Source organism: Pistacia vera, unplaced genomic scaffold (assembly GCF_008641045.1).
Source record: "Pistacia vera cultivar Batoury unplaced genomic scaffold, PisVer_v2 Contig229, whole genome shotgun sequence".
Lineage (NCBI taxonomy): Eukaryota > Viridiplantae > Streptophyta > Magnoliopsida > Sapindales > Anacardiaceae > Pistacia > Pistacia vera.
This window is the reverse complement of record NW_022196034.1, coordinates 14,745-86,833: the sequence shown is the minus strand read 5'-3', so window position 1 is coordinate 86,833 and position 72,089 is coordinate 14,745. Positions and strand designations below refer to the sequence as shown.

The following is a 72,089-nucleotide window of genomic DNA, read 5'->3' as shown; positions in this document are numbered from 1 at the left end:
CTGCTTGGATCCGCGGCTGGATTCCATACAAATATACAATGAATATATTCAGAGAAGGAATATTTAATTGCTGAAAATGTGCTTTTCAGATTGACAAACTAGTAGTTGGACAATAAGCTGAAGCATTAACAGACCAGGTTAGAACTTTTAAATAATGCAAGAAGGCAGAGTTACTAGAGGCACTTGTGGTTGTGGTCACAACAATACTAATTTATATACATTTTTAAGGGAGTGGAGAAAACAAATTAACAATACAAAAATTGTATGTATGAATCTTAATGATGTTTTACATGGCATATTTAATGGAACCCTCTTGTTCCCCTGGATTGGTAGAGTTTCAGCCGACTATTTGCTTCTGGTAATAGAGATTCAAGTGAGGGTTCTGCAGTCAAATGTGCCTGCTTTAACGACCACTCAAGTACTATTAGCACCTCTTCTTCTGCAAGTGTCTCGCTATCAGGAACGTTCATTGCAACATAGCATAGGAGCATCAATGCAGGAATTTGAATCATTTGTTCTCCAAAGTAAACGTGTTGAATCAAATGTTTGGTGCCTCCTGCACTGATAATGGCTTTCGAGTGAACATCACAGAGGAAATTCTGAGTTGTTGCAAACTTGTTAAGCGCAATTATGGCCTCCATTGCAACCTCAGGTTCACTTTCATCAAGCAGCTTCACCAATGGTCTGATAAACCTTGTCTCCGTCGCTCGAAAAGTCCTCGCAAGGTTCCCAATACACTTGATGCAAGGTATCAGGAGGTCTGAATCGGCCCTTTCTATTACGTGCAACAACTGTTCAACAACAGCTTTGGCAGCTGGAGAGGTGGGCTTGAAAGCTGAGCGTCTCAACTCGGCATTTTTTTCAGCTACTGCCGTGATTTCGACCAAAGCCATAGCTGAATATGATTGAACATCTTCATGACCTTTCTCTAACAACACTGCAAAACATAAAAGGGCTCTTGATTCTGTTAAGTTACGGCATATGGTAAGACTTTCCTTTGAGAGCTGCCAAAGGGCTCTTGCAGCCATTGCCTTCATCTCCGCTTTAAGAGCAGGGCTTTCGCTTTCTCTCCCTTTATGAATACTACTCACCGCTAATGAAACTTGCCCTTGGTGTTGATGATTGTGCTGCTTTGTGTTGTTGTTATATCTCCTGCCATCATTAGCTTGCTGGTGTTGATTTGTTGGATGCCTTTGTTGTTGTTGGGTTGATTTGGAATTGTTAGGAAGTTTGCGACTCTGAGTCACGTCGCTAACCAAATTGGACATTGAACTAGGAGCTTGGTTCCCCATAGGATGAGCTACTTTGGTAAAATTTTCTTCGCTATATTGTGCCGTCGTCTGATTTTTCTCATTGTTCGGATCCTTGGTAGTATTACTAGCTACCAAAACTGAATGAATCGATGACATGGGTTGTTTATGTGTTGAAATTGTGTACTTACTATGTTCTTGAACAGTTTCAAACGCAAGATGACTAACAAGAAATCGAACAATATTGTTCTGCGCAAAATGTTCTTGACATTTTCGGTGATTTCCAACCAATTCCGACACCGCCCAAGCCACCACAGATTGAACCTTCATGTGACCGTCTTTGAGGATTTTCGCAAACACTGCGCACACACCAGCATTCACAATCTGTTCGACGCTTTCAGCGTCGCGTCCCAACAAGCCTATTGCCCTTGCAGCATTCTCTTGACCCTCTCTTTCTCCTTCTTTAGCTAGTTTCAATAAAGGAGGGACTCCACCTTCCTCTATAATCAACTTCCCGTAACGATCATTGTCGCGAGCCAGCGAAACCAATGAAGCGGCACCATCAGATTTTTCTTCGAAGGAACCCGTATAAAGAATGGAAATTTGTTCCCATATGAGACACAAGATTGGTTCATTGGCTGCAATTGGAGGGAGACCAAGATATTCATCATCATGATCTTCTCCCGATGCTGATACTCTCAATAGCCATGACACGTCTCCTAAACAATTCTCAAGCTGCATTGATGATTTTTTGAATGCTGCAGCTGGGATAATAGTGAAAACTCTTTTCACGATTCCATTTCCCCGGCACTTTACAACTAAAGTTAAGGTTTTATCAAGAACTTGTTCCGTTTCATGAGCAATTCTCAATGTTGGACGCTGGTAAGGCACATTGCTTGTACGTGCAACTTGGCGTAAAAGGGCCGCGAGTTTCTCGGCCTTGCTCTTTAGCTCTTGACATTCTTGTTTAAAGGAATATGCCTCATCTGCTGCCTTCACAATAAAGTCTGCTAACTGAATTGGCACGGCCAATTCTTTTACAAGGTCCGCCATGGCCTAATGCGGACTAAGATGAAATGATAAACCAAAAAGAAAGACGGGTTTTGCTGCAAATGATGATTTACGTCTGTTGACTTAGGAGGCAAAACTTTTGGTGTTTAAGGGGACCATACCGGATTTGAATTGACTTTGCTGGTGTGTAAAGGTGCTGCGGTGGTGGTGGTATGGGTGGCGGCTCCGGCAGTGAAATGAGAGAGAAAGAGGAGAAGATTAGTTTTGTAAGACTTCAACGGTGCAACGAGATTTTCTGCAACTTTCATGTAGAAGATGACCACCATTCTTCTTTATGTTATATATAGGAAGTGAAATGTTTGGTCCAAAAATCAAGAGCATTTCTATTACAAGAAAAGCTTCAAAAAAGCCCCAATCGCCTTGAGTTAGCGATTGGCTTACACTTGCCAACTAATTCCATTTATATACGGCCTTTCTCTTGGCTTATCTTTATCATTACGTTCAAAGCAGTCAAAAATTGATAAGGTAAAGAACAATTAGGAGGGCCATTATTTAAAAGAATTTTGTCTTGGAATGCCACTCGGATATGTATATGGGCATTGAATATTTTAGGTGAAATGTCATGATAAATATTTCAAGGAATAAAGCATAAAATGTTGGCTAGCAATGGATTTGACAATGGGTTATCTTACATGCTTAAGCTTTACTCTTAATTACCTAAAATTCCAGAGTCCAACTCAAGACTCATTCTATGTTTAATCTTTGGATATTCTCATAATCAACGGGTCTCGATTGCGACGAGGGGTTTGAAAATTGTGACCACATATTAGTTTCTTCAAATGCACAGAAAACATTACCAGAAATTTGCTTATGCTTCTGTTGTTGCTTGTAACACTCAATAATTGTATCTATATCTCCTACTTGTAAATTGAAGTAAAACTGTTGGTGGTTTGGATTGTGACTAATTCCAGGAAAAAAAAAAGTAGATTTTTGAGGGGACCACAAAAGATAAGCAACATTAAGAATCTGTCACTTCAATGTGCAAAAACAAGACTCAACTAATGGACATTCTCAAAAGAAAATTGAGCATAAGAAAGGATTTAAAGCCTAAACTACTGGACCACTAAGAGTTGCATGATTATTGAGAAAATATATATAACACTAAGGGGCATGTGGTTTAGGGAAGGTTAGATTATTAGGAATGTTTGATTACTGAAAAGTTAGATTACCTTGAAGATTAATCAATAATACTATACTTATAAAGAAATCTTACAAAGATTTCCATACAAAGTGAGGTGACAAAAAATGAATAGAAGAGTAAAACAAAAAGTTAAACTCATTAAATTCACTCTTCTATTCATTTTTTGCCACATCACTTTGTGTGGAGATTTTTGTAAGTGTAGTATTACTCTATATTAATATGTTTGGTTGGGAGAAATAAATTGATGGGTATGTTATTAAATTATTGAATTGTCCTCTAACTAAATATTATTATTATATTATTTTTTAATATTTATTATTATTTGGATTATTATCCCCCCCCCCCCCCAAAAAAAAAATTTAGAAACTTAACAAAAACAACCACATAGTAAAAGTTTGAAAAATTAACAAAACACCCCCACTAACCCAGCCACTGCCACCCGCCGGCAATCTAACGGTGCACAGAAGGCAGGAAATGGCCTCCATGCGCCCTATGGCCATTTCTGGCTAGAAATGGCAATATTGGTTCACGACGGCCATTTTCGACGTTTCGTGCGCCATTTCGACAGTTGCCTACGGTAGGTGGGTGGGGGTGGTGGCTTAGGTGGGCTGCAATTTGTTTTGAATTCAAGGGTAATCCAAAAAGTTAATTAATTGGGGTGAAATAGTAAAAGACATATTTATGTAAATAAATTTAAAAATAAGGGCATTATTGTCTTACAATTTTATTAATAAGGGATAAAATTGTAATAAAAAAATAACCCTAGTAATCTTAGAATACCTAAGAAAATAGAGATAATCAGATTATCTCAAATACTACCAATAGTAACCACTATTGGTATTTGAAAATTACCGATGTCTTATATTATTTAACAACTAAATATGATAATCAAGTAATATAAGATAACTTAATCCTGATAGATAATCCCAAGTAACCCCCAACCAGACGCCCTAACAGCTTATCTGAAAGGCATTAATGAAAACAACAGTCAACAATAAAATTTGTTCCGAAATCTGCTTGCTGTTTTTTTGTTTTTTCTGTTGTCTTTTCTTTGCCTCACATTTGGTAGAAAGGACATTAAAAATTTCCATGTAAATGTGTTTAGTTGTTGATATTGTCACTTGGGCTATCATGGTTGTTGAAACATAGATACTTACACACGTAGTTGGCCTTGGCCCCTTAAGAATTCAAGGCAGCTCATTTGGTAAGCAAAAACTGCAGGTTTAGTACATACACTCCAGTTTCACACAAGCGCCTATAGTTGAGACTTGAGAAAACCTATATCTTAAAAACTAGTTCGAGCCCTCTCTTTCTTTCTTTCCAAATCACACAAGAAAATGAAACAACTGGCTTAATCCTGCAATCCTAGATGAAGGTTTGGAACAGTACAGCCTGCAACAGCGATTGTTTCTCCTCAGACTCAGAATTATTGCATGCTATGGCCCTGATATCACAGGGGAAAAGATGATATATGCAGTTCGGGTAATCAAATATATCCAAAGTTTTGTCAACAAGGTCGTTAACTTCAACTTCAGTTATCATAACAAAACATGATGGCTCTTGAAATTACCCTTTAAATGGACAGGCAATAGTTTAAGCACCTTCCCTGAATGTATTATCATTCTCATGCTCCCAGTTGAACTAACATTTTCATGTGATCATGTCTAGTCATCGCAGTAGAAAGGTATAAGTAATAGGGGAGATCATGTGATGAACTGCGACATCAATAGTGAGGAATTGATTCCTTATTGATAAATTAAATGAACCACCATGTGTCAATGGATGGGATTAGGACCGCCAAAAATTTTTTATCTCAACGATAATGACCTTATCATGTTACTTCCCTATTATTAGGACCGCCAAATTTTTTTTATCTCAACGATAATGACCTTATCATGTTACTTCCTTATTACTAAGGACAATGTACCTTCAAACCCTTAAATTAACTGGGCCATAAAATTAATTTGAAGCATTGTATCTTGTAAATTCTTTATGCTGTGTCCTTCATGAAGCCTGTAGCCACATACTGTTCAAGCACACTTAAGAGTTAAGTCACATCAGCAGGATTATGACCATCCTGAAGCTTACTTAGAGTTTAGAATTCTATTATTTGTGCTGAAAGGCTTAGAAGTTGCATTCTAAGTATGAACTGCATACATCTTCCATCGCCGATAAATTAGAGTTTTAACTCACTTTTGGATTGTTACAAAAGGTATCCAAATGGGTTTACGACCCGATGATACAATAAGACACGACCTCATTAAGACATGAAGTACATAAGGCGAGGAGTTAATCACATCTCACATTTTTGGCTAGTCCGGAATGTTATACTAATCTCTCATGTTTTATCAACTCTTCCACATGATTATTAAATATTCCATGGAAGGAGTCTTTGATCAAGTTAGATGAATGCTTGATCAATCATTCATAATAGTTAGTTGACAAGAGCGGTCAATTAAGACTCTTGAGTATATTATTTAAGAGGCTTTAAGTTTAATTCACCTGTGCTGCTAATAAGGGTGATCATTGAGAGATTTATCCGGTTACCAACTTCAAAGTCTTAAGAAATTAGTTGAGGTGCATACAGACTTTCCAGATAACTATAGTCACAAAAAAAAAAAAAAAAGGTCACGAAAATCCCTCAGACTGAACATCTGTTTCTGCAACATAAGAAAAAGGAAGCTTGTGCTTCATAAATGAATATAATTTTCTTTTAGAGTGGTTAAAATGTCATAAATGAATATGTCCAAAATTCAACAATCTTTTAGAGCCAAGCAGGGACATACTAGTTTAAGCCAAACATATGCAATATCACAATTTTTTTTTTCTTCTAAAACCATAATACTAGCAAAGATTAAACAACAATCCTCTTGAATTTTGATGGGTTCAAGCCGAACCGTCTTTTCTTGCTGATATTGTGATAAAAACAAACACATTTCTACCAAAATGAAAACAGAAAAAACAATTTTGCAAAGCAATAAAAAAGAACTAACCACTTAATTTTTCCTTTCTGGGCAATTTATGTTATGGTCTGTTATGCCTGAAAAAGTAGGGTTGACGTAGAGTCTTGTCAGCATGGGGTGGTAAGAACTTAAGAAGGTTCCGCAACCGTTCAGATGCAGCCACGTCGCATGATGACGTGAGTAGCATACCCCTGTCAATGCAGTGAGTGAACACCAGGTCAGCGAATGGTTAGGAATCGTCCACGTATCCAATCCCTGCACAAGTCGAGGTAAATCACTCGGGCAGGTGAGCAATGAGACGCAGATAAGGATTTGCACGGTATCTACCCCACTTGCAGATTTAGTAATCATTACCTTGATTCATCCCACCATAAATAGGGGCATTCTCTCTCATTTACAGGATTGGCTAATTTCACTCTGGAATAGCATGCTTTCTCTCTCTTGTATTCTCTAAGCTGTAACTCAGCCCGCTAAACGCGACCTGACTTTACAATCATTAATACAATATCAGTGGTCATAGGATTCGCCTTTGAGCATCCGAACCACTTTAAACACTGTTCTTCATTCTTTACTAAACTCAATACTTCCATAATCACGTGTGACTTCTAAGCCCGTTTAGCATTTCTCACGTGTGAATAGTTGGTGTCAAAATCAAGCATCAACAGTATGGCGCTAGAAGGAGGGCCTTATTTAGTACCTGTTCTTCATATGGAGAATCTCTGACTAATCGGTCCCACTATAGTAAATGGCTCGCGGCTTCGAATCTGAGCGAACCAATTATGGCAATGAAGAGATCCCCCAGGTATAGGAGGACACTTCTCCCGAAGTGCCCCCAGCTCAGCAAAATATCATGGGGGATATCCCTTCAAGCTCATGGCTTGATCTAGCCGTCATGAGTTACCTAGAGAGGTTCAACAATACTCTCCGAACAGTCAGCCAAATGATAGATCGATTGGATCAGGTCATGCCACCTGAATCAAATAATGCAGTGCCACCGCCGAAAACACCTGCAAGAAAAGGGCAAAAGCTCATACTGCGTGCACTACGGCGTTTCAAAGAAATGGAAAGCAAGTGGCGCACAACGGACCCAAAGGCTCCGAGGGACCAGCGAACACCAATCGTACCCTAGGTAAAATACCCATGGCATTGCAACTCGATGACATGTCGCGGCCTAAGCGGTCCCATGCCACGTCGCACAAGCACTCCCAGAAAAGTGCAAGGCAGGGAGATTCCCATTATCGCTAAAATGACAACTTTGATCGTCCTCGTGCTGGAGATTCCCATCGTCCGCGGGTTAGTTCATACCACCGCGGAGGTCAAGAAGGTTCCCCAAATAACTCAATGTCATCACACGACTCCAACCAGTGTGTGTCGAGATTGGTCGGAACTGCCGGCCGAGGAGAGGAGGAATCCAACTTGTAGTCCTTCCTCAAACGCAACCGTGAGAGTCGAACCCACGTTGTGGAAAGTGATCCCCAGATAGCTCCACTGCCTCAAATTGAGGAGCTATAAGTTCTGGATCAGCTTAAGGCTCAGCGAAATGAGCAAGGGCAGGTCATGGAGGCATCTCTCTTTTCTCCGACAGTGTTAACTGCTCCCCTCTCGTCAAGATTCAGAATACCTGACATGCGAGCATTCGATGGGAATTCCGATCTGTATGATCATCTATACGAGTTCAATGACCTCATGGAACTCTACCAAGTCTCTGACTTGGCAAAATGTCATTGCTTAGTGGTAACCCTTACCTCCCATGCCAAGCGATGGTTCAGGTCACTCTCAGCGGGATTAGTCAGCTTGTGGCCTCAAATGAGATCGACATTTTTTAGATACTTCCAGGTGAACAGGAAGTTCTCAATGCCGTTAAGCTACCCGAGCAACATAAGGCAAAAAAGGGATGAGCCCCTCCAATCTTATATTGATAGGTTCCACAAGGAGCTCCACAAGGTAGCTCACACTCCCGAAGAGTCCGTTCGGACTCTCATTATCACGGGAGTTTGCCCACAAACAGACTTGTGGAAGGAGCTGCAGTCTGAGGATGATGTTTCCCTCACCCGCTTCTACAACCTTACAGACAAGTACCTCCACATTGAAAACTTCGTGGCTGCGCTCAACTGCCACGACCCCGGTCCTTCGGGCAGTGCTCTTGATCAGGGGGAGAACAGGAGGGCTGATCACAGATGGGCTAATGACGATCAGCGAAAAGGAAAGAAGCAGCAATAAGAGCCTAAGAAATCCTACACCCAATTCCTCGTCGCGATCGCAATAAGAGTCAATACACCTATTTGAATGCCTCAGTGTTGACTGTTATGGATAAGTCAGAGGAGACAGATTTGCTCGGAGACTCGAGCCCATGAAAAATCCTTCTTCAACCAGGAATAATAAAAAGTATTGTCGCTATCATCAGGATAATGGGCACCACACCGATGAGTGTCGGGCCCTCAAGCAAGCAATTGAGGACCTCATTAAGCAGGGGCACTTCAAAGAGTATGTCAATGACTCTGCTCCCGTTCGGGAGAAAAATCAAGAGGAACCGCGAAAGAAGTGTTGTGGTCGCAAATGTCTCTACAGTGTAAGGATCATCTTTGGGAGACCACATCTCGCAGTGAATTCACGAGGTGCCCATGAAAGGTATGCTTGTGCAGCCCGTCATGACCCCATAAGTATGATGAGCATGACGCCACAACCAGCAAAGGTTTGTAGAGAAGAGGAAATTACCTTCTCTGAGAAAAACACAATACGATTGCATCATCCCCACGACAATGCTCTCATCATCACCCCTAAAATAGGGCGGTGTGAAGTCCACAGAATGTTAGTGGACAATGGGAGTGTCGTGAACATCTTGTTCCAGCGAGCTTTCGAAAGGATGAAACTGGATGAGGCCGATCTGAAGTCTGCTTCCATCCCTCTATATGGTTTCACCTCCCGGTCACGTTGGGTGATACCGACAAAATGACAAAAATGACTGAGTTCCTAGTAATGGATTGTCCATCCGCTTTCAATGGCATTCTAGGACGACCTCTACTAAGAAACTTCAAAGCAGTCACCTCAATCTACCATCTAAAGATGAAGTTCCCCACCCCGACGGGGATAGGGGAAATAAGCGGATCTCAATGCGCATCTCATGACTACTATGTAAGGGTAGTGCATATGGCGTGCAAGGGAAAATGAACTCCAATTGGCATCCCTGAACAAGCAATGGTGATCAGCAAGATCGAGCCATGGCCTAGCCTAGCCGAGGATAATATGGATCCTCGTATCCAAGAATTCCCTTGCAGTGGGCTGGTTAAGGACCTATATGAAGTATCGGTTGATCAGAACGAGCTGAGCCGAGTGTTGAGAATTGGAAGTAATCTCAACCCCCAACTCGCTAGCGACCTGACCAGCATCCTTAGGGTAAATATTGACGTGTTCGCATGGACTCATGCCGACATAGTCAGGATCAGCCCAAATATCATATGTCATGCCCTGAATATCGATAGTGAGGTCAGACCGGTCCGCTGAAAGAGAAGAGCAATAGATCTAAAGCAATATGCTACCTTGAAAGTTAAGGTAGATAATCTCCTCCTAAATGGATCCATCTGGAAGGCACTCTATCCGAGATCGGTTACCAACTTGGTTTTGGTAAAAAAGCCTAACGGCAAATGGCGGACCTGTATTGACTTCACCAACCTCAACAAAGCTTGTCCAAAAGACAATTTTCCTTTGCCGAGAATCGACCAGCTTGTTGATGCCACCTCCGGGCACAAGCTACTAAGTTTTATGGATGCCTACTCGGGATACAATCAGATTCTGATGTAGGCGTCAGACAAAGAGCATACCTCCTTTATTACAGATCGGGGGTTGTATTGCTACAAGGTTATGCCCTTCGGCCTAAAGAACGCTGGGGCGACTTACCGTGACTGCTTAACCGAATGTTTTTCGAGCAGATAAGAAAATCAATGGAAATCTATATTGATGACATGCTGGTCAAATCGCATGTCGCTTCAGATCACATAGCACATCTTGCTGAGATGTTCGATATACTCTGGAGGTAAAAAATGAAGCTCAATCCTCTCAAGTTTTCGTTCGGAGTATCCGCGGAAAAATTCTTGGGGTATATGGTTAACCAGAGGGGAATATAAATCAACCCCGAAAAGATCTAAGCTCTCCTTGATATGAAAAGCTCAACCAACTGAAAATAGGTTCAGAGTCCCAATGGACAAATAGCCGCACTCAGTTGCTTTATATCAAAGGCAACAAATCGCTGCTTGCTATTCTTTAATATACTTAGGGCCAACAAGAAGTTCGAGTGGACTCTCGAGTGCGAACAAGCATTCTAGAGCATTAAAGAGCACCTTGAAAAGCCACCTCTTCTGTCCAAGCCTCTCCCTCAGGAAATTCTTCTTTTGTATTTGTCCATCTCTTAGTATATGGTCAGTGCAGCTCTAATTCAGGAAGAAGAAAGGGTCCAATGGCTAGTATATTACGTGAGCAGATGTCTGCTGGACACTGAAATGCGATATCCAGAAATGGAGCGATTAGCTTATGCCCTGCTAATCGCCTCCAGGAAGTTGCGACCTTATTTCCATGCCTATACAATCCATGTGTTGACCAACTATCCACTCAAGCAAGTCCTCCAGAAACTAGAGGTTTCGGGTAAGTTGCTCAAGTGGGCTATGAAACTAAGTCAGATTGATCTGCTGTACAAACTGAAAGCAACCATTAAAGGGCATGCTATTGCTGATTTCATTTCGGAATTCTCATATCAATCGGTTAAGGAATCCAAGCAACAGGCCAGCGAAGTCACCTAGGAAACCATTCAGAATCTATCAACCTGGAGCCTCTATGTCTATGGATCCTTAAACAGGTAAAAGGTTGGGGCAAGCCTTCTCCTCCTTAGTCTCGAAGGGACTCGTATCCACGGTATTATTTGATTCAGGTTCAAAGAAACCAACAACGAGGCTGAGTATGAAGCTCTACTCGCTGGTCTGCGGTTGGCAAAAGAAATGGGATCAACCACGATCAACATTCATAGCGACTCCATGCTGGTTGTTAACAAGATCTTAGGGGAATATCAGGCCAAGGAAGAAAACATGATCAGTTATCTAAAGAAAGCTAAGGCCGTGCTCGAGCCATTCAAGCACTGCACGATCACGCAGATCCCCAGAGACAGTAATTCCGTTGCAGATGCCTTGGCAAAGATAGCCTCGTCGCTGGACTCAGATGTGCCATAAAGTATTTCTATTCAGTTTATAGAGACACCTAGTATCAGCTCACCCGAATAGGCCGTGAATGTGACAGAGTCAATTTCCTGGATGACCCCAATTATTCAATATCTCCGAGACGGAACCTTGCCCAACGACAAGATCGAGGCAAGAACCATGTGAATTAGAGCTGCTTGTTACACGCTTATAGGAGATCAATTGTACAAGCGAGGGTTTAGTGCCCCTTTTCTCCGATGTGTAACCGATGAAGAAGCAAACTACATCATGAGAGAGATACACGAATGGATCTATGGTAATCACACTGTCGCGCGATCCCTCGCCAACAAAGTTGTTTGTCAAGGGTATTACTGGCCCCTACTCCAAGAGGATACCTTCAACTTTGTGAAAAGGTGTGACAAGTGTCAGCTGTTCGTGAACATACCGCGAGCTCCTTCCTACCAGCTGATAACCATGACCAGCCCCTGGCTATTCTCCATATACGAATCGATCTTATTGGACCCATACAAGTTGGAAGGGGAATGGTCAAATATGCAGTGGTCGTGGTGGATTATTTCACCAAGTGGGTTGAGCCCGAACCCTTGGCCGCGATCATTACCAAGAAGCTCAAGGACTTCGTCTTCAAAAACATAGTGTGTCGTTATGGAATTCCTCATACCCTCATCTCCGATAACGGGAAACAGTTCGACAACGAGAAATTCAAGCAGTTTTGCGATGAGCTGGGGATCCATAAAAAATTTGCCTTAGTCTCAAGACCGCAAGCAAATGGCCAAGTTAAAGCTGTCAACAAGACCATCAAACATACTTTGAAAGCCAAACTTGGCGCTGCCAAGGCTAATTGGGCCGACCACCTCCCAGATATCCTATGGGCATACAGGACAACTCCGAGAACCTCTACTTCAGAAATACTCTTCTCGCTAGCATATGGCTGCGAGGCGATGATCCCAGTGGAAGTAGGGACTGGTTCACTTTGAAGAGACCTATTCAATGAAATAGACAATGAAGTGCTTATACGTGAAGTCTGGATCTAGTTGAAGAAAATTGCAACAAGGCTCAGTTGAGGATAGTAGCCTACCAACAACGCGCGAAAAGGTTCTTCAACTCTAAGGTTACAAAGAAGAGACTTCCAGGTCGAAGACCTTGTCTTGAAAGAAGTCCTTCTCGATATAAGAGAACCAAGTGCGGGATTATTTGGGCCAAATTAGGAAGGTCTATACCGCGTTGCTAAGGTGATACGACCGAGGACTTATCACCTCAAAAGACTCAACGGTTCCAAAGTACCGCGAGCTTGGAATGTTGAACATCTTTGCCCCTATTATCAGTAATTCCTAACTCATTTTCTAAATTCCTTGTAAAGATTTGCTCTTTTAAGCCTTGTAAATAAGATAAGCTCTTATGTAATATTGTTTCTCGCATATGTGGATTTCTGTTCGCATATATCATTTGTACAAATACTATCACAAATAGTTAGAAAGCGACCTTGTGCCCACATGTATAATATTTGTGATGTATGAAAAATTATAAGTACTCACGAATGATTAAGGAAATAATTTCTTTATTTATTATTTGCGAGCATAGAAACAGTAATGAAAAGTAGAAGCAGAAACCATCACTAGCCTTCATTCCCAGGACCCGAAGGTGTGACCTCAGTATCTCCGTGCTTGTCACCAACCACTTGGTCAACCGTCGGTTCTTCCAAAACATACTCCTCTGGATCAGGCCTTTGACCTTCCTCCTTGTCATCAACCTGCGCCATGGAAGCGAGGATCCTCTAATAGTCATCCGGGAGGTCGGTAAGGTCTATGTTTGGATTCTTTGGTCGCAGGGCATAGATGGACTGGATCGACCAGTCGGCGGCTCTCCTCTCGATTTCCAACTCTTGTCGCTTCATCTCTTCGATTAACGAAGCGACACATCCTTGGGACAATTGGAGTTCTGCCTCAAGTACCCACCTATGCTTCTCGAAGGTTTCCCACAGCTACGCTCTGTCCTGCTCTGCTCGCAAGGCTTGCTCGAAGTTCGCTCATAGCTCTTGCTCTTTCTCGCTAGCCTCCTTGATGAGTATGGCCACTGTCCTTTGGGGCTCTTTAACTTCCTCTCCCCTCTTCTCTAGCTCGACCTTCTCAAAATCCATCATGTGGAGTGCAACATTCCTCTCTGACAGATATTGGTTCGTCTGAATGGTGGATAGGTTTATCTCTGTCTGTGCAGCTTCTAAGTCCCGTTTCAATCGCATATTCTCTTCTCTCAACTTGATAAGCCCCTCAGCGGCTCCCAATTGAGTCTTCTGCCGGGCCAGGTGCATGGCGAGTAGGGACTGCATAGCGAAGGGAATAGGGGGTTAAATTCCTTTTCATTAAAAAAGTAAAGGAAATATAAGAAAGTCCTCAACGAGGATAAACCCTCTTACCTGGCTTTACAGCTAAAACACCATGGTCATCAGGTTCACGGGGTTAAAGGCCACGAACTGCTCAAAAGCCTCTGCGAGCTGGCACTCTAGCAGGGTGAACATCACCGGCTGCAAGTGCTCTAGGAGTTGTCCCATAGAATCCAGCACAGGCTTGCCCGTTCCCGCGGCAGGTGGCGTCTTGCCCACTGGTTCCTTGCCCGCTCTCCTCCCAAGAGTCGCGACCTCCCCTTGCCCCCTGTGCGGACCCTCAGGGGCAAGTGTAATGCTGGTCGCACCCTTGGGGGTCCTCCCGAGTGGAAGGTCTGGTAAGGTTGCGACCCCCCAGTCTGAATGCCCAAGCCTTCCAGCTCAGACTTTGACTTCTTGACTCGAAGCTACTTCATCTTCTTGGATTTCTGGGTCATAGTCTTTTTCTTAGGATGAGCAGCCGCAGGCTGGGGAGCACCAGCTGGCAGAGTTAGCACCCCCACTGACGTCCTTCCAACGGGGGAACCACTAGGGGCCACCCCAGCTAGTCTCGTAACACCGACCCGAGGAAAGGTGAACTCCTTAGCTCTCAGCGACCTGGGCACTTTGGGTGGCATGGTCGATACATGCGAATATCATTAGCAAAAGAATTCGCTACATGCAAACAATAAGGTTGGCTAAGGTTACAGACACTTACTCGATAAAGATTCCAAGGTCGCCTCGGGGTTGAAAAAGTCGTATTTTCGTAAGTTGGCGGTTGTCACAAGCAGCCCCGTGTCACGACTCTGTTTGGGCAGAAGACCGAAGGCAGTTATTTTGTTGAAGTCAATGAGAGCCGACAACCTGGTCGTCTTGTTTACTGAGAAGAAACGGAAGAGTTCATTAGCAAAAATTAAAAGAAAGAAAATTCGCCAAGTAAAAGAAAGAAAGACCTACTTGGCTCCCTAAAATGGCAAATGCCATCATAATGGAAAAAGAAAAATTTCATCTCATACGCCCCAACGTTACTAGGATAACTGTATATCCTCCCTCGATTGTAGATCGCTCCAAGAGGTAAAAAGAGTTGTTGTCTTTGCTTTTCTTTAAGTAATACGAGCAACCGAGCTCTAGCGCAGTTAGTTTGCCGAGACCGTTCTCGTCGCACACAATATACATAGCCATGGCTATCATATACGCGTTTGGCATCAACTGTAAAGGTGCGACCCCGAAGTGATGAAAGATCAACCTTATGAAATGATGAAAGGGAATCAATGCTCCACATTTGAATATGATCTCAGAGATCGCAACCATTCCCTCTAGCGGATTCCGAGCTGTATACGTCCTATGCTGGTAGACAAATACACTAATTGTGTATTGGTCGATCGCTTTTTGAATTTCCTCTCTTGTGGCTACTGACAAGATTTCCTGTGAGGGACTCGATGGGGCGTCCTACACTAGCGAGCTTGTTCCCTTGTCTGTTCTAGTCGCTGAAGGGTCTATTTCTTCTACGGTCTAAAAAAGAGCGACATGCAGGAATTACTTAGTCATTGTACAAAGTTTTGTATGATGACGTGGAAGAAAAGATAAACACTGCCTTCCTTAAATCCTAGAAAAACCCTAAATGCCCACTGTTATCGCATGGTTATCTAAAAAACAGAAAAAGGGAAGTAATGGAAGGACCTTCCTTACCTCTTGAGTGTGGGGATTGAACTTCCTGCTGTGAACGTCAAGTGCGCACCAATTTGAAGGATGGAAAATCTGGTCTCATGGAAGCTTCTTGCTCTTTCTGAAAAAGTGAGTGTTGTGACATTGCTTAAGGTGAGCCTAGGATTTTTTTGTGGAGGAAGAGGCGATTGGTTTTCCCAAAGCCAAGTGACGTTTGGATGGAAATCATCTCTCGTCGTTGATCGCGACCACGTGTCGTCAATCAATGGGAATTAGTAACCATCACGCTTTGAGAAATCAAATTGTCGCTTCTCTCTGTTGAAATAATCAAGCGAAGGCTCGTTTCCCTCCTCCACATTGAATGCGCTCTCATCCACATTTAATGCTCTGATAAGGAATGTCGTTTCAGCATGGGTTATATTTAATGCGCATGGCTGGCACTTATTGCGCATAGGACACGTTTGTAAGGGTAAAAGGTATTTCATTAATGGATTAGCTACCAAAGCGCAACGACTAACATCTGAAGAAGTCGTTAGGACATAACACTCTGCGTCGCATGTCAATTGCGAAGCAATGTGACTCCTTGCCTTCAGCAAAAATGCGCTAAGTATAACCAGGTCACGGACTTCGGTTGGGATAAGAGGCGCATCAACATGGCACTAAATAGGGTCTGACCCAGGTCGTAGACCTTGCGGAAGGAGACCATTTCAAGTCACCCATAGGGAAATGTCTAGCGACCACCCTACAGCCAGGTCAGATCGATTAGGCGTCATTTGGAGCGTATCAAATCAAGGCATAATTGTGAAGTTCTCAAGGTTCGATTCTTAAACTTTAAAAACTATGGGACTTTTGTTATACCTAAAAAAGTAGGGTTGACGTAGAGTCTTGTCAGCATGGGGTGGTCAGAACTTAGAAAGGTTCCGCAACCGTTCAGACATGGCCACGTCGCATGATGACGTGAGTAGCATGCCTCTGTCAGTGCAGTGGGTGAACGTCAGGTCAGTGAATAGTTAGGAATTGTCCACGTATCCAATCCCTACACAAGTCGAGGTAAATCACTCAGACAGGTGAGTGATGGGACACAGAGAAGGATTTGCACGATATTCACCCCATTTGCAGATTTAGTAATTATTACCTTGATTCATCCCATTATAAATAGGGGTCTTCTCTCTCATTTGCGAGATTGACTAATTTCACTCTGGAATAGCATGCTCTCTCTCTCTCTTGTATTCTCTAAGCTGTAACTCAGCTCGTTGAACGCGACTTGACTTTACTCTCATTAATACAATATCAGTGGACGTAGGATTCGCCTTTGAGCATCCGAACTACTTTAAACATTGTTCTTTATTCTTTACTAAACTCAATACTTTCATAATAACGTGTGACTTCTAAGCCCGCTTAGCATTTCTCACGTGCAAATAATTGTTGTCAAAATCAAACATCAACATGGTCATAGGAACATATTTTATTGCAAAAGCTTGCTCCTTGCATGTCAGAAGCTTAAATTTTTGCCGACGATAACATTACACAAAATACAAATCTTTCAAACAACCTCTCTTTATCACCGACCAAATAATTCTGTACCCACTTACATATGCCATGTGGGCAGCAGAAAATCCAACATAGCAACTGAGTCACGGGTCACATATGCCATGTGGGCAGCAGAAAATCCAACATAGCAACTGAGTCACGGGTCACATGAACCAGAAATAATGAAAAAAAAAAAGAAAAAAAAGGAAGTGATGAATTATTGAAAATGGAAACTCAAATTGCACAGTCATTTCCAGACTTGAGCGTCCATCAATCGTCATGACTTTGCTTTCCGCAGGCATCCATGGAAAGTTCAGAGAAGATTCCAAATGAAGCCAACTCAAAGATAAATCCATTATTGAGTGAAGATGAATACACTTCATGTACTCTACATATCACAAGAGTCCAACCAAGTACTGTACCTTTGAAATTGTACTAATGACATGACTTATGCTTCCCCTTAACCTTTCAATAACACCAGAGATCATATTTTTGAACGGTGGTACCCACTGGAAAACGGGGTTCTTTCAGTTTTTTTATTTTTTTGAATGATCAGTATCACGCAATGCTTACTGAGATTTTAGGTACAAGAACTACATGTTCTGCTACAGTGGCTTTCAGAAGTGACAAAATTGGTGCTGCTGCTATTTTACTCTCTGTCCTGGAAATTTCCTCTTCGTTTTCATGTGTTGGCTCGTTCAAAACGTGGATTAATTAAAGTCACAACTTTGAGAAGAATTGATTGATCATTTATTGATAAGAAAACACATTTCTTAAAGCTACTAATATGGCTAGCTAAGTTATCATTGCTTGGAGGAAATTAACAAAATACATTCATTTAATCTACTGCAAGTCTCAATCTACCGACGCTGTAAAATTTAACTAATCTTCAGAAGTTTGGACTTTTACAATGCCAACAAAAGGCCTATTCTGCAGAAAAAAACACATGCTATAAATGAGTTTTGCATAGAATTTTTTTTGGGTAAAATTCTGTAGCCACCTAAAGGAAGCTTAAACATGTTACATGTATACATTAAATTTAGTTCTGTCTCTCTTGTGAATGTATGATGTGTTTATTGTTGTTATCTGAGCACTTGAAAGTTTTTATCTATACATTTATGAATGGTAGTGTCTTTTTTTTTTTTTTTTTTACGATCAAGGTGTCTAGGCCAGCTTACGTGCATCTCGATTAATTCTCGAAGTCCATTGAACGCCCTATAAACCTAATGTTCTAAAATAAGTCATAAATGAGGTAGATGACTCCAAAGTAATTTAAACTCAGTAAGTCAGCGAAGGGAGCAAAGCTTATTGACCGTCAAGACAAACCTTAAACCCTAACCCTACATGCTGTGTAGGTATGTTACACAACATGATTTTTAGATTTTTTTTTGTTTTTCTTGTGGTTTTTCTCATTTATTCTTTCACATTTAAGTTTATATTTGATACTTGTACCATACTATAAAAACTGGACTGGGACTAAGGCCCAGTCAGCCTGAATTTAAAGTTTCTGGACTATTGGGTTATCAATCCACAACTTCAGTCCCAAGTCTAGCCAGGCCCCATCAAAGCAGGTATGCTTTGAAGTTTGAACACACCCCTAATAATGTACATAGATTCTATTTTTTTTTATATTTTTCATGAAACCCTATTTCGATAAAGTTGATATATTTTGAGACTAAAAAGAATTTTACAAAGAGATATATTATGCTACCAATAATATGAAATTGTAAGTTTGTAATAGCTTCTCAGTTTTTTTTTCTTTTAATTTAATTTATATTATCTATACACGTTTTTATAGAGAGACAATTTGGCATCCGGATCAAATAGGAGAACTTGATTTCTAAATTAGAGTCTATTTTAAAAGATTGTTTTATTGTTGTTCTTCTAATTTCTTTTCGAAAATTGTACAACTAGAAGAAGAAAAATTATAGTGGAGAGCAAATCAATGTTGTAAGACTCGGACTGAGCTTTGACCCAGTCAAAGAGTTGGTTCCTTGGTCGGTCAGTCCAACTGGCCACTTCAGCATGACATATTGTTATTTGGATTTGGATTTAGATTTTGGATTTATTTTATTTATTGTTACATCTTTAGATTTGGATTTTCAATTTATTTTATTTATGTTATATTGTTATTTGAATTTTGGATTTGGATTGAGTTATTTTGAAAAATCATTAAAATTTTAAAATTTTATTATGTCATGCTAACATCACCAATCCAGTTCTCTGACCCAACGATTGAATCGACGATTTGACATTGTTCCATCGATTCAACCTCGAGTCAATCTGGTCCAACTACTATAATCGAGTTTAGAATGTACCCAGACCGAATAAGGGTCCGATTCCTGGGCGGTCCGGTCTGGGTTTTAAAACAATGAAGATTATAAAATAAATATTTATATTTAAATAAAGTCCACTTGTAAAATTCTTAAAAAATGGGTTCCCTTTTACAGTTGATTGTGGGGGCAATAAAACCATTCGGTTTTAATATAAGCATAGGCATAAAAAAAAAAAGATAATCCATGCAACTCTACCATTTGATTATTAAATTTTTAATCTAATCTCACAAAAGTCATACTCTATACCACTTAATTAAATTCATATGAAAAATTGTTAGTTTATTTTATTTAGAACTTCTAGAGGAAAATATTCAAAGATATTTTTAAAAAGAAGCAACGAAAAATAACTAAAAATTACGTATACTAATCACCAGGACTTGTTAGACCTTTGACATCACTAATTTCAAGACTTTTTTTTTTTTTTTTTTGGCAACATGAACTACTAAATTATCATAATAGAGTTGAACCCTAATTTTTAATTTGTAACTTACATATTATATAATCAGTTGACCTTTATGAAATTCATAAAACTATTCCTCTAATTCTAGAAAGAACCCATGAAACAATTTTGACTATTTATGCGACACATATTTTTTACTTTTTTTTTTTTTAATCATCGTCGAAGTGTTCAGACTAATTTGTGAGCACTTCAACTAATCTCTTTTGATTCTAAAACTATCGACTGGGTAAGAGTCTCGATAATTAATAATCACCCTTATTAGTATTTAGGAAAACTCGAATTCAGAATCTTTAAACTCATAGAGTGCATTTGCTTTATTATTCCCTATCATATTCCTAATCTTATTCCCAAAATACATGTTTGTTTAATTATTTGGGAAATACTATTCTATTTTTCTAATTATTTTTAGACCCCTTAAGTTTATTAATTTAATTAAACACCCCTGGAAAAAAAGTTTAAAAATTAACAAAAACTCTCCCACCCACCCATAGTTGCCAGATTCCGGCAACCACCAACGGTGGTTGCCGGAATCTGTCACAACTGCATAAAAACAACCAGAATTGATCGGTAATTCATCGATCTGGCATTTTCTGATCAGAGCTGATGGCCAAATAAATGGTCATCATTGACGGTTAACAATGACCATATCTTTGGTCATCGCTGACGGCCAAATTTGATCTTTCGCGACCATCGACGGCCAGATCTGGCCGTAGATCTGGTCAGAAAAGGTTATATCAACGCACGACTGGCCAAATCTGACATGTTTGCGTTGTAACGCCATTTTCCTGCCAGATTCCGACAGTGGTGACCGAAATCTAGCACTATGGGTGGATGATAGTGTTTTTGTCATTTTATAAAATTTTTATATATTAGGGTATTTAGTTAAATTAGCAAATCTAAGTTGTTAAATTTTACCTATAATTCTTATCCTATTCAACTACCCAATATTATTCTCAAAATTCTATCCAAAATAATAAAACAAATACATACAAAATCTCCCAAGGGTGGTTTAATTTTTTGCTTTTTATGTTCAAGCCTCTTGTTGTAACTAACAAACTACCGGTCCGATGAAAGAGCTCAAGAAAGAGTAATGAATTTCAGAGTAAGTTTTTGTTTTTTTTATTTATTTGCCTTGATGATACAAAGTATTGCTGGCTAGTATGTCGACCAAAGGTCATCTTCTTAGTGGCATTTCTTCAAACACCTTGCTAACACGTATATCTCCCTTCGGATTTTGATTCGACAAGTGTCACCTGACAGCGCATCAATCTGTTTCAAGTTTCAACACTGATTTGATAATACACTGTAATTATCAGGGTACCCAGTTTCATGAGGACCGTCAAATTTATATATAGAAAATTCAAAATTCATTGAGGTCCAATCAACTATCAATGATTTGTTTTTGTTTTCTTCTTTCGATGGACTTGATGATGTTTCGGTTCTTAAAGAATTCAACTAACCCGTATAATTAATTCAACAAAATCCCCACTCTCAGTCTGGCGGTGGCTGCTTCTTCTTAAAGAATCTGACAACTCAAACAATACAGTTGATCTGCAAGAAAACAAGAAACTTGAGTAATGTGGAGTTCCTCAATTGACTTGCCCTTTCAAATCAGTAGAACACACAGGATTTTTTCCATTGTAGTTACAAATTTCTAGTTTCTGCCCCTTGTTTAGAATTTTTTAAAGGACAGTTGTTGCTGCTGACTTCTGCAAAACTTGTTTATTTGTAATTGTACTGTATCCATATTCAACGTACGTGCACCGCATTAACTCTCATGAAATCAACTTGTTCAGCAGGGGCCTTACCTTAATCAACTTGTACAAACAGGGCAAAATCCTTTCCCTTTAAAGCTAAGATATAACTAAAAATATTCAAAAAAAAAAAAAAAAAACTGTTTTCAGATTAAAAATTATAGAAAATTATTATAATGATTTCTACTCGTTTTGTGTATTATATTAATTTTAAAATTGTATTCAAAAACTGTTTTAAACAAAATCTTTCGATTTAGCTCATCCGATTATGCGTTCATCTTTTCTTTTAGACGGCACAAGAGTGAGTTAAAATTGGAAATAAATCGAGATATTAGGGTCGACTATCTCTTGACGACCACATTCTTAGATAATCTTGATTTCAGATGATTTTGTTTAACTCCCGTGTGACCTTAACATTGAGGATTGTGTTAAATAATCTTAAATTCACACAAACTTAATAACTAATCGTAACGGAAAATGAGTAAGAAGTAAGTAAACTTTATAGCTTGAATAGCTGAAAACTGATTTACACACAGCATTTCGGAACATTATTATATCCCTTTACACAGCTTATATGGCCGGATAAAACGACATTTCTCTGCTTTGATGAGTTGTATTTTGTACTATGATAGCTTAAATTAAACGCCCACATAGGCTTATCCATTCATAAAGAAGAGAAAAAGATGATACAAATCCAGCTATATTTCCAATTAAAGGACATGAAAATTGAAAATACATTGTCCATGGAGATCTCTGCAACTCTTTAACACAAGCCCGCACAAAAAATATGGCATTGAGTTAGCCTAATTAACATTTTACAAGAATTACATTTATTAATGATTAATCTACCAGCACTGATCAGTCTCCCAATTTCCCTTGGAATTGTATTTGTACCCACCAGAAAATCTAGACATGGACGCCATTGCGGCTGAAGAAAGAGCAGAAGAAAAACCAATGGGCTGTCTCCGCCGGAAGAGGTCTCTATCGTAGTTGGCTCTTTTATTAGGGTCGGATAAAGTAGAATAAGCCGCATGGATTTTCATAAACTCGGTTGCAGACATTTCCTTCTGGTTCATGGCTACCACGTCGGGGTGACACATTCTGGCCAGCCTCCTATACGCAGCCTTGATTTCGTGCCCACTTGCGCTCATTGAGATCCCTAGAACCTCATACAAAGAAGAAGCAGAAGCAGTCATAGCCATTAGCAGTTGATCGAACTGAAGACACAGATATTCTTGAGGGATTAAGAGAGATTTTGAGATGACTAAAAAGAGAAGGGGATGAGTGAGTTTATATAGATGGATTGTAAACTGGAAATGCTTATCCAGATTTGATCTGGATGATGGGGTCGGGAGCTGAGTCAGCCTGCTGTTCCAATGGATAGGCTCTAGTGTTGTTTCTCAATTCTTATTCATAGTCCCACTGTCATCACACCCATTAAGGCAGGAATTTTGGGGGGATTTGTGATTAGTGGCTTCAATCCATTTGTTTATTGGTTAATCAAATAATAAACAGCTGATGCTGACGCATACTTTTCCTTTTTAAACATTTCTTCGTCAAGCTCTTTTCTGTAAACCAAGTTTTGGAAGCAAGTAACACATTCACAACCACGTCAATCCGACCTTTAACTAATCATTGGGTTACCTAAAAGTAAAAGAACAAAAAATAGGTTCCATAAGTTCCTAATTTCGAGTCTTCACATATGTTAATAAGGGTGATCATTGAGAGACTTACTTGATCGTCAACTTCAAGACTTTCGGGAGATTAATTAAGGTATGCATAAGCTAGTCCGGACACTCCCAATCATAAAAAATATATATATTTTATAGAGTGACTTCTGAAAGTTTGAATGGGGTGATAGAGCCTCTTGAGTGTACTATTCAAGGTCTTGGAAGATTAGTTGAGGTGCGCACAAGTTGGTCTGGATACCCTCGTTCACAACAAAAAATAATTTTTTTTTTATATACTTAAATTCTATTGTATATGCACAATTTATAATTTTGTTAATGAATATAATTTTTAATTTTAAATGATAACTCCAGAACCCCACGTTATTAAGTACACCTTATTCATATTTTAAAATATATTTTTAAACCCCACTTAATATCAAAATTACTCTTTTAGACTTAAAATGGTTTTCTCTCTAACCCCATTTCTTTAGATTTTGACATTTTAGACCGTCTTTTATTTTATTTTGTCTAAGTTTGAAAAGATTAATTGAAATATGACAATTATAATATAAGATGGTAAATATCCAATCAGTTGGATTAATTATATATAAATTCCTAATCATACGAAAAAATAAAAATAAATAATAGTGGTAGACCATAAGACAGTATACGGTATACCTTCTCATATCTTCATCAATATTTTACTCCATTATCACCCACTAACTACTAAAAGGATAACCTCCGCTAATATCTCCCTTTATTGATACGATGAATGCTTAAACCGCATCGTAAATTTGGAAAGGGATTTGTTGATGCACGACGAGAAGTACGTATGATTTATGGGATGAAACCTACGTAAATATACCAAATCTTTTATTTGATGCGGGATCAATTAATGAATCAAAAAGCACAAACAACAAAAGATTTTTAAAATCATTCGGATGCTAGAAACAAATCTTGCGTCAACTGTTTTTATATGACTTTCTGTGTACAACTACGGCTTGTGTAAGATATAAATGAAACGTCCAAAAAAAAGACCTCTTAATTTGGATGAAAAGTCAGTTTAATGTTATAATGACAAACTTATAAATAAAGTTAATATAAAATAGAATGACACGTGACGTGAACTTACGCTATAGGATTAACTACAGAATAGGACTCAAATTGTTCTTAATCACCTTGTAATTTTTTTGCAAAAATAAATTTAAATAATTACTAAATAAATCAAAAACATTACTTTTAATATATCATAATAAGCCGTTTCGATCAAGATTTAAGGGTAATTTTTATTTAAAAAATATTAATAGGTAACATAAAAATGATTCTATGTAATTCGAGTTTGTATGGAGTGAATATACAAATTTTAGGTATTAGAAGAAAAAAAATTCAGTTTAATTTTTTATTATATTTAATAAAATAGATTAGTTATAATTTTTAATTTGTCTTAAATCTCCCGCCAATAAACCGAACATATAAAAAAAGAAACAAAAAACAACTTTTAACGGGTTAGGGTTTATAACCCAGAAGCTTTGTAATGGCGAGCAAGAAGAGAAGGAGGAGAGAGGAGCGACCCACTATCCATCCCAAAAACAAATACTCCGAGAACCCACCCGATTTCGCTCTATTGGCTTCTCTCTACCCCTCTTTTGAACCCTTTGTTTTCTACTCTCGCGACGGTCGACCCAGAATTAATTGGACCGACTTCAACGCCACTCGAGAACTCACCCGGATCCTTCTCCTTCATGATCATGGCCTGAACTGGTATTTTAGGATTTCTATATTATTTATTTTTTCTTTCATATATTTTATGGTTGGGTTTTGATTTTTGGCTCAGTTTGTGGATTCTTTGATTGTGATTGATATAGTTTCTTAGATGATTTTATCTGTTAATGGAATTTATTGTTAATGTTAAATGATTTGAGGCAATTGACAAAGTTTGTTACTTGTCTGTGATTTTTATGGGCAATTCTGCTTTTTTTTTTTTTTTTTTTATTTCGTTGCATTTCGTGTTCAATTTCGTTGCATTTCGTGTTCAAGGCTTATAAAGAAATTGAACTGCCCTAATGAAGTTAAGTATTCTTTCCCTGAAAATTCATTGTTGGACCTATTGTATGTCATGGTAGTAAACAACTGATACCTTGATGATTAATTGACTATCTAGGCCTATGGTTTGTTTGTACTAGGTATGAAGTTCTGTTCCTTGGGGCCAACTACCTGGTGAAAACTCACAAATTTTTTGGTTCCAGAAATTGTTGATTTGAGAGTCTTGGTTTTGAACCCGTGTTAGTTAAGCAGGGAGATTTTGGGTTTAACAAAAAAAGAGAAAAGAAGATAGTATATTGCCATTTGTGTAGATCAATGCTTTTCAAAGTAGACCATAGCTTGAAATGGTCTACTTTTTCCTGGACTTTGGACTTCGTAATCTTTGGTTTAAGGTTTTATGTCTCCTAGTTTGGAGCCATCATGGATCATTGCTATGTTGAATGCTTAATTTTTTCTTTGAGTTAGTTTGATATATGGTTTGATGTACTGGGGTTTGTTTGTAACAAGTTTAATTTGAATCAATCTTCTAGGTGGATTCCTGATGGGCAGCTGTGTCCTACTGTACCCAACAGATCCAACTACATTCATTGGATTGAAGACCTTCTCTCTTCTGACATCATCCCAAAAAGTGACACCAGGGGTAATAATGTGAGAGGTTTTGATATAGGAACTGGAGCAAACTGCATTTACCCACTTCTTGGTGCCTCTCTCCTGCAGTGGAGATTTGTTGGGTCAGGTAGCATTTTAGAATTGTATTCTCCATCTCATTGGAAAACTCACAATTCATTTCTGTCTTGCAATAGTCAATTGAATTTTGATGCAGTTGAATTGCATGCAGATGTGACTGATGTAGCTTTAGAGTGGGCAGAGAAAAACATCAAAAGTAATCCACAAATTTTGGAACTAATTGAAATTAGAAAGGTTGAAAGTTGTCAAAACACTAGTTCTAGCAAGGAACCACATAAACATGAGCCAGCACTTGTTGGAAGCAAATTGGATTTGAGTGGTCATCTTGATGAGGAGGCAGAGCCTTTGCCATCACCATCATTTGATCAGCCCACTGCTGCAAACAAGAGTTATCATGGACCACCTGTACTTGCTGGTGTGGTTAGGGATGGTGAGAAATTCGACTTCTGCATGTGCAATCCTCCATTTTTTGAGACCATGGAGGAAGCAGGACTGAACCCAAAAACTTCTTGTGGTGGAACTCCTGAAGAGATGGTTTGTCCTGGTGGAGAAAGGGCTTTTATCACTCGTATTATTGAAGATAGTGTTGAACTGAAGCAGACTTTTCGGTATGCTTCCTGTATATTCATCCTACTTTGATCCATCTCCTACACTCAATGTTTTCTTCTATGAATTTTTTTCTTAATTTTTTATGTTTCATACTTTCTGTCTAGGTGGTATACTTCAATGGTTGGGCGGAAATTGAACCTTAAGTTTTTAATATCAAAGCTTCGGGAAGCTGGAGTTACCATAGTAAAGACAACCGAATTTGTCCAAGGCCAAACATATCGATGGGGCCTTGCTTGGTCTTTTGTGCCTCCTGCCAGGAAGATAGTATCAACTCATGTGGCTGAAAAGAAAAACCTGTCTTTCATGCTTGAGGTTTTATTATTTTTTTTTTTTTTCCTTTATTTCAGCAATGTTTATTCTTTTAACTTCAACAAACTTATCCTTTTGTGATTTTATTAAGTGTAAAACTATTTGTTTGCAACATGAGGAATCACATGTACCTGACAGACTCAATGTTTGCTTGATTGGCATTAATTGGACAAGCTGTATACTTGTTCTGGCCCCATGTTCAAATTAAACCTATAACATTAACGGAATACCCTAAAAAGAAGCTCAATTGCTGATGGGAGTCAAATTGAAAAGTTAAATTAATCCTTATCTTGCACATGAAAGTTAAACGTTGGAAGATAACAGTTCAATTTCATATGTGGTAGTAATGAACTTGCCTGATTGGGTTTATCTTCTCCTTTGTAGGTTGTGACTTCATATAGCTAGATATTAAGAAACTTATGGCCAGAATATGAAGAAAGAGTTGAAAAGAAAACGCCCTACTAGTTATTCCTATTATAATCAGTTAGGGCTAATAAATCCTCATTTGAGCTAAATATTTACATCCAGACTTGGATCCTATGTACTTTATATCCACATGCATTCCTATGGTAATGCCAAATTAATTTTTAAGGCATTGCATTGATTTAAACCTACATAGTACAATTCTTTATTATTCCTATTAAGGTAACATCTCATGGTTAAATATTTCTCTGTGTAGGGTGTCCAACGCCAATTCAGCACCATAGATGTGTTACATTCAATAGAGTCCTTTTTCTGCACTTCTGGCGCATCCTGTAAATTGAATGCCTCCTCATTTACCATCGATGTAAGAATAACCACTTTTTGATTAATTTTGGTGTCAGATTTATAGTCTATATAATTTTATGTGTGCTTATGTGCAGTTTAATCTCATTTTTATAGATCACTGCCTTAAAGGATCACTGTAATGCAATCTTGAAGAATGAGGTAAATCATGTTGATGAAACTGCCAGTGGCCAAAATTTGCAAGAGACATCAAATAGTTCAAGTTGTTTGGACACTCCAAATTCCTTATGTTTTCGTGTTTCGGTATGGTGTGCTTGCTTATCCTTGAATAAACATGATTCTTATTGTTAATCTTTGCGTAATTGATCTTTTCTTTAAAGGTCTTGCAGCAAATCCCTGGAACACTTCTGGTGAAAGGATCATTACACAGAGATAGTCTACGTCCAGGTATTTCACTCTCATTCCTTTTTTGAATTCTTAAATGCTAGTCTTACTTTAATGTAGACAGATAATCATATTAAACTTCTTTTTTGCATTTGTAGCTTACACTTTTATTAACATCAAAACTTATTCTATAAATATGAGTTTAAATATCTGTGTCTTTTCTGCCACTCTGTTCTTTAGGGGCCATTACCTTTTGCATATTAAAGTTTCTTAGGTCATGTTTGCTTGGGGTAAATGGACTAGGGAAAGGGAATCTCAATCCCAATCCCTTGTTTGGTTTATAGAAGTGGCATAATGAATGAAAATCTCATTCCTTCCAAAATTGGGAGGAATGACATCCATTATTAATAATGGAATTTTAATATGTCTAGTTTACCCCTTTTAAAATTCTAATTTCCCAGTTACCTCTAAAGAAATTAATTTAAAAATTAATTATAATAACTATTAAATTATAAAAAAATTCAAAAAAATTCAAAAAAATTTATGCTACTCTTCAGTGGTCAGGATTTGCCTATATTTGTAGATCATAAGCGTTTGATCCCTTTCGCACCAACGGTGACGCCAGCAACGTGATTGAAAGTTTCTGGCCAACGCATTTGACAGGTTTGAAATTTTTTAGGTTTTTGAACATTTTAAAAATATTTTAGCATTTTAGAATTTTTTAGAATTTAATTAGTTTATAGTTATAAATTTTAATAAAAAATAATAATTAAATTATAAATTAATTATATTTTAAATTAACTTTTTAGGGGTAAGAGAAATTATAATGTAAAAAGGGGTAAATTGGACATTTTAACAACATTCCTCCCAATTTTGGAAGGAATGATACTATAACCTATTTTTAAGGAATGAGGTTCCTATTCCTTATATCACTAATATGAACCAAACAAGGGATGGGGAATAAGATTCCCATTCTCTAGTCCATTCATCCAGCAAACATGACCTAATATCTTTCTTTATCCTGGTTTTGAGCTACTTCCTTTGCAGGATTATTCTCCTCGATATTCCAACAACTGGAGGAAGAGTTGAGATATAAATTTTGTAGAGAAAAGGGTAGCGTCAAGTAATATCTAATCTGATTTTGGCGATGCAGCATTAAGATTTGATAAGTTTGCTGCTCATATAATGCACAGCATCGAGAAATTCTGGGCAGGTTTTCTCCAGATTCGGTAAGATTTGGACTTTGAGTTCTATGAATTAGAGACAATAAAGGAAATACTAAATCGTTTACAATCATCTTGTTTGAAGGGACTACATTATACACTCTGCTTTAGTGGCAAGTATAGGAAATTTTGAGTTGCAAATATTGTATTTTATATCATTTGACAATACCCTTATGATTGAATAGATTATATGCCAATTATATTGATATTGTCACATCTCAAGCTTATTTGGTAGCCATTTCCGATTCATAAGATTGAAGTTATTGTGGTGTTTTTATAGCTTCAGAGTTCAGAGTACCAAGATAACTGAAAATTTGTGGCTTTCATTAGCTTAAATACAATACATCTTTTTGCAGTTTCCAAATGAAAACTTTAATGTGAGGATGACTAAAATCCAATAAAATTGACTAGTTCACTTAAGATTAGTCCAATTTGATTGGTTTCAGTTCAGTGAATTGGATTAGAACTAATATTTTCATATCTGAGATAATTAGATTGGTTATAGATTTTTCGGGTTGTGATTATAAGTTTTTTTGGATACAAGCTCCAGATCACTCTTTTTGTCTGAGGTCTTCTGGGTATAAAAAGATGCAGTTTGCAGAATAAAACTTCTTCAAACACCAGCAGTTGAGGAATTTCTATTAATCCAAGTTGAAAGGGAAAAAATTGGAAAAAGAATCGGGAAATATCAAAACTAAAAGTTTCTGCAACGAGCAATAATCACTCACAACCCTTTGTACATCATCCATCAAAAACATATTAACACACAAACAAACAAGTGAATATATGGTAGAAAAATTTGTGATAACCAGCAGAATAAATAATCCAGAAACATAGATTTATTAAGCCTTCCCTTCAATCCTGGCATATGTGAGTCCAACACATGCATCAACAAAATCCTCATCAATGAAATCTGTAGAGAAGATCTGCAACCGATCCACGCATCCCTTGGAGAAGCATTGAGTTATAAACAGCCTGGCATATCCATGAATCCTCCTTGTTACTGGCCTAACACACAATATTGGGTTATCTGCCTGCGGTGTAACAGTGTTCTCCACCCTGTAAAAGAATTTCCTTGATGAAACTGGAGGCTGCTCACTCAAATGCTTCAAATTGTTCTCGAATTTTGTTGATGGCAAGTCAGTGTCAGTCCAATTATCCTTCATGTGCCTGGAACTCCACAAAGGTCCTCCTGCATTCGGCTGAGGTGACTGCCTCGGCTTCCATATACAAATCACTCTCTTTGGCAACAATTCTGCAATCGTTTTACCAAAAACATGATCATCCTGGTGGACTAGAACGTCTCCAAGTTGCTCCACCAAGTACTTGTCAAAATCTGGAGGATCCTTTTGTCCGAATTCTGTCCGGATCTCCAGGATTATAATCTCTGATTCGGTCTCTGATAAAAACTTCTTGATGTCCTTGATCACGACATCAACACTGTAAGTTGCCAGGATCCCATGACAGACCCGACGATTCTCCTGAATCCGAATATCCAGAACACGGGTGCCCCGCACAAGCTGATGATAGATTGACAGGGACTGGCATTGAGCAAAAGGTCGAGATATGCATGGAGTTCCAATCTTATTGGTGGCAGAATCATGAGTTCCAGGCCACACAATCTTGTTTATATGAACTTTCTCAGGATTCAGACCCGCCATCCAATTCTTTCTATCTGGAGGGTGATAATCACACCCTGGAAAGTCAACACCACAACTTTCACAAAGATCACATAAAACTTTCTTCTCTGTGCGGATAGCTTTCCGCCGCTCCATCTGTTTAGAAACAAAAGAACCCATTAGAAGGAAAATCCTGGAATCCTTCTTCCTATTATTATTTCTTTCTTCTTTTTCTTCCTGGAAACAGAACAAGAACAAGTGGTGAAGAGCAAAGATTTGATATAAAGGATTTAATAACACATTGCATTATAATGTTTGATTAGTTGGTTTTTTATTTTTTATTTTTTATTTTATTTTGGAGGTTGCAATCAACACATTGAACTGGCGATTTGGTAAATGGAGAAAGATGTGACATAATGCTCGTCTTTAGCTGGGTGGGGCGTCTTCTTTGCATTATTGGTGGAGAGTTTTTAATTTATTGGTCCATTTGTATGGCTGTCTATATCAGCATGCTAAATATCTTTAAAAATATGGTAATTAAATCTGATTAGGATAACTGCTCATATTCATCTCTTTAAAATTTATATATCTATTTATGAGGTAAGTTGTAACAGATGTGATCAGATTTTAATTTGATATAAATCAATCTTAAATGGTTGGATTGAAATGAAACTGAAAGCTTATCAAATGCTATTCCACCAACATAAATGAAATTTTATCTTGCCACTTGGCCGGCCATTGTTTCCTAATCAAGCTTCCTGGTAGCCTTTCCCATTTTCGGAGTAGGTACAACCAACTCATTGAATAAATAAACACATTTATTGAATAAATAAACACACCTAATCATGACCATAATTGAAGAAAATCCCCCACAATTATGGTTTTTAAAAATGGTAGATCAAAATGATCTTTTTTTTTTTTTTTTTTTTAATCATCAAGGGTTTTTAGGTTAGTTTACATGCAATTAAACTAATCTTTCGATGTCCTAAACCTCTTTTTACTTGAACTCAAGAGCTCATAGAATCTCCTTTTACTCTTTTACTAGACTATCCTATGGTGGTTAACTATGATTTTTATTTTATTTTCAAGCTTCCAGATTTAAACTAAACCCTTTTCCAATGATAAATTTTACCAATGATGCCCAATTCGAGATGGTAGATAAATTTTCTAACTAGTGAAGACACAAAATTTCATCAGTAAAACCATCTCAATCCTGCCTGAAGATTAAAAACTCAGATATTTAGAAAGAGTGATGCTATGGGTACTAATGGATGAGTACTAATATGTGTACTAATTAAAACATAGTACCCGTACTATGCACGTAGTACGGGTACTATGCTTTAATTAGTACACATATTAGTACTCATCCATTAGTACCCAAAGTATTATTCATTTAGAAATTAATACAAGTATTGTTAAACATGCTTTTTGATTATAAAGTAAAAACAATTAAAAATCAGCTACACCTTTATGGATGAAAAGAGGCCCCAACTTAAAAAGGGCATGGATGAAAAGAGTTTCCAACCTGGAAAAGTTATTGATCCACAAAATTCCAAGGAGTTGACTCTGGTCACCTAATGGTGATTATGAATCTTTCCAATCAGATAAACAGAAAAGTAATTAAGAGGCTTGTATTATTATGGCTCATGGGGTCTACCATGTGCATTAACAATTAGTAGTTGAGAGGTTTTGAGTAAAAACAGAGCAAAATCAAAGAGAAATCAGAGAAAGAAGGCAAGAAAATTCTGGAAAGTGCTGGTATTTCATTAAGATAAGCAGGTGTACAATGATGAACTCTTTATATAGAGTTCTAAGAAACAGAATTGTAACAGAATTGATAACTAACTGTTAAGAGTAACAGTGAGTATAACAGCAGCTAAAACGGCCATAACAACTTCCTAACTACCATTCTTAAGCCAAGCTTAGAACAATTTAACTTTTCTAACTTTACTAACATCCCCTCTTAAACCAAGCTCGGATATTCTTGTCAACTTTCCTAACTTTACTAACAACCCCTCTTAAACCAAACCGTCCACTTATTCTGAATTTGTTAACGCATCAGTCTCCTTCTAGCCAGAACACAACATGAAAGTCAGAACAATTTAACTTTTCATAACCAATGATTGACTTTAACAGGAGCTAAAATCTTACATTATGTGATATGCGACAAATGCAAAACAAGCAATAAATATAATTTGAGAAGTAAACAAGAAATGCAACATTCATTTGACAGTGACTCCCCAACAGACGAAAGAGTTAAACTCTTGCTTCCTAAAGAGATTACAGTTTGATTATGAAGAACAAATTGACATATATACAGGGACATATCTTGAGATAGCTTTGCCACTCCCTTGTAATTCACAACAACATTTAGCTACTTCTTGGTTAAGCACAAAGCTAACTACTGAATTTTTATCAGTACTGTAAAACCTGATAATGACATAAAAGACCTGGCAGAGCAGCAGGTCAGGCAAAAATGAAACCATACCAGTAGGAAAATTCTAGATTTCTGATCAAATTAGGAAATGTGAAACTGAAAATGAAACTCTAAAATAATCATTTATCTTAAACTACTAAGAAGTATATACTTTGCTGTTCATCCTTCACCTCTTTATTTGTTTGTAGCTCTGTTCAACAACCAGATGTGCTGAAAATCTTTTGTCAGATAAATCAGCTAAAGATCCACCAAATCCAACATAAATAAACTGGCCACTAGATGATAGAATGACCATTTACCTAGGCAAATCCTAGAAAGTTTTGGACTACAAGACAGAATAAAATTAAACATGTAATCATTAATTTAACAGATTTTCTATAAAGCCATTACTGATAAAAACAAATATTTGTACAGTAGTGGACCAAAGCTGCATATAATGGAATTTATATTCGACAATATACTAGGGGTTATGTTTTACAGAAAGTGGCACTTGTAAATGGTACTTCAAATGATTTGATATATAAAACTAGTAAAGGAGTATTTTAAGTTATTTGGCAAAATAAGCAGCACCTTAAATTGAGAAATGGATATTATGTCAATTATGGCTACTTGTAGTACATAATTTATTCCTTAATATGATTTGCTAATATTATACACTATGTGCCTATACGTTAATGAAAATATCTTAGGCCTTCAGCCAAGGCCACACAACCTGAAAACCATGTTAATAATTTCTAATCAAGCTCAATCTTATATATATCGACTTCAGCAAAGTTCACAACCATAGTCGGTTTGCACAGGGGTTGAGTCAAGCTCAGCCCATCAAATCAAGATTTTTAACCGAAATCACAGATAAAGTGTAAATATTATTAATCCAGGTGATGCAGTAGCACTTCTCCATCTACAAACAACACCATGATGGACAAAACTCAGGTGCTCAAAATATGAGAAAGATTGAAACTGGGAAAACTCTTTACTAACTTTATTGAATAATCAGTTAGAAAAATGCCACAAGATCAAATATATTCTCTTCTATGAGGTCAACTATCTAAACTTTTGGAGTAATCTCTCAATCACATCATTGTGGAGATTAGTCGTATAGAATCTGAAAAAAAAAACAAATAACCTTTGCTCCTACAATACCTGCTCATTGGACAAAGTAACAAAAATGTTACAAGTAATGGATGATTGAGCGGAAATTAGTTCCTGTAGCTCTGCCTCCTTGAACCAAGAAAAGAATAAAACGACAATCATCTACCTTTCTGTATCAAGTGATAGAGCATCATCTTCAAGATGGCCAGCTAACTGTTCCAAAATTGAGTATATTACATCTTTCAAGGGATGCATCCTATCCGATGCGGTAAAAACATGTACCTTATTATCAATTTCTATCCAACTAATTGCTCGCTCTTTCTTCACCCGTCTCTCATCCATAAGGTGTCTTATCTTCTCTACTAAATCCCACCTCCCAAGAGCAGCATATATACTTGAAAGAAGTACATAGGCTGCAGAAGATTGAGGTTCTAACTCAATAAGTTTTTCAGCAGCTTTTCTCCCCCATTCTATATTTCCGTGGATTCTACATGCACCTAGCATGGCATTCCAAACACGACCATCAGGTTTACAAGGCATATTCTCAAGCTGATTCATCAACAGGTCAAAACACCCTGCTCGACCCAAGAGATCGATTAAGCACGCATAATGTTCTTGATCAGGAACAATGCTGTGATCATGGGTCATGGACTCAAAATAACTAAGTCCTTCGTGTACTAAACCTGAATGGCTACATGCATTGAGAATCACAACCAATGTGGTCTTGTTTGGCTTCACACTTGATCTAACCATGTCATCAAACAACTGTATTGCTTCTACACCACACCCATGCTGTGCTAAAGCAGAAATCATTGTGTTCCACAAAACAGGATCTTTCTTATAGTCCATAAAATTGAAAACCTGCCTGCCAACTTCAAGACACCCACATTTTGAATACATGTCAATCAGAGAACTCACAACTATTGTATTGGGTCTAAAATTTGTTCGTATCAAAAAACCATGTATTTGCTTCCCATGCTTAAGTGAAGCTATACTAGAACAAGCACAAAGACAACTACTAAATGTGAATTGATCAGGTCTAATGCGAAGAACCATCATCTTTGCAAATAATTCAAGTGCATCATGCCCTGAACCATTTCTGGCATATCCAGCAATCAAAGCTGTCCATGAAACTGGATTCTTCTCAGGCATCTCATTAAAAAAATTTCTAGCTGACTCCATATCCCCCCATTTCGCATAACCCGAAACCAACGTTGTCCAAGCAAGAACATCCCTAACTTGCATTTCTTCAAACAACCTCCTGGCATTATTCATCTCTCCACACTTCGCATATGAATCTAAAACAGAACTCGAGATCACCAAATTTGACAAAAACCCAGTAACCAAAACCTGCCCATGAACCTGTTTAGTAAGTTTCAACTCCTTCGTTTTTACACACACGGTCAAAACACCAGCGAAACTAAACTCATTGTATCCAATACATAACCTCCTCAACTCTTTAAAAAGCCTTACGCTCTTACCAGCATGCCCACTCCTTGCATAACCTATAATCATCGTATTCCACGAAACCACATCTCTCTCAACCATTTTATCAAACAACTTCTTGGCGGGCCTCATTTGGCCCAATTTAACATACCCAGAAAGCATACCATTATAACTATACAAATTTCTAAAAGACATTTTACTAAACACCTTACATGCGTCTACATCGCTACCGCAATTGAAGTACATGTTTATCAAATGGTTTGATAAAAACGTATTGGGCACTTTGCGCCCAGTTAACTTCAAATGTAAGTGGACCCATTTTCCCAATCTCAAAGACTTTGTTTTGGAACATTCCTGTAAGAGAAAAGCTAGGGTTTGTGAGGGCAAGCGAACGCCTTTTTGAGCTAATAAATCAAGCGAAGAGATAGCTTGATAGAGATGGCCTTGAGAGATAAGATTGAAGATAGATTCAACGAGGCAGATTTTGGGCAGTTTCTTGTGATTAATCGTAAGTGGTGAGGGCATTGGCGGCTCCGGCGAGCATCGCCGGCTGGGAGAGGATGACAGCGACGGTAACCGTGACGGAGTGATTTGTAAGGTTTGTGCTGATGGGCATGGCGGTGAACCGTTGTTTAGTTGAAGGACGAGGAGTTTTGGCCTTATGGGTTTTTCCTAGCTTCGCTTTTTCTGGGCCATTGCGAATTTGGACCTGCTTCATCGGGCCTTTCTTTGATTGTTTGTTGAGTGAATGTTGTACAGGTCGTTTTGGGAATTCTAGACTTACCCTTTTATTTAGTCACTTTAACACGAGACGTTTCGAAATTGTAATATTGAGTCGAGTTCAATATCCATTCCCAATTTTCTAACCGTAAAGGTAACACTACGCTCACAACCTAATCTTATAACCTTAACGTGATAACTAAGTTGATAATTGTTACGTCAGTTCTCACCACACTTAAACACAGTTGTTTCTTAAGGATGGATGACCGTTTCTTCATACATAAACAATAGTAACAATTTCTTATTAATGGACCATTCATTCCTTATTAATGGACGGTTGTTCGTCCTTAAGGAATGAATGGTTGTTTGTTTCTAAGGAACAACCGTTGGTCTTTAAATAATTATCATTCATGTTTAGTCAAAGTCATCAGTTGACATGGTAGTATCAACTCTGCTACCACGTTAGTGTTGTGAGATTAGGTTGTAAACATAGTATTTTTAAACTATAAATCTTGTACTATACTTGTAGGGTTTTTCTAAGACAAGTTTACCTCTATTAATATTTGTTTCATTTTAATTAAGGCATATGTTTCTATTTACTTATTTATTTTTTATTTCAGTTTCATTAGTTGTGCCTTAATACACAATATTGGTGGAGCTTCCTACAAATAATATGGTAAATCGATGAGATTGTTGCATCTTGAAATTTACAATGGATCACTTTAAAGTAGGGCAAGTTGGAATTGAGAAAACTCAAAAGAATATATTACATTTTTTTGGTAACATCAAGGTGGGATATGTCTCTTTTAAGTGTTTGATAAATAAACTTTGCAAGATCTTTCTTTGGAAATGTTGATTTTGTCTCATTAAAATATGCTACATGTGCCTCCAAGGTCGGGAAGAAAAGGGGCATGTGATCAAAATTATTAAATTTACCCAGAATCAATTTAAAAATTTAGGTAAATTAGATTGATTTTATATAATAATGAGTTATGATCAATGTTTCTATAATTTTATCCATATAATATTACACCTTTTTTTTTTTTTTTTAAAGAATATTCGATCAAATATTTAGGGTAATCATAATTGTTGATACATAAATCTGCACCAACCAGAGAATTTTGATTGACCCTGTCGAAAATAGAATAGATGTACGCGTGATTATGGATAACCAGCAGTGGATGAATAATAAATGCAATAAAGTAAATGACAGAAAGATTTTTAAAGTGGTTCGGCAAGTTAGAACTTGAGCCTACGTCCACTGTTATCTTATTGTTTTTGAGAGCTTACAAAGAATAGTATAATTCCTAGGAATACTTTCTTAGAACAATTTCCCAGCACCCCCCACCCGAAAACAAATTATGATGAGTTTATATAGCATCTATTTACATGATAGAGTTGAGATAAGATTCAAATACGTAGAATTAGGAAGTTGCATGATCTTGGGCTACCTTAGTTGGAGTCTAAGTCAATTTGAATATCTTCCTTCCAAATTGAGCCAATCTAAATATCTTCTCTCCTAATAGAGAATTATCCTATCTGGATTGACCGCACAACAATAGCCCTCTAGTTTTTGAAGTGCGATTAGTTTTTACAGTGTGTAATCGCACTTCAAAAACTTATGTCTTTGATTTGGATAGCTATCGCATTATATGCTACAGTCTCGAATTGAAGAACTTGAGTTATGTTTAGCGCGATCTAAGAGATCTGAGAGATCTTGAACACGTGATCTCAAACGAATGAGCAAGCTTATAAGCTTAATCAGGGAGCATGAAGAGCTCGATCTGAGGACGTAAAGAGCTCGATTAGAGGGCATAAAGAGGTCGATCTGAGAGTACGAGGACTTCAATTAGAAAGCGCGAAGAACTTAATCTGAGAGCATAGCTCGATTAGAAACCGTGGAGAGCTTGATCTGAGAGTATTGCTCGATCAAAAAGCGTGGAGAGCTTGATCTGAGAGCATAGCTCGATCAGATAACGTGGAGAGTCTGATTTGAGAGCATAGCTCAATCATAAAGCGTGGAGAGTTTGATCTGAAAGTATAGCTTGATCTGAGAGCATAGCTTGATCAGAAAGCACGGAAAACATGATCTGAGAGCATAGCTCGATTAGAAAGAGTGGAAAGCTTGATCTGAGAGCACGACTCGATGAGAAAACCTGAAGAGCTTGATCTGAGAGCACGGCTCGATCAGAAAGTATGGAGAGCTTGATCTGAGAGCATAACTCGATCTGAAAGCGTGAAGAGCTTGATCTGAGAGCATAGCTCGATCAGAAAACATAGAGAGCTTGGTCTAAGGGCATAGCTCGATCATAAAGCATGGAGAGCTTTATCTGAGAGCATTGCTCAATTAGAAAGCATAGAGAGCTTGAGAGCTAGAGAGTTAGAGAGCTATCTTGAGAGCTTGATAGCTTGGGAGCTAGAGAGTTTGAGAGCTCCTTCTAATATGAGAGATCTGACCACGCAATCTGAGCGATCTGGCCACGCGATCTGAGAGCTCTGATTTGGAACATGCTTTAGTATTTTGATGATAACTTGAGCTATAGACATCGGATTTGGATGATTCTTAGACTGTCGAAAAGCTAACTCGAAGGGCTACAATTTTTATGTTTATTGCTTAGCCAGATTCAGAGTTTATCCTACTCAGATTTTCACATTTGATAACGTGATTCTAGATTACGAAGCTGGGATTTGCTGAAGAAGTTGAGACTTGCTGGAAAAACATGGAGAGCTGTTGTTAATCAGACCCTTCTTCTAGTGCCAAAATGTTGATAAATAAATATGCACTGAAATAAAGAATTTTGATTGACCCTTTTGGAATCGGAATGGATGTGCACGTGATTACGAATAACCAGCAGTAGATAAATAATAAATGCAATAAAGTAAATGGTAGAGAGATTTTTAAAGCAGTTCGGCAAGTTAGAACTTGAGCCTACATCTATTGTTATCTTATTGTTTTTGAGAGCTTACAAAGAATAGTATAATTCCTAAGAAGATTTTCTTAGTACAATTTCCCAGCACCCCTGAAAACAAGTTATGATGAGTTTATATAGCACCCATTTACATGATAGAGTTGAGATAAGATTCAAATACGTAGAATTATGAAGTTGCATGATCTTTAACTACCTTAGTTGGAGTCTAAGTCAATTTGAATATCTTCCTTCCAAATTGAGCTAATCTAAATATTTTCTCTCATAATAGGGAATTATCCTCTCCAGATTGACCGTACAATAGTAATGTTGCAATAATAATTTTGCAGGTAAAATATTTACCAATATGTTAGTAAAAGTCTTGTATTTTACCTATCCACATTAAGTCATTTGTTAAACAAGTGTCCTGAACCTTTATTTCTTTTGTAACCGGGGGTATCTGGGCCAGCTTGCGTACACCTCGACTAATCCCCTAGGTTATCCCTATTAGCAATCGAGGGAAATCGAATTCAACACCTATTGAGTAATACATTTAAAAGTCTCTATTCGACCACCTGGACACCCAAGGGTGGTTAAAATGAAGATGCGAGGCATCGATCCTGAGGCTCTCGCATGCTAAGTGAGCCCTCTATCAACATAGCTACATTTCCTTCATTCCCAAACCATTGTTATTATCACTACTATGCCATTTATTTAAAATTATCTATAATTTTGACCCTTTTATAATCAAAACTTATCTCATTAGTTTATATATATAACTATTATTTTTGTTGATGATTGAGATTTGCATTTGTAACGCCCCGCTTGAGGTACGTTGTTATTGTTTCCTCTTTCGCCCTTAATCGAGTTGGTTTTTGTTATATTTGTTTGTTTGAATGTTATGTTGATTGTTGCCCTGAAATTGGTTGAAAATAGAAGAATTTGAGTGTACCAAGCTTCGCCGGGGCGAAGAAGAATCTTCGCCGCGGCGAAGATGGGTTGAACCAAGGGTGAAACTCTCTGGACAGTTTCGCCGCGGCGACAACTGTCTTCGCCGCGGCGACGGGCCGAATTTCATGTTGGTTGAGTTTTAGACATTTTCTTCCCTAAGGACAATTTGACCCTTCTACCCCTATTAGCAGGAAAAGTGGGGAGTGAATTGTAAGGATTTTACATGGAGATATGTTGATATGGGGGTGAGTTTGTAATGAATCAAAGGATATGGATGGAATTCCCAAAATAGAACAAGGGCAAAAGGGAATGAGTGTGTTAATATTTCATTATAAGGAATTAGAATCAAAGAACCCTTCATTTCTTCTTCTCAAAAACGTGACTCTTCATTCTTCTCCTCCCAATTTCTCTTTTCTTTTGATCAAGGTTTTTCAAGTTTTTGAAGTGTTTTGGGGTAGAAAAGCAACCTAAGGCTTCCTAAGATTTGAGGAGTTATCAAGCTAAACAAGTGAAAGGAAGAATTTGTGAAGTCTCTCCTTAACAAGTAAGTAAAACCCAACCCAAGTTGAGATTCATGAAATTTCTTGATTAGGGTTTTGATAGAAAGATGTATGTATGTGATGATGTGCATGAATATGCCATGTATGGAGTATTGAATGGAAATTTCTATGCTTTGTGAATGTTCTTACTTTGCAAATTTGAGAAATGGGTGTTGGTTTGGCAAGGTAGTTGAGATGAAGTTTAAGGGGTATTATGAATCCCCTTTTTGGAAGTGTTTTCTATGGCAGGCTTTGTGGCTTTGTGAAGGGGTTTTTCCCCATTTTGGATGGTTGGAAAAGTTTTAGATCATGGCTATGATATAGTTTTATAGTGCCATGAGTTGTTTGATGAAATGCCTATAGAGGTGAGTGTTAGTAATGAACCTTAATTCTTGCAACATTGCATGTTGGCATTTCACAAGTGCACTAGTAGAGATGAATCATCCATGTGCATTGTTATATGCATTGAAAAGTGACCAAGAAAGAGTAGGAAACTTTGTGTATAGAAATTCCCTTTGGTAGAGAGCTTAGTGGGTAAATTACTCTACGGGGAGAGAGCATGAAAATGCACAATAGAATGAGTTAGAAGAGTAGTATAGTTGGGATGATGCTTTGTGATCATCACCGACCGTTATGGGATCGGATTGATGCTTTGTGATCATCATCCGATAAGCCATAGAGATGGGTCGATGCTTAGTGATCGTCACCCAATGGTAGAATAGAAATGGGTAGATGCTTTGTGACCACTACCGATTAGTTAAGAGATATGTAGGTTGATGCTTTGTGATCATCATCCAACGGCTAGTAGAAGCGGGTTGATGCTTTGTGATCATCCCCCGATAGTGACTAGAGACGGGTAAATGCTTGGTGATCATTACCCAAATTCATGAGGAACGGGTAGGTGCTAGGTGATCTCCACCCGATAGTTAGGAGAAACCGAGTTGGTGCTTTGTGATCCTCACTCGGTAGTCATAAGAAAGGGTTGGTACTGTGTGAATTCCGCCCGGTAGCCATAGAAAGTGAGATGGTGCTGTGTGAACGCCATCGGCCGTACCTCCGGTAAGATGAGGCCGTGATGTTATTAGAAACAGAAATAGAAACAGATTAGAAAAGGAAAGAATTAAGAATCACACACGGGGACAGACAGATAGAGAGTTTACTTACTGAGCATTATTTGTGCTCACCCCGTTATTTTCCTTTGTGGATGCAGGTTCTAGGTGATGGTGCGGTTGGAGGGGCGTCGGCGCGCGAGGAGCAATAGCTACACTGTTCCCCTATTTGGTCTTTTGAAATGCACTTTTGTAAACAGTAACTTTTGTGTATAAAAGACATGGAATTGTAATGAAAAGAAAACTTTTTGGGCCCAATTTTCCATTGTTAATTGCATGCATTGTACTAGTTTTCAGTAGGTGTTACAGCATTTAATATGTACGTTTATAATGTTTATCAATTATGCATGTTTTGCTGTTCTATATTTATTATTTGAGTAAGTTGATTATAGATAAAAAGCTCATTAACCTATTAATTAATTGGGAGAACAACATTTTCCCACCCAAGGTTTGGCGAAACGACACTTTCCCACCCATCAAGTTTCAAAATGACACTTTCTCACATTTCATCAGGTTCTGTTAGTGTTTTCTGTTAATATTTGACTAAAAGACAAAAATACCCTTAAATAGTTTATTATAAATTAAAATTTAGTTAAGTGAAAGTCTTTATTTAAGTGTAAAGATGCTTTTTTTCCTTTGTTTATTTAATTAATTAAGAATATTAACTATTAAGATTTTTTATGTTAATTAATAAAAATGAAAAACATTATATTAGTAGATTATTGAATAATAGTGATGAGATATTTATGACATTATAAATAAATAAATATGTAGACCATTTAACTTTAAACAATTTCATAACATTACTCTTAACTTTTTAGTTGGAGCTAACTATTTTTTATTTTTTGACTTTTTAATATCTTACTTTTTGGCTAATTCAAAAAAAAAAAAAGTTATAAAATCAAATATTTAAGGTTATTTTCATCTTTTTAGTCAAATATTAACAGAAAACATAACAGATTTTAACGAAGGGTGGGAAAGTGTTATTTTAAAACTTGATGGGTGGGAAAGTGTTATTTTGTCAAACCTTGCGTGGGAAAATGTCATTCTCCCTAATTAATTAGCCTAAAGTTTTTCTCCTTAGGCTAAACCTGTCCAAATCTCTCGACCCAATTCACCAATCAAGAAGAGATGGTCCACACATTGTGTAATCACAACATCCTTTATCTCTTAATAGGCTATTCACATCTTATTATTTCTACATTATTAATAAATATAATTTGTTTAATCAAGTTGGATCACCAGAAGCTTCTATCATCAAATAAGGATAATCAATGTATAATTAACCGACGAATTATCGTTCTTCCATTGTTTTACCTTTAATTTGTTATTGTTAAGTCATTATCACATAATTGTTGATGAATCGTGGATAGCCCGTAGGTAAGGACGAACTAAACTGGGGACCACAGGAGGCTCGGACATCTCAGTTACTGGAAAATAAAAAAATAAAAATGGCTTTATGTTTCTAAGTTCGATTCCCCACTAGACGTATCTTCCCCCATGATTTAACTGGCGGCTGCAGGAGGCTCGGACACTTTAGGTGCATTTAGTTTATTATTCCATACCCTATTTTCAATCTTATTTCTAAAATATTTATTTATTTAATTATTTAGAAAATACTATTATATAATTTTAATTATTTTTACACTCTGTAAGTTTATTAATTTCATTAAATATCTTCAGAAAAAAATTTAAAAATTAATAAAAATACCCTCATCCATCCATAGTTGCTAGATTCCGACAACCATTATTGGTGGTAGCCGGAATCTATCAAAACAACCTACAAACAACCGAAACTGGCTGGTAATTCACTGATCTGGCCTTTTGCGACTGTTGACGACTAGATTTGGCCGTCGATTTGACATTTTCCGGCTAGATTCGTGGTGGATCTGGCCGAAAAAGGCCAAATCAACGCATGTCCGACCAGATCCGATCGATCTGCGTCGTAACGCCAGATTCTGACTAGATTCTAGCAGTGGTGGTCGGAATTTGGCACTGTAGGTGGGTGAGAGTGTTTTTGTCATTTTACAAAATTTTTATATATTGACGTGTTTAGTTAAATTAGAAAACCTAAAGGTTTTTTTTGTTAATTTTTAAATTTTACCTTGTGATAATCACCCTATTCAACTATCAAATATTATTTCCAAAATTCTATCCAAAATAACAAACCAAACGCATCCTTAGTTACTGAAAAAAAAAAAATGACTTCATGTTGTTATTGAAAAGTATAAATTATCCAATATTTTCAAGGGATTTTGATAATTATAAAAATGTATATAATACTTTTCAATAATAGCGTATGGTTTTTTTTTTTTTAATAACTGAGATATCCAAGCTTGTTTGTATATACTTCAATTAATCTCGAGATCTATTGAATACCCTACCAATCAAATATTTCAGAAAAGCTACAAATATGATAAGTGACCCGAAGGTGGTTTGAATCTAGAAAACCAATAAAAAGAGTAAATTTTATTAATTACCAGACCAACCCTGCTATACGTATACGTTTTGATAAATATAGAAATGGCTTTAATTGTTTTGTAAAATTTGTAAGATATTTTTACTAAAAAGCTCGTATTGGAAAATAAAAAAATCACTAAATTCTAATAGGAGAAGGTCAAATTGACCATCAATTCTATGCATTATTCATATAAAAATTAAGAGGAAGAAGACATTTTACATGTTGATAATCAAAATTGTTCCTCAATCAATCATCAATCATATCAAATCAAATCAAATCAACGGCCCACATTGTTCCACAAAGATCCACCACGTGACAACCCAACAGTGACCGTAAGTGTCTTTAAAATAAACAGGTGACCTTTTTCCGCCTCGTCACGTCCACGTCAGCATGATTTGGCGCCTTTCACGTTGATACCAATGAAACCATCTCACACCGTCCGATCAAACCCAGAAATCATTCTCAACCGTCCATCAGACTCTTATCTTCTAACCATCCCTCTAACATGGCAACCAAAACCCTCCAAAGCCCAAGTTACTAGATATCAAATAAACACATGAAAGCCGATTCTTTACACTGAAACTAACTGCCCCTTTTCATCTCTCTCTTTATAAATTATTCTCTCTCTCTCTGGCAGCCACAAATACAGGTAAAGTTTTCCTTTTTTTTTTTTTTTAGGTGGGTTATTTTCTAATTTTAGTTTTAAATGTTTACTTTTTATTGAATGACCGAAAAGTTTCTGACTTGATTATAAGTCTTGCATAATCCTTAATGAAAACATATGAAAACGCTGTAAAGATCTGTTATTTTTTAGTTGATTATTGTAATTAGTTATGGGAAAAGAGAAAGATCTGTTTTTTAATTGAGATACATATTGTTTTTGAATCGGAGATGAATTATTGTTGTAGGGTTTTGATTTGGTGGGTTTTTTTGATGGTTGTAATGGGTTTTTATTGATTTTTAATCTGTTTGGTTAAATGGGTTTTGGTGGTTTTTCTTGAATCTAGGGTTTTGAAGCTACAATATTGAAAATGGAAAATGGGGTTAATAAGCCTGTAGAAGTTGGAGTTGATGAGCCTGTAGAAGTTAGGGTTGGGGATGAGAAAGTAGAGGAGAGGGTTCAGGTGGGCTCTGATGAGTCAGAAGATGTAGAGGAGGTCTTTGAGGAGGCGGTTGGTACAAATGACCACGCACTTGATCAGGAAACAAAAGATGCATCAGGAGATGATCATCTTGTTGTTGGTGATTCAGGGTTCCCAGTGATTAATGACAATTCTAGTGTAGGTGGTGAAATGGAGAGTTTTGAGGAGGCTCCTGCTGTTCCTGGTGAGGCTAGGAATGTGGATGAGGCTGAGGATGAAGTGGAAGATACGGTAGAAGGGGAGAGTGTTAATGGGGTTGCAGTGCCTGATAAGATTGATGAGGGAGGAACTGTGGGGGAAGTTGTGAGTGGTGAATTGAAAGATGGAGTGGAGGTTCCAGATAAGATTGATGAAGGAGGTACTGTGGGGGGAGAGGTGAGTGGTAAATTGAATGAGGGAGTGGTGGTATCTGAGGTCGGTGCAAGAGTCGAAAGTGAAGTTCTGAAGGTAGGGGTTGAGAGTCCCGAAAATGGGGATTCTGATAAAGTGAATTTTGAGGAATCACCAGTTCATGCAAAATTGGAAAATGGAAATCCCATGGGTGGAAAAGATAGAGAAATTGAGTTGAATGGGGACATTCTGCCTGCAGATGGTGAGAGTGGAGAATTGAAGGAGGGTAAATTTGTTGTTGAATCTCAAGATCAGAAGGCTGCAGAGCGTATTGATTCAGCAGCTGTCTCTCATATGGGGCTTCTAGATGATAAGGTTGAAGAACTGAATGATAAAATGACTAGTCTGAATGAAGAGCATCAGATAAATGAGACTGAGGAATTGAGAGATGCTACATCTGGGGTAGGTGCTGCACAAGCTAATGGTGTGAATGGAGAAGTGAAAGATATTTCCACTGAACTTGATTCAGAGCATCAGGAGGAGGCTTGCAAACTGGAAGGCACTTTAGCTGACTTGCCTAAAGACGCTGTGGAAGGGACAGTGACTCCAGAGATTGGAGGCTCACCTTCTTTACAGAAAACTACAGATGAGGGGAATGAGAATATTCAGGTGGGTACAATTGATTTAAGCACTGATTCTCAACCTCAAAGTGCAGGTGAAATAGTTAAAGAGGTTCATGTTGGGGCTGAAGTGCCTGAAAAGAAAGCAGAAAAGGATCGGGAAGAGAATCAGAAAAGTAGTCAAGTAATAAGAGAATGTGATATTCGACCTGCATCTGAGATTGCTTCTTCAACTTCAAGCTCAACAAATCCTCCTCCTACCCATCCTGCGTCAGAGATTGCTTCTTCAACTTCAAGCTCAACAAATCCTCCTCCTAACCATCCTGCGGCAGAGATTGCTTCTTCAACTTCAAGCTCAACAAATCCTCCTCCTAAACATCCTGCGTCAGAGATTGCTTCTTCAACTTCAAGCTCAACAAATCCTCCTCCTAACCATCCTGCGGCAGAGATTGCTTCTTCAACTTCAAGCTCAACAAATCCTCCTCCTAAACATCCTGCGTCAGAGATTGCTTCTTCAACTTCAAGCTCAACAAATCCTCCTCCTAACCGCCTTGCACCTCCAGCTGGCCTTGGGCGTGCTGCCCCGCTTTTGGAACCTGCACCTCGAGTCGTGCAACAGCCTCGTGTAAATGGAGCTGTATCCCATACACAAACCCAGCAAATTGAAGACCCTAGCAATGGGGAGACTGAGGAGTATGATGAAACTCGTGAAAAACTTCAGATGATCAGGGTAAAGTTCCTGCGTCTTGCGCATAGGCTTGGACAGACTCCACATAATGTTGTTGTGGCTCAGGTCTTGTACAGACTGGGATTAGCTGAGCAGCTGCGAGGGAGAAATGGTGGTCGTGTTGGTGCCTTCAGCTTTGACCGTGCAAGTGCCATGGCAGAGCAGCTTGAGGCAGCTGGGCAGGAACCGCTTGATTTCTCTTGTACAATTATGGTACTTGGAAAGAGTGGAGTTGGTAAAAGTGCAACCATTAATTCGATATTTGATGAAGTTATGTTCAATACTGATGCTTTTCAGATGGGTACAAAGAAAGTTCAGGATGTTGTGGGCACTGTGCAGGGGATTAGGGTACGGGTTATTGATACTCCAGGCCTTCTACCTTCCGGGTCAGATCAACGACAGAATGAGAAGATCCTTCACTCTGTTAAACGTTTTATCAAGAAAACACCCCCAGATATTGTGCTGTATCTTGATAGGTTGGACATGCAAAGCAGGGATTTCGGTGATATGCCTCTATTACGCACCATCACTGAAATATTTGGACCATCTATATGGTTTAATGCAATTGTGGTTCTGACACATGCAGCTTCTGCTCCACCTGATGGCCCGAATGGTACTGCCTCTAGTTATGACATGTTTGTCACTCAACGTTCTCATGTTGTCCAGCAAGCCATTCGGCAGGCAGCTGGGGACATGCGGCTCATGAATCCTGTTTCATTGGTGGAGAACCACTCTGCATGCCGAACAAATAGGGCTGGGCAGAGAGTCCTGCCAAATGGTCAAGTTTGGAAGCCTCATTTATTATTGCTTTCTTTTGCATCAAAAATTCTGGCTGAAGCAAATGCCCTTTTAAAGTTGCAAGATACTCCACCTGGGAAGCCCTCTACAACTCGATCAAGGGCTCCTCCTTTACCATTCCTTCTTTCATCCCTCCTCCAATCAAGACCACATGTTAAACTGCCCGAGGAGCAGTTTGGTGATGAGGACAGTCTAGATGATGAGTTGGATGAATCATCAGAATCTGAAGATGAATCAGAATTGGATGAATTGCCACCATTTAAACGTTTGACGAAGGCCCAGGTGGCAAAGCTTTCTAGATCTCAGAAGAAGGCATATTTTGATGAGTTAGAATATAGGGAAAAACTATTTATGAAGAAGCAGTTGAAAGAAGAAAAAAGGCGACGGAAGATGATGAAGAAAATGGCAGCTGCAGCTCAAGATCTGCCAAGTGACTACAATGATAACGTAGAGGAGGAAAGTGGTGGTGCAGCATCTGTGCCAGTTCCTATGCCAGATTTAGCATTACCTGCTTCTTTTGACTCTGATAATCCCACTCACCGGTACCGTTATCTTGATTCGTCCAACCAATGGCTTGTGAGGCCTGTTTTAGAAACTCATGGTTGGGATCATGATGTTGGTTATGAAGGTATAAATGTAGAAAGACTGTTTGTTGTTAAAAACAAAATTCCAGTATCATTTTCTGGCCAGGTTACAAAGGATAAGAAGGATGCCAATGTGCAAATGGAAATGACCAGTTCTCTAAAGCATGGCGAAGGGAAAGTAACATCTTTAGGTTTTGACATGCAGACTGTTGGAAAGGACTTAGCTTATACGCTGCGTAGTGAGACAAGATTTAGTAATTTTAGGAGGAATAAGGCAACAGCTGGCCTCTCGCTTACACAAATGGGTGATTCCTTATCAGGTGGCATGAAAGTTGAAGACAAATTGATTGTGAACAAACGATTCAGGGTGGTTATGACTGGTGGTGCTATGACCAGTCGTGGTGATGTTGCTTATGGAGGTAGTTTGGAGGCCCAGTTGAGAGATAAGGACTATCCTCTTGGTCGTTCACTGTCAACTCTTGGGCTTTCTGTCATGGATTGGCATGGTGACCTAGCCATTGGATGCAATATACAGTCCCAGGTACCTATTGGACGATCAACAAATATGATTGCTCGAGCCAATTTGAATAACAGAGGGGCAGGACAAGTCAGTATTCGCTTTAATAGTTCAGAACAGCTTCAATTAGCATTAATTGGCCTCATTCCTCTATTGAAAAAGATGTTTGGTTATCATCAACAAAATCAGTTTGGACAATGATGAAAATTAGGTTTACATGTTCTGCTGTAGCCTTGCGGTCATAGGATAAACAATATTTGAAATGGCCATTTCCCAATGGTCATCACCAAGAGGGAGTGAATGTAAGATGTGGTTTCTTCTTTCTTTCTTTCTTTCTTTTTCATCTGGTTATAGAGATTGTAGTTTATTTGTTAGATATTTGCATATGATGATTTTTGTTCCTATTAAGCCATTGGATGAGCATTGCCTTTTGTTCAGTCATGCTTCTGACTAGAATAAGTTTCTCCTTTGGTTGTACACGTTGATCTGTATTTCAGAACTAGTTGTCACTTGCCATCTTTACATTCTTTGTTGCATTTCTCTTCCCAATTTCTGTAGCACATTAGTTTTAGGCTAACATAAATTCTCTTTGATTTAGTTTGTCGGCGTTCATGTAACTTGGAACTTTATGGCTACATGAGTTCATCATGCTCATTTAAATTTTTGTTTCTTAATCTATCCCAAATGCATGTATTGGATATAAAATATATGTAAACCAAAATCGCATCAAGTGCAGAGTTTGTGGAGATGAATTTTCTTGTTGATAATCCCATGAGTTTCTTTAATCCAAGGAGTTTGTGTTCTTATGCTTTCGTAGTGGCATAAGAACACAACTTCTTCGATTGCTCTGATGGAGTCCACAAACTGAAATGGTACAGAGCAATGTATGATTGGTAGTGGTGATTCCTTGAGCAGTCTTCTCTAGACTCCACTGTGTGGGGCAAATGGGACCTGTGGATGTCAGTAGAGAGACTCAGCCATTTGCATTTTCCTCTCAAACCCAGTAAACCATGTGCACTGACACACTTGCATTTTCTCTTTGTAACTTGCTAATAATTGGAAACCGCCATTAGGTATAGTCTCCCAACAATATGTCAAGGATTTGTCGTGTAACGTCACACACACACACACACACACACACACACACACACATAGATATACTATATATATATTGTTTAGGTCACTTTACTCGTATTTTAATTAATCCTTTGAGATCCTGGAAATATAGATCGGATAAGAGTTCTAGTATTTACCTTTATTAGCACTTGGGGAATGATTCAAACTCAAGACTTTTTGAGTAATATATTCAAGAGTTTCTATTGAATCACTCAGACTTCGTTTGGTTCATATATTGGGAAAACTTTTTTAGTTTTCCCAAAAAAGTTTAGTTTGTTTCACCTATTTTCCAAAATATAATTCTAAAATTTTTAATTTCCTTTAAACCCCCTAAATTTGTTAATTTAACTAAACAACCCCTAATTTTTTTTTTTAAAAAGTTGACAAAAATGTCTCAGCAACCCAAATTTACCAGATTTTGGCCACCACTGTTGGAAGTTGGCCGGAATCTGGTGTAATGGTGCACTACCGGCTGAATATGGTCGGTAGTGCGTCGATCTAGCCTTTTCCGGCCAGATCCACGGTGGATCTAGCTGGAAAAGGCTAGATCCACGGCCAAAGATCTGGCCATCAACGGCCAGATCTTTGGCTGTTGACAGTCATCAACGACGACAGGGATAGGGTCGTCGTTGACCATCAACGGCGATCGTATCTTTGGCCATCGTTGACGACCAAATGCGGCTAGATCTGGCCGTCAATGGCCAGATCTAATCGCGGATCTAGCCTTTTCCAGCTAAATCCACGGTGGATTTGGCCTTTTCCGGCCAGATCCACGATGGATTTGGCCGGAAAAGGCCATATCGATGCACGACCGGTAATATCGAGCCGATCATACACCGATATGGCAACTCCGGCCACTCTTCGATGGTGGTGGCCGGTTGTCCATATTTATGAGTGGATTGGGGGTGTTTTTATTAACTTTGAATATTTTATTATAGGGGTGTTTAGTAAATAAATAAACATAAGGGGTATTTATATTAATTTTTAAAATTCTACATCGTAATACCCACCTAATTTAACTTTTTTCAAAAGATTATTCTAAAAACTACCCAATAATGAACCAAACGAAGCCTCAACTATTCAGAAGTAGTTAACTTTAAATATATTTCATAGAAGAAATTATTGATGATGAAATATATTTACCAAATCCAAGTGAGAATAGATTGATCAAACAGAAACCACCTGGCTTTTACACATGCCCAGATGGACCACTACTGACATCTTCAATGTTTATATTTAGTCTAAACTCCTGTCAATTCTCTCAATTTATANTCTAGAATTTTTAATTTCCTTTAAACCCCCTAAATTTGTTAATTTAACTAAACAACCCCCAATTTTTTTTTAAAAAGTTGACAAAAATGCCCCAGCAACCCAAATTTACCAGATTTTGGCCACACTATCGGAAGTTGGCCAGAATCTGGTGTAATGGTGCATTACCGGCTGAATATGGCCGGTAGTGCGTCGATCTAGCCTTTTCTGGTTAGATCCACGGTGGATCTAGCTGGAAAAGGCCAGATCTACGGCCAGATCTTTGGCTGTTGACAGTCATCAACGACGACAGGGATAGGGTCGTCGTTGACCATCAACAGCGACTGTATCTTTGGCCATCGTTGACGACCAAATGCGACCAGATCTGGCCGTCAATGGCCAGATCTAGTCGCGGATCTAGCCTTTTCCAGCCAAATCCACGGTGGATTTGGCCTTTTCTGGCCAGATCCGCGGTGGATTTGGCCAGAAAAGGCCATATCGATGCAAGACCGATAATATCGAGCCGATCATAAACCGATATGGCAACTCCGGCCACTCTCCGGCGGTGGTGGCCGGTTGTCCGTATTTATGAGTGGATTGGGGGTGTTTTTGTTAACTTTGAATATTTTATTATAGGGGTGTTTAGTAAATAAATAAACATAGGGGGTATTTATATTAATTTTTAAAATTCTACATCGTAATACCCACCCAATTTAACTTTTTTCAAAAGATTATTCTAAAAACTACCCAATAATGAACCAAACGAAGCCTCAACTATTCAGAAGTAGTTAACTTTAAATATATTTCATAGAAGAAATTATTGATGATGAAATATATTTACCAAATCCAAGTGAGAATAGATTGATCAAACAAAAACCACCTGGCTTCTACACATGCCCAGATGGACCACTACTGACATCTTCAATGTTTATATTTAGTCTAAACTCCTGTCAATTCTCTCAATTTATAGTCAATTATCTCCACTCTTTTAAAAGCCGGACCGAACTTGCCGGTCTAATCAGTTGGACCGTGAACCGGTTACGTGTCCGGTTCAAGTCAACATAAAACCCGTTATTGCGTAATAAACCGCTTTAACCCATCATTGGACCGTGTAAACAGTGCTGGACCGTCGGTCCAACCAGACAGAAAGAAAAACCGGCCCAATCTAAAAAATGAAAAAACCCTAAATGTCTCACTTTCTCCCTTTGCGCTGCGCATTTCTTCTTCCTCATTTCCTCTACGCACAAAAATCTCTGAAAAAATTTGAATGAAATCGCGAAAATCTGAAAAATATCACAAATCAAAACTCAATCTTGTTGAAATCGTAACCATCCCTTGCGGAAATCACAACCATTCGTTGCTGAAATCGATCGCAACTCTAGTCTCTGAAATCGCGACGACGCATTCCTCCCTAGCCGGAAATCGACAACGCGTTCCTACCTCGCCGGAAATCGACGCATGAAGGCTGATTGGCATGCATGTCTTGACAATCCAATTTGATTCAAGGTGAGTTGTAATCTTCGGGACCTTTGTTGTGAAATCTGAAATGTGTGCTTTCTCTGTCCTTTTTTAATAGAGAGTAAGTTTGACTGTTTTAGCTACAATTTATTAACAGAATTCGCATCCCATTATCCGGGCAGTACTGGATATTTTATTGTACAATTTTTAAGCAACTGTTTGTTTGGTGTCGTTGCTGTTTGGGTGGAAGTGATGTATGGAGATTATTTTTGGCATAGAATTGTTTCTAACTTTGTTTGGTGCTATTGGTGTTTGGGTGGAAGTGATGTATGGGAAGTATATATTACAATCTTAGTACTCTCAGATTACCATTTCTGAATGATGCATTGCAGATAGTGGATTGTTTGTGAATTTTGGTAACATTTTGCCATATGGATTCAATCATTTGAAGGTGTGTCTTCGGATGTCCTTCAAGCTCTGTGATTTCCAAACTTATGAATTATTTTTGCCTTGGTTGTTATATAATTTTATTTGTATTAATAAGAGGCATTTTCAGAACTAGAATTCAAGCCACTGTATAACTTTTATATGCAAATAAAAAGATCTACTTTATGTTTATTTTATCATTTTTGCTTTTGTTTTGAAATAGTGGGAATCCAGATTTTGAAATTTTACTAATCCCTTTTATCATTTGGAAGCCATAAACTGTCCATGCTTTAGTGTAAAGAATTGGGGATAATGTACAATCCCAGTTTGTAGCCATTACACAACTTATTTACATGGGTGTTGTAAATATTTTAATCTTGTAGTTTTTGTAATACAAATAAAGTTTCAACAAGTCAATTATAATGGTTGGGAGGCCAGCTTTTAATTACTCAACTTATTGGAAGAGGAATTCGAAATGTTAGGTTAGCACTTAGTATATAATAGTATGATTTTAAAATGTGTTGATGTCATCATGATGTATGATGACATCACTAGTCCAACAGACGGTCTAATCGGTTGGACCGGTTGAACCATGACCCAGCCAGCAGAACGGATTACCCTCCGGTCCGGTTTTTAAAACAATGATTATCTCTGGCTGATGGATCTCATTCATTATGGAATTCATTGATCAGACATAAAACTTTGCACCAACATCTTTAAAGGTTTAATTGAAATCAAATTTTAGTTTACCATAATTAATCTGCGACCAAAATGATCTAAGGAATCCCAGCCCTGTCATTATATTGTCGCCACGCCTTATATTTGTAAATTTTGTATCACTGGCCCAATAGGCTGTTACCATGCGAGGAAAGCTGTAATTAATGTTCATCAATGGTGGTTCAGCAAGGCTTTTAATTTTATGATGCATGAAAGAATATATGGGCCAGGTGTAAGTTGCTGGTGCATTATGCATTCAACAAAAGCTGGTTAAGAAATGGACGCTGACTGCAGTCTAAATTAGGTTACCAACACATAAAACTAATAACAAAGTCATCGTAAAATGAACAGTAATCTCGTATTCAGGAAAAAAAAAAATTTATTTATTCAAATACCAAACTAGTTAAACACTATAAATGTAAGCATAATATGTCAATAATATAAATATTATAGAAGAAGCTAGACATACAAGTCCTAGTGAACAACTGTAACATTGTATCCAACAATGGCATCACCGGTGGTAAGATCAAACCAATACGTCTTGGCAATTGCATACCCACGTGCCAGTCGGAAAATACCGGTGCCACCGACGATGGGCATCTCCCGAACGGGATTCATTGCCCTATTGTTACCAAGGAGGCTGATAGAGCTGCCATTATAGATATCATCTGTGAACACAAAGCTCATGGACATGACTAGACCAAGTTCATCCTGGCAAGCTGACCCGTAAAGCCCTTGAGCCCGCCCCAAGAGCTTGGACTTCGGATCCGGAGTTTCTGTCAACGGATCATCTACCATCATCACCACACCAAAAAGAGTTGGTGATTTATCAGTGCCAGTGGCCTGAGCCACCCTAACAGCAGTTGGGTTCTTCCCACTTAGTGTGTCATGGAAGTAGAATCGCAAATTGGTCACCGTCTCTTTTTCAGTCACGAGCTTCTGAGCCCAAGTTTGAGCCATTCCAGGGACGGCTGCCATTTCCAGGGTGACGATGAGCAGCAAAATCACTACCCCGAACTTTGCCATATTCTTATTCAAAGTCTTGAAAAAAGAATGGTTGTGAGAGCTCAGAAACAAGAAGGAAAGGGCTATAGACAACTTTATAGAGTAATGTGGCTTTGCAAAGTCTAATTATATATATATAGGACGGCATGGGAAAGATTATTCAAAGGCTGTTTAACTACAAAAGGTCATTTACATAAAGTTTTATTCTTTATTTTATGACGAATTGTGGAAAAGTCTTGGGCTCCGTTTGGTTCACAATTGAGTGTTTTTGGGAAAAGTTTTCTGAAAAAAGTAAAAAAAAAGTTGAATTGGACGGGTATTACGATGTAGGATTTATAAATTAATAAAATACCCCCTATATTTTTTTATTTACAGAACAACCCCCTATAATAAAATCTTAAAAGTTAACAAAAACACCCCAACCCAATGTCAAATATGGACACCGCGGCCACCATCGCCGGAGGGTGGCTGTCACCTTATTGACGCATGACCGGCTGGATCTTGCCGGTCGTGCGCCGATATGGCCTTTGCCGGCCAGATCCACGGTGGATCTGGCCGACAAAGGCTAGATTTACGGCCAGATCTGGCCGTATTTTCTCATCAACGACGACCACAACGGTCGTCGTTGACGACCTTTTTGTTGCCGTCGTTATAAACCGTTACGGCCAAAGACTGGCCTTTTTCGGCCAGATCCACCGTGATCTGACCGGAAAAGGCTAGATCGGCGCACTACCGGCCAGATTCAGCCGGTAGTGCGCCATCCTAACAGATTCGGCCATTTTCCGGCAGTGGTGGCCGGAATCTGGTAAATATGAATTACTGGGTGTTTTTGTAATTTTTAAAAAATATTTAGGGGTATTTAATTAAATTATCAAATTTAAGGGGTTTAAAAAAAGTTGAATAATATTGGGAGTGTATTCCCAAAAATCAAAGATTTTGGGTATTTTACTGTTTAACTTTTTTGGGAATGTAAAAGTAGTATTCCCAATTGGCAACCAAACGGAGCCTATACTTCCAATAATAGATGAATCAATTAGAAGAGAGAAAATTTTATAGCTATAGTCTTTTCCATTCTTTTTTCAACGCATCATATTATGCGAGAGAATTAATGAAATATGAGACAGATCTTGAACTTTTCTCTCAATGTTTTGACATGCTAATTCTTTCAATTATTTCTCTTATTCAATGGTAGTGGATGGATCATTATGTACTTATTTAACATTCGTTGTTTTTTTTGATTAAATTTTCCATCTTCTCCTCTTTGTTTTTAGTTAATCCTATGAAACCACATTTTATGAGATAATTTTAATAATGTTTAATCATGATACTCATAAAAGCCAGTTAATTTCAGAGGAATCCATGAATTTTAATGTTAAACATTTATAATCATTGTTTGCTTATGGATTAAAATTCTTTTACGTCAATCGAGAACATACTACTTTTTAACTTCAATAATGCTTAATCAAAATGATTACTATTAATTAATCTCCTTATAAAAATATTATTTAAGTGCAAACATTTAACTTTAAACATGCATAACTGATTACTTATATTAAAAGTAAGAAAGACCCAAAGAAATTCTGTTGTGTGTGATTTTGTCGTAAGCTCGAAAGTCTCGGTAGCCCGGAAGCGTAGATCGACGTGATCTCAAGGTCATGGAATCTTGAAGTCCGACTCAACATAACCTCGTCCCTACCATCCAATAACGCTGTTCGATAGACCAAGGGATAAGCCTTATCTCGAACGTCTCGGGAGGGATAAGAACGAATCAATATTTGCGCGATCCTAGCGCGTAATCACTAAAATCATGAAACGCTTGCCAAGTCTAATGGCAATCCCAGTTCTCTCTAATTCTTGGTGTAAACTTGTATAAATACCCCTTCCAAATATAAGAAACGGGTTAGCAAAGTCCAATATGATACTCATGGGCGTGAAGTTAGAACACAGCTGATTCCAGGAGGTGACATGGGAAAGAGCCCATGGGGGAACAAGTTAATAATGGTCGTCGGGGGGAATCTCGCACGTAATGACTTAGGGCATCTCCAACCCACACCAAAATGTGTAAAAAACACCAAAGTGCGTGGGTTGGTGCTCCAACCCCACAAAAGCGCTTGTAGCCCCAATAAATTTTTTTTTTTTAATTTTGCTTTTTTTTGGTTTTTTTTTTAGTTTTGTTAAGTTATTTGAGTATTAAATTTTACACCAAAAATCATACCAATTTGATTATTTGTTTTAATTTAGTTTTTATTATTTATAATAATAAATTCATAATAATCATATAATTCAAAAATGAGAAAATTAAAAATAGAACTTTATTCAATGCAAATATTAAACTACATACTTAAATAAAAATTAACACCAAATTGAGGAATGTCCGATTTCGAAATTTCTTACTCGACATAAACAAATCAAGGTATAGAAGCTCACCATGCTCTTCGAAATGCATTAATTATCATTTGTGAGAAGAACTACTAATACGGAAAATTAAATTACTATCAATAAAGAATTTTACCTTTGTGCTGTTGTTGTTGTTTTTTTTTTTTTTTTTTTTTTTGTATCATTTTATATTGTAATGTTTTTCTATATTAAATGTAATGTTATTTGATTAAATAAATGTTTAATTTTATTATTAGTATAATTTTCAAATATTAATTTAATAAAATATCATTCCTAATATTTAATTAATAAATACAAATAATGAGTGACATAGATTAATTGTTGATCATTACAATAAAAGGAAAAAAAAGAATATTCTAAGAAATATTCTTTTGGTGTAATATTTGGTGTTGTATGGAGATGGAATAGTGTTTTGCACCAAATTTACGCCAATTTGGTGCAATTTATGGGTTGGAGATGGTCTTAGTACATAAAAGAAACAAAAAATGAAACATAATTCATACATCACTTAAACCCTCTCAAGTACTCGCTTAAAATAGAAAGAATATCATACAAATACATGGAATAGCGTTTAATCCCATCATTGGGATTATGTAAATATTCCATTCCGAAAATAGAAAGTGAAACAATTAGATCTTTTTGAAGATTGGTACTAATTCATGATCTAACATGTACAAGCGAAAACCCCATTCTCGATTCTATGAGAAATTTATGAAAGCATCCAATAGAATCATGAAGATTCTAAGTGAAACAAACATAATCATATGAGATATGGATATTCATTCAAATAGATAGTAAAAATGAATATATGTGTACGAAAATTTTATCAGGCAAAGCATACAGATGATATTCTTCATATTCTTCCCAGACATTCCAAACCAAAGACTTTTTTCACATTTTCCACAACATGAGATGCAAGTCCATTGTTGTTTCAGTACACGAACTCAACAGTGCTCTAGTGGCCCATCTTTTTGCATTAGATTTTCATCTATGACAAATAGTAAAATGGATTCTGCTAGAATAATCAATAGGTACAGAAAAGCAAAGAACGTAAACGTTGCACTGTGAATATTCAATGTTATTTTAACCAGAATAGACCACCAACCCATAATGTTTTCATGATCTTGTTAGATCCTATACCATTGGTCATTTGTCACATAAAAAGGAACTTGATCGCCATCTAATTGAATAAAATTTCTCTAAATCTTGGGGTAAAGGTATTGAGGCTATCCTCATCACAAATTGGAAGAATAAGTGTTCCACAGGAAACATATTAGAACTATACCCTTTTTGAATAAAATGGGTATGAACTTGACATATCTGGAAGAAAATTTACAAGAAGGGTACTGATATATTTTTCGTCCTCAAACAGGTATCGTTTGTCATATTGTGTTTACAGAAACATATTAAGGCAAAACCTTATGTTTTTTATAGAAGAGAAGTTTGTCAATTACTGTGCTATTCTAGTTAACATGTAACATGTAACCTTAGGAACAAACCTCACTTCTTAAGGATCATTTCTCTGAACTCATTGTTGACTTCGGCTTCCCATCTTCCACTTCCCCGGCTTTGAATTTGTCGAGCGACATCATGGTCTGACGTTCCTTGGCATTGCAAAGTGTTCCTCCCCTTCAGCTGAATGTTATCACTACGTTATTAGCAGCAGAGTGTGGCGCTCTAGACTCCCCGAAGTCTAATTACTACTTTGCGTTGCCATTAACCTAGATGAGTAAGAAAGAAATGTGAAGTAATAACAAACGTCTATAGACTGCATTGAGACAACAAACACACACAAGTAATACAAAGATAAACATAATTCCACTTAGCCTACCATGTTCTCCAGAGGCCCCATGGCAGCAGAATCCTTTCTCTTTTGCTTCGGATTTGATCTTGCAATGCTTATCTTCTTCCCAAGAAACATTTGTTTGTTCTTCCTACAGTTCAGCAAGGTGTGCATCATCGGCAAAATCCACATATGCCAGGCCCTTCAAAAATCGATCAGAGGATATTATAAATTAGTATGCAATGGTCCCAGACAGATGCTCTATAGTTAAAGGCAAGCTGGAATATGGGTAAATCTGTATGGGACTATGGTTGGTCTCCTAAGCATATCACTTGCTATCAAAATGAAAAAAATATGCTCTCAGACAGTTAGACTCTTTCTACTTAGAAAATTAAGCAATTTTACCATAATTATGGAATTCAACCCTTCCACAGGTTTATTGAGACTGCATAATCGTCTCTGGAAAGGACATCCATCTTAAAACCAAAAGCGTAAGACTAAATGATTTATTGACAGCGTGAAAGGAGAAATCAAATTGAAGTCTCAGTGAGCACCCTTGAGAATTTGATCAAAGAGATACAACTGCATTTAGCAGTTTCAATCTCCCTAAAGCATCAGCCTGCGATCTCCCAGTCTCATTAAATATTTTCTTAGGGCTAATTTCTGTGGTACAGTCCACATTATGCATACATATGTTGAAGTTTAAGGTCAGACAATGTTAAATAAGGATTTGACTGTAAGACTGATGTGCACATGGAAGGTCCAGTGGATAGCTTCCCCTTTTTCATTTGAAGCATAAAGCACAAAGACATTGACAAAGAATGAATGAGAGAAACAGAGTCATACCCTTGACTTTCCGGTGAACTTGTCCTGCGAATCAATCAGATTCAACCCCACCAACATCGCTAAAGATTTTTTCGATCTTCAAAGTTGCCTGAAAAAAAGTTAAAACCATCAGAATTATCTCTCTGTATTTGCCTATCCAGCATTAAAAATAATAAAAAGCAATCTCTCTCTGAAGTGGAGAAATCTCTACTTGCCCTGAAGTTAAGGTTCGATAAAAAGCAGTACACTTGTCAGTGTATCCTTTGGCTCTTCCAGTGGTGGAGTCTTTGATGTGCTGTCATTGTGATGCTCTTCAAACTGGGTTTTCCTTCTACTTCGTTTTCTTCAGCTAAGTTCTGTGCTTGTCCCTTTTTTCTTCCATGCACTTTGTTTCGGTTTTGGCCAGTATTTTTCTGCCGCTTAGCTGGAGACTGTTCGTCTCATGTTCGAATCTGTTTTTCTCTTTCCGTAAACACTTTCTTATGTGACTTCTCGTTCTGATCTATTAGTTCAGGAACAGATTTGGCTTCCTGCTGTAACCTAAATAATTGCAGCTCTTCCAAGCGAGGTGTAACCTTAGAAAGGGAACAAAGACAAGCTCTTTACGCATTGAGTTAGAATAGCAAGATGCATACATTCAATAAATACTAAGCAGATGTATCTAATTCAGTGACATCTTTAACAATGTTACGTAACAACTTGACTTAAAAGCTTAAATTGATAGTTAAGCATCCAAAAACCATACTTAAAATTAACACAATCTCGTGCGCTGACACCCACAATCACAACCATAATATAACATAAATACAAATACAAATTTATAATCTAAATAAGCCTATTGATATAAATTTTAAATAGTGTTTTATTTTCGAAAACAAGGACTATAAGGAATTTTATGAAAATACGTTTTTATTATAAGTTGAAATGTTTTCAAAACAAGTCTTTTGCATATAATCGTAAAAGTTAAGTGTAAAATTAGAAAACAGAAATATCATTTCTTTCTGGTCTTATATAGTTTTTAACTTCAAAAACAATTTTGAATACCGAATATATTTTCAAATATTTTCAAATATTGAGTAAAAACTTTTAAATTTTTAATTGTAACTTAGTTTTCAAAATTATCTTTGAATCACAAACCAAACTGCCCAAATCTCATAGAGAGATTTAAACACAAGACTGTGTGGACCACCTTGCTACAATACTCTATTAAGTTGTCACTTAAACTAAAAATTTAAACGATAGGCAATGATCCACCAGTATATTTAAGCTCTGAAAAGAGAAGCAAAGAGTTCATAACGTACAGAGGCACATAAACACAACTCATTTACAAGCACATCATTGAGGTCATCAAAGACAACTGCTAACGTGGCACATTTTAGTCAAACACATATGTTACTAGACAGGTGGACATCGCAACCAGCTAAAATATCATTAGTTAAACACTTCAATTGTTTTTTATAAATCTATACATACTAATTCTCAATACAATGCAAATGCATACACATTAGACTGAAAAAAGAAATACGTGATTAATTGGCACTTAAAAACAATAAATTAAAACTGCAGCAGGAATGTGTACCTTCTGCGCACGTGGTCAAAATCTTCAAGTGTCCCTTATTCCCCCTCAAAACGCAACCAGTTGTGGCATATGTCCTGAATAACTCTGTTTTTAGGAAAACAATATATCAACAATCCAAGGCAGTACATAACAATTGAAGAAAGTCACCCTGGAGTTGTGGACCAAAACAATATTTTCATATCATAACAAGAAGCAAGAATTGTCAGTAACTTTAGATGATGTACTGAGATCATCAATGAATCACATAATATGAATGGGAGCGGGAGCGGGAGCAAGAGTTGGGAACAAATCCGATTAATATAGTACGGCCATCAAGATAAGATGAAAATAACAAGGTTAACTTTATCAAACTAAACCCTAAATTGATCATGAAAAGAGAGAACTTAGATGACTTTATGATAGGTCACAAATTATTTACATCAATAAGTTTATTTAACCTATAGCATTTTGACATGAAACTCGGAAAGTAAAGCTTGAATTAAGACTTTTCCTCAAACACATTGGAAAAAATAAGCCAAGTGGAAAAAGATATCAGCCTATTGGTTTCAAAAACTACTCTGCCACCTATGGTTTAAATGTGATTGCTTCATATATGCCACAATTTCATCAGATTATCAATAACTCTAAAGTTTGAAGTAAAACAAAAAAAACTTCATGGATTTTCAACTAGCATGATCCCCACAGATACTATCATAATCATTTACGTATGATTGGAAAAATTATTCAAATGACATATAACCATTGTGATTCTGGTGCCCGAGTAACAGGTGACCTATTGCAAGCTACTCTCTAAAAATATTCTCAGCTGCAGAGCATGATTCCATGTTAAAGTTCAAAAGATCTCCATAAATTGCCCTCCTTGATAAACAACATTTTAACAACCTTGACTTAAGCCATTTGTCTGGTTTCAACTTCCATGAGCAACAAAAAGAGAATAAAGATAGAAGTCTTTGCATTGCAGATGACAAATATCAATTGATTAAATAAAGCTGCATCGTATACTACTAAAAGCAACAATTTTCCCCCCAAAAAAAAAAAATGAGAAGGAAGGAGAAAATCCAGTTTAAAAACTTTCAAATTCAAATCCTGTCCATAAATCCTCTAGAATAATGAAAGCTAGTAATGTAAAGACTTATACCTCTTAACCTGTCCCACTAAATCTTTTACTGTGGCATCTCCTGTAGATGGACCTAGCTTCATTTAAATGTCCAATTCAATTTCCATATTATATAACCTTGCCAGGCTTCCAACATTGACCCGCTGCACAGACAAAAAGCAAGTTATACGGAAAAAATCAGAGATCGATCATATTGAACTACACAGGATAAAGAGAAAAAGATGAATGGGCCAAACCAGGCTCTCCCAAAAGCCCGAGCTGCAGCTTGATCTTTTCCCAAATTTAGCTCCAAATGAGCCAACAAGCGTACAAATGCAGCAAACCATCTGTATTCTTCATCTGTTAGATAAGTAGTCAACGCCCGCTAAAGGAAGAAACTTCACAGTTAAGTATTCAAGTATATATAATACATCCATCATACAGGGCCTGCATTTCGATGGTACACTAAAGAGACATCAGGCTAATTGTTTTAACACAAATATTGAAAACAGCCATTATACAACAACAATGTACCAGTTGAATATGACATGCAAATTTTATAAATTCACAGATCCATAAAGATATCTTCCATGCATGCAACTCCAATGCTAATAGAGAATTTTTTTAGTAAAGGACACTATTCCATGACAACAATTAACAAAGGTAACAATCTAGCAATTAGCAAAAGCCATCTGGAGTATCGAGAGTTATGCACTGTAACTTCTACATAAAGTGGCATAATGGTACTATAACAGCTGACTAAATGAAGTAAATTAAAGACTTTTCTTCAGAGTCCAAGGTAGAAGCACTTGATACACATTCGTAAGAGATCTATGCCTGGACCCTAAGAGTAGACTAGCTCCAAGGTCCACATTTTCTTCATGTAAAATTCACCATGATAGAGCATCCCAAATGTCTTTAAGAAGCTTCAAGTTCTTGACATCGAGTAAAAACAATTTAACAAGGAAAAATGAACAGTATACATATGCGAACCTGAAACGTTTCCCTTTCAATGAAAAATTCAGTGCATCCTCTTCTGCTCCAGGCAAAAGATTCTTTGTCTAAAACATCCACTCATAGGGAATATTTTAGGTACTGAAATAAGAGGATCCAATTAACAAGATCTTTAATGCATAAAACGTAGATGAAACAATAACCAAGTTACAAAGAGTAGTAAGTCAAGCCTGCAAATTAGAGAAAAGATATCTTTACCTCCTCAATGGTCGAAAAAGTGCATAGAAGGGACTTCTCAAAGACCTGAATATGATGTAAAATCTTTTTAAACAGGAGTAAACCTCTATATTTGTAAAAGGAGCAGAATGAAATTCCAACACTAAAGTTTGTGAACTTCTTGCTCTTAAGCTACTTATAACATCTCTCATAATTCTCAACAGATGAAGGGAACAACTGAAACTTACAGTATATGTCTCTTTCTCAGGTGCACCCCAACGTTCCAAAGCAAGCAAAGATCGAACCCAAAGATCACCAACCCAAGGACAATTTTTACTAGCCCTGGTGAACATCCGCACAATATTTCCTACCTGAAAGAAATAGATGATTATTGCTAAAATTACAAATACCGAACAAAAAGAATTGAAAAAGAAAAATATGAGAAACCTTCAAGGTTTTATCCAAATAGCGAGTATAACCAAGCTAAGATCACTTGACACAGAAACTAGTAATAGCACGTTCATAGAGAAGTTGAACACGGGCTGGATCTCCAGACACTGTTCAAACTTCAAGTAGATCTGCAAAAATTTCAAATTAAATAATACATTAACACTTTAACGAAGGGGAAAAAAACAAAAAAAGGCAACCTATGCCACATTGCATTTTCTTATACAACCCCCCCCTCCAGAAAGAAGAAGAAGAAGAGAAGATCTAAAGTTTACATAAACTTATTACTTTATTAGAAGCAAGAAAGACCGTAAGAAATTGAAATTATAATGAAATTTCAACAGCAACTTTGTTGATAAACAACTTGACCTAAAAGCTTAAGCTTGAAAAGGTAAGGGCACAACATGATATTCAGCTTTGTAACAGCACCTTCACATGTTACACAAACCAAGCCCAAATTCATAGAAGACCAACCCAAATATAGCAGGATGTAATAATGGGAGACTCAATCATGACCTCTAAACTTTAATATCATATCAAGTTACCATGTAACCTAAATTCTTAAGGTACACATAAGAACCCGGCATTATCATTTAGCGTCTAAACAATATCTGATAGTAATGCCTATACCGTGAATTGTTGAAATTTTTCGGAGTCAGTATACTTGCCTTGCATCTGTTCTTGAAATCAGCTCGAGCATTATACATCTCCAATGCCTTTTGGTACGCTGAGGCAACATTAGAAGGAATCCCATCTAAATCACCTGATTCAATATCTAAGCAGTCCCCAGTTCCACCTCCCAAACTTGTAGGCAAGAAGTTGACCTTATTAGCAAGGGAACACAACTGACGGTGAAATATACTTCGGATGCGCTGAACGTTTTTTCTTTTTCCTGCAAAAGAGCAGTAATTTTCCAAATGTAAATTTTGAAAACAGATACTTTTTCTTGGTACATAGCACTTCATAAAATGAAAGAACAAAATTTATGAACTATACATAGATGACAAAAAGAAGGAAAAAAAGTTTCTAAAGTAAACAGGGCATGCACTTGAGCCAAGGTTCTAGGAATATAAGAGGAAGACCCACAAAGCATTATTAACCATAATACCAAACCAGTAGGATGAATAGACTTTAATAATTAGTAATTGATTAATAGAATGCATCCCCTTCAGCACATTTTCTAAAAAGTTTCTAATATATATATTATAAATCTATCTCACCTTAATGCTGATCTCATCTATGGTAGGGAGATGGCTTGCTCAAATTCACTGTATGCTTCCCATATTTTACTGCCTTCAGCAACAAGCACCCAGCAGCAGTTATAGCACGCTCGAAGAGTTTCTTGCCTTCGCAATACCATCAGGTGAAAATTCACGTACAGATGGATCATATTCTTGCATAATCTCAAGCATCAACCAAAGTGAGACAGACTGCATCAGAACAAGTTCTAGTCATTCAATTTTACAGAATTACTTAGATAAAGGAACTCCAAAGAACGAAATTATGTTTTTATCCCCTGATTCCACACTTATGCAAAATCTGACTGAAAGTAGCAAGAACTTGATTTTCCACAAAAAGTAGGAAAAAGATGACACATGCATTAAAACTTCCAAAAGGTATTGCCACTTAAAAAATAGATTAACTACAGAGACACCTGCTAAGTTCTAGTCTTATCAGATTTGAACTAAAAAGAATATATTGAGAAACAGAAACATGTGAAACACTATAAATAAATCAAGATTTATCAGCCTGGATATTTGAGAATATCAATGAATGAAGTTAATTAGTTTGCAACTACCTCGTCCGTAAACTGAACAGCTTGAAAGATGAACTTGGCGCTACCATATTGTCGTAGTTAAGTAAGAACCATTCCACATTCCTCACATACAACTTTTGCTTACTGAAATTTACACCAAAAATAATCCTCAAACCCTTAAGATCTACTACATGTGCAAATCCAAACACAACCTGCTGCTGCCACCTCCAATATGTACTTCAACAGAGAGATTACGTATCGTATGTCTGATCAGGAAAGCTATCATTCTCAATCATCCCCATCACCATCCCTATCAATTCGAACAGATAAAGTGTTTACTGAACCTTCTGCTTACCGTAACCAATATAAGCATTTGGTCAGCTGGATGAACTTTTGCAGGATTCTGCTCCGAAAAAATGTTTAAACTCGCTAAGTTTTATCACGTAAACATCAATTTCGCTTTTGGACCGGAAATTGAGGAAGCTCGTTCAACATTCACTATAATTTTCGGCCTTCATTAGTAACTGCATGACTAACGACATTGTAAATTCAGTCGGCTTCACATTTCTCTCCACCATCTTATGAAGGAGTTCAACAACTTTGGTATCTCATTATTCTTGAGGAACCAAACATAAGCGTAGTAAATGTGACTACATTTGGAGCACAACCTTTTCCTCCATATATGACAACAACTTATTTGCCATTCTAGTTGTCCATTTTTACACAGCCCATTGTCAAATGTTATATGTTACAACGTCTGCACCAGGTTTCCAGAAGACAAAATTTCTGAAATAGGTCCCAAGCAGTTCCCAACCTCTCTGTTTTACATAATCCATCAATGAGGGAATTCAAACCTTCAATGCTGACTGCAACATATATTTACAGAGCATTAAACATTTCCAATGCTTCCAAAACACACCGTTCTTGCAAAGTCCATTAATGAAAATGCTATATGTCCGAGAAGTAGGAAAAACATCGTTAAGTCGCATCTCACCAACTAAATTCCGTGCATCTTTCACCTTAGCTATAAGAAAAAAGCCAGTTAAACAGGTTATATGTAATCACATCAGGCCTAATTCCTTTTGAAATCATCTCTCGATAAAGACTAAGAGCTTCATTGACTTCTTTATTCTTGCAATACCAATTGATTAAAGTATTGTAGCAAACAACATTAGGCCTATACCCCTTTCTAGTTATAGAATCAGACAACTCCTTTGCATCACCAATTCTATCTGCAAGCAATAACCGTTTATCAAAATGTTGAAGTACGAATGTCAAACCACACCCTCTCTGAATCATAATTTCCAACAATGGTTGTCTAGCCTTCTCAACCAATCCGCCTTACAAAGACCCATTATAGTATTATAAGTAACAACATCTGGCCTACAAATAACACCAAATTCTTTATTCCCATTAACCATCTCTTCATGACTTAATGGCAACACTTATTTTCCTGTTTTACACAATCCACAAATCAAAGTGTTGCAAGTGATCACATCAGCCCTACAACCACAGCAATCATTTTCTTAAACAATTCCATTGATTCCATATCTTTCTCTCTACACACAGACCTTTAATCAAAATTAAAAGTCATGGTATGGGGCTAAAACCAAACTTCGAAATGGCCCCAAAAACCGCATAACCTCAGAAACCCTTCCAATATCAAAGCAATTGATCAAAATACAAAGACATTAAATCTGGAGACAACCCAGTCGAATTCACAGCTTAGATAGCGAATAACTTCATAATAATGCTCCTTCTTAGCTAATGCACTAAACAGAGTAGTGAATGATAAATTGGAGAAAGGGTTTCGAATTAATCATGATAAAAAAGTCAATGCTTCATTCAGAGTAAAGCTACCTGATCGACAATTTTCTTCGACGAATTTAGCAAGTGAGGATCGGTCAAGCGGTTTTTTGAAAGATCGAAACTTCATTTTTGGAGCTTGAAGATGTGAGTTGTGTAAGTGAGCTAACAAAATAAAACATACTTTCTCGGAGATGGGTTTTGAGAGATTGAAGACGAACGAAATGGGGATCTGAATCTGAAAGCCATGTATAAGTGTTTTTGTGGGTCGTTTTTTCCGAAGTAAGGTCATTGCAAAAGGCAAATGCATTAAAGAGATATGTTTTGACAATTTTCACAAACAACCTTTAGGTTTTCAAAATCGCAAACTTATGTCAAGTATCGATCTTTCCTATTCACCCACCTTTATGATTCCGAAAATTGAAGGTTAAAATGTAAATCCACGGTCAGGTGTTTTTCGGTCTGAGGTGGGTTTCTACTAAATCCAAGATTATCCGTTGATCAAACAAACCAATTTATATAAGTATTCAATTTTACCTTTTTTTTAATAAAATTATAAGATTAAATAAATCATGCTATTGAACTTTGTATTTAATTTACAATGATATATAATTTTTTTTTTTTTCTTATTTGTTCTTCAAACTTTTCAATATACCAAAACCGATATTATTTACTAAAGTATGAAAACATTTCCACTTCTTCCGAACACTCCATTCCTGCAAAGTCTATCAATGAAAATGCAAGTTAACAAATGTCATTTAATATCACATTAGGCCTAATTCATTCTAAAATCTACTCTGATAAAGATTAAGAACTTGTTGACTTCTTTATTCTTGCAACACCATCTAATTAAAGTATTGTACAAACAACATTAGTCCATATCCCTTTCTAGTTAAAACTTCTTCATTATAAGATCAGTTTTTATGTTGATTATTGGAAGCTATTATTAGAGTGCGCCACGAGGCAGGAAATCGGATTGAAGTTCATCAGAGACTATGGCTCCGTTTGGTTCACAATTGGGTGTTTTTGGGAAAAGTTTTTGAAAAAAGTAAAAAAAAAGTTGAATTGGGCGGTATTACGATGTAGGATTTATAAATTAATAAAACCCCCTATATTTATTTATTTACAAAACACCCCTATAATAAATCTTAAAATTACAAAAACACCCCCAACCCAATGTCAAATATGGACAGCCGGCCACCCGCCGGAGGGTGGCCGTTTACCGTATTGGCGCATGACCGGCTGGATCTTGCCGGTCGTGCGCCGATATGGCCTTTGCCGGCCAGATCCACGGTGATCTGGCCGACAAAGGCTAGATCTACCCAGATCTGCCTATTTTCTCTCAACGACACCACAACGTCGTCGTGACGACCGTTTGTTGCCGTCGTTTATAACCGTTACGGCCAAAGATCTGGCCTTTTCCGCCAGATCCACCGTGGATCTGACCGGAAAAGGCTAGATCGCGCACTACCGGCCAGATTCAGCCGTAGTGGCCATCCTAATATTCCGGCCATTTTCCGCAGTGGTGGCCGAATCTGGTAATATGAATTACTGGGGTGTTTTTGTAATTTAAAAAAATATTTAGGATATTTAATTAAATTATCAAATTTAAGGGGTTTAAAAAAAGTTGAATAATATTGGGGTAGTATTCCCAAAAATCAAAGATTTTGGGTATTTTACTGTTAACTTTTTTGGGAAAATAAAGTAGTATTCCCAATTGCAACCAAACGGAGCCTTGGAATTAAGTATGGACTATCGATCTTTACGCCAACTACTTGAGCTTTATTGAGCCAGAGTTACAGCCTTATTTTTTCTACTATGTCATTTGATTTTTTAAGAAAATTAAATTAATAATTAAGGTTGGTGGTGTTGTAAATATAAATCCCTAACATTTTGGATTCGTAATTCTCCATATTTATTACCTACCTGACTTTATTTAAGTTTAATTTAATCAAAATGGTTTTTTTTTTTTTTTTTTTTGATCAAAGAAGGTATTCAAACTAACTTGCATCCATCTCAATAGTTTTTGAAATCCTAAAACCATCGGTCGGATAAGAGCCCTATGACCACTTCTATTAATATTTGGGAGATCAATTCAAGAATTAATGAATCTTCTTTTACTCTTTTTCATCAGACCACCAAATGATTAATAAAATAACACCTCAACCCAAAGTTGTCGGTGCTGTGTATAATTTTCCTTATTTTCTTGTATGAATGCTTCTATATATGTATATGTATATATTGGTGGCTTCCAGATGATGAGTAATATGCAGCTCACCTAACCCTTTGGATCCGCAAATCCTTTTCCATTCTAGGAACGAAAAAGTGACCAATAATTCAACTGTTTGGTTAGCCATATGGTTACAAATCTCGAGAATATATAATTCCATAGGTTACCACCTACAATTAATATTATATTTTTGCTTTTAGTTACATGAACAATACGTTATTTGGTCAGAGAAAGTGGAAATATTGTCAAAAGACTCGCATCTTATTTCAGCACAACGACAACAACGATCACCATGCATTTTAATATATATTATTAACAGCGTATTAGGCAGGGTAATTTAATTGGTGAATGAGTCACCATCGAATTTAATTTTGAGTAACCGACATGTTCCCAACCAAGGTTTTGCGAAATGTCAAGTTCCCACCTATCTTTGGTTTCATAAATTTTAGATTTCCACGACTTTTAAATTAACTGAAAATTGTTTAACATAACAGTTATAGGGTAAAGTGGTCATTTACACTGTATTAAATTTGAAAAAAAAAATTAAAATTTCAAAATAACCTTTCACATTCAAATTTCTCTCACAAGCACTCTCTTTCTACAGCTCTTTCTCTTTCATCGCTTCTTTCTCGCTCCCTCACCACAACCTCCCATTTCTCTCCCTAACCAGCAGCCACGCCCCTCTCTCCCTCCCTAACCCTTAACCAAACCTTGATCTCTTTTCGGCACCACGTGGAGGCCTTGTGGTGGCTAGATTTGGCCTTCACATGGGCCAAAAGCAGTGGCCAAATGTCTACTTCTTGGCCCTTGCGATGGCTAGATTTTGGCCGCCGCGTGAGGACCTCGTGGCGGTTGAAAATCACCCTAACACCACCATTAGCATCACTCCAACACCCCATACCACCATTGCTTGCCAATCGCCGCCTGTGGTTTCGCGCGACTATCCTAATTTTGGGGTTGTTTTTTCACTTGTTGGAATTGAGTTGTAGTTTGTGTTGACTGGTCGATTTGGAGTGTGTTTTTTTGTTTGCTTTGTGGTTGTTTCCCTGGCTATTATCCTTGTTACCGGCCGATAACCTTGCCACTACGCACGCCCACAACCTATTCGATCAATTGCCTCAACATCTCGACATCCTTATGCGTGCGAGCAGATTGCACACAACACACCCAACGTGCACATGTGGCTGAGTGGTGTGGCAGTGGCTAGGTGGTTGGAGATGTGGATGATGTGAAGGTTGAAGAAGAGGGTATTATTGAAATAAATTTAAAAGTAAGATGATTATTTCTAATTCTACTAATTTGGGGGTTAAAAAGTAACTTATTAATTTATTTGTCAAGGGCAGTATAGTAATAATACCTTCTGCATTTGTGTCAATCTAAAAATCATATTACTTTAAGGGTGAAAATCTAGAATTTATGAAATCAAGGGTGGGAACTTGCTATTTTGCGAAACCTTGGGTGGGATGGGAACATGTTGTTTACTCTTTAGTTTTTGACCATCTCCAACCCATTGCACCAAATTGGTGTGAAACACTATTGCATCTCCAATCCGTTGCACCAAATACTACACCAAAAAGAATATTTCTTAGAATATTCTCTTTCTTTTTATTTTATTATAATAATCAACGATTAATCTATTTCACTCGTTATTTTT

At 37.5% G+C, this 72,089-nt stretch overlaps 7 protein-coding genes across 7 annotated transcripts; 2 read left to right on the top strand and 5 right to left on the bottom strand.

Moving 5' to 3' along the window:
* Window positions 1–106: 106 nt before the first annotated feature.
* LOC116131096 lies at window positions 107–2,303 on the bottom strand. Its single transcript, XM_031416737.1, has one exon. It carries the CDS (start codon window positions 2,301–2,303, stop codon window positions 300–302), a length of 2,004 nt encoding a protein of 667 aa, XP_031272597.1. The 3' UTR covers window positions 107–299.
* A 20,186-nt stretch (window positions 2,304–22,489) lies between these two features.
* On the bottom strand, window positions 22,490–22,979 carry LOC116131095 (chaperone protein dnaJ 11, chloroplastic-like). Its single transcript, XM_031416735.1, has one exon. It carries the CDS (start codon window positions 22,927–22,929, stop codon window positions 22,573–22,575), a length of 357 nt encoding a protein of 118 aa, XP_031272595.1. The 5' UTR covers window positions 22,930–22,979; the 3' UTR covers window positions 22,490–22,572.
* A 1,909-nt stretch (window positions 22,980–24,888) lies between these two features.
* On the top strand, window positions 24,889–29,594 carry LOC116131100 (RNA N6-adenosine-methyltransferase mettl16). The gene is made up of 8 exons (XM_031416741.1): window positions 24,889–25,158; window positions 25,971–26,176; window positions 26,279–26,735; window positions 26,841–27,048; window positions 27,725–27,832; window positions 27,928–28,074; window positions 28,152–28,218; window positions 29,203–29,594. Exons 1-8 carry the CDS (start codon window positions 24,932–24,934, stop codon window positions 29,280–29,282), a joined length of 1,500 nt encoding a protein of 499 aa, XP_031272601.1. The 5' UTR covers window positions 24,889–24,931; the 3' UTR covers window positions 29,283–29,594.
* A 396-nt stretch (window positions 29,595–29,990) lies between these two features.
* On the bottom strand, window positions 29,991–31,324 carry LOC116131099 (PI-PLC X-box domain-containing protein DDB_G0293730). The gene has a single exon (XM_031416740.1). It carries the CDS (start codon window positions 31,175–31,177, stop codon window positions 30,221–30,223), a length of 957 nt encoding a protein of 318 aa, XP_031272600.1. The 5' UTR covers window positions 31,178–31,324; the 3' UTR covers window positions 29,991–30,220.
* Window positions 31,325–34,229: 2,905 nt separating this feature from the next.
* On the bottom strand, window positions 34,230–36,596 carry LOC116131101 (pentatricopeptide repeat-containing protein At2g21090). Its single transcript, XM_031416742.1, has one exon. It carries the CDS (start codon window positions 36,495–36,497, stop codon window positions 34,689–34,691), a length of 1,809 nt encoding a protein of 602 aa, XP_031272602.1. The 5' UTR covers window positions 36,498–36,596; the 3' UTR covers window positions 34,230–34,688.
* An 8,582-nt stretch (window positions 36,597–45,178) lies between these two features.
* Window positions 45,179–49,898, top strand: LOC116131097 (translocase of chloroplast 120, chloroplastic-like). The gene is made up of 2 exons (XM_031416738.1): window positions 45,179–45,307; window positions 45,666–49,898. Exon 2 carries the CDS (start codon window positions 45,690–45,692, stop codon window positions 49,575–49,577), a length of 3,888 nt encoding a protein of 1,295 aa, XP_031272598.1. The 5' UTR covers window positions 45,179–45,307; window positions 45,666–45,689; the 3' UTR covers window positions 49,578–49,898.
* Window positions 49,899–54,786: 4,888 nt separating this feature from the next.
* On the bottom strand, window positions 54,787–55,434 carry LOC116131103 (dirigent protein 23-like). Its single transcript, XM_031416743.1, has one exon. It carries the CDS (start codon window positions 55,365–55,367, stop codon window positions 54,816–54,818), a length of 552 nt encoding a protein of 183 aa, XP_031272603.1. The 5' UTR covers window positions 55,368–55,434; the 3' UTR covers window positions 54,787–54,815.
* Between the last annotated feature and the right edge of the window lie 16,655 nt (window positions 55,435–72,089).

Excerpts from the sequence above, each read along its gene's own strand:
- LOC116131096 (XM_031416737.1), bottom strand. The coding sequence starts at position 2,303 with ATGGCGGACCTTGTAAAAGAATTGGCCGTGCCAATTCAGTTAGCAGAC.
- LOC116131095 (XM_031416735.1), bottom strand. The coding sequence starts at position 22,929 with ATGGCTATGACTGCTTCTGCTTCTTCTTTGTATGAGGTTCTAGGGATC.
- LOC116131100 (XM_031416741.1), top strand. The coding sequence starts at position 24,932 with ATGGCGAGCAAGAAGAGAAGGAGGAGAGAGGAGCGACCCACTATCCAT. Across the intron at positions 26,177-26,278 it reads GTGGAGATTTGTTGGGTCAG|ATGTGACTGATGTAGCTTTA; the intron begins GTAGCATTTTAG and ends AATTGCATGCAG. Across the intron at positions 27,049-27,724 it reads ACCTGTCTTTCATGCTTGAG|GGTGTCCAACGCCAATTCAG; the intron begins GTTTTATTATTT and ends TTCTCTGTGTAG.
- LOC116131099 (XM_031416740.1), bottom strand. The coding sequence starts at position 31,177 with ATGGGTTCTTTTGTTTCTAAACAGATGGAGCGGCGGAAAGCTATCCGC.
- LOC116131101 (XM_031416742.1), bottom strand. The coding sequence starts at position 36,497 with ATGCCCTCACCACTTACGATTAATCACAAGAAACTGCCCAAAATCTGC.
- LOC116131097 (XM_031416738.1), top strand. The coding sequence starts at position 45,690 with ATGGAAAATGGGGTTAATAAGCCTGTAGAAGTTGGAGTTGATGAGCCT.
- LOC116131103 (XM_031416743.1), bottom strand. The coding sequence starts at position 55,367 with ATGGCAAAGTTCGGGGTAGTGATTTTGCTGCTCATCGTCACCCTGGAA.